Source organism: Octopus sinensis, linkage group LG4, assembly GCF_006345805.1.
Source record: "Octopus sinensis linkage group LG4, ASM634580v1, whole genome shotgun sequence".
NCBI classification, from domain to species: domain Eukaryota; kingdom Metazoa; phylum Mollusca; class Cephalopoda; order Octopoda; family Octopodidae; genus Octopus; species Octopus sinensis.
This window is the reverse complement of record NC_043000.1, coordinates 35,584,911-35,656,999: the sequence shown is the minus strand read 5'-3', so window position 1 is coordinate 35,656,999 and position 72,089 is coordinate 35,584,911. Positions and strand designations below refer to the sequence as shown.

At 38.1% G+C, this 72,089-nt stretch overlaps 3 protein-coding genes across 3 annotated transcripts in view; 1 reads left to right on the top strand and 2 right to left on the bottom strand.

Annotated features, from left to right (window-relative positions):
• The window catches only part of LOC115210701 (GRIP1-associated protein 1), a 138,742-nt gene extending 135,533 nt beyond the window's left edge, over window positions 1-3,209 (bottom strand). The window contains exon 1 of the mRNA XM_029779386.2: window positions 3,024-3,209. Within this exon, the coding sequence (XP_029635246.1) occupies window positions 3,024-3,065 (42 nt within the window). The 5' untranslated portion in view covers window positions 3,066-3,209. The remainder of the gene's footprint in view (window positions 1-3,023) is intronic.
• A 16,693-nt stretch (window positions 3,210-19,902) lies between these two features.
• On the bottom strand, window positions 19,903-42,949 carry LOC115210676 (probable protein BRICK1-B). Its single transcript, XM_029779347.2, has 3 exons — window positions 42,779-42,949; window positions 31,474-31,556; window positions 19,903-20,246 (listed from the first exon to the last, which is right to left on the bottom strand). Exons 1-3 carry the CDS (start codon window positions 42,897-42,899, stop codon window positions 20,220-20,222), a joined length of 231 nt encoding a protein of 76 aa, XP_029635207.1. The 5' UTR covers window positions 42,900-42,949; the 3' UTR covers window positions 19,903-20,219.
• Window positions 42,950-66,490: 23,541 nt separating this feature from the next.
• Window positions 66,491-72,089, top strand: part of LOC115210977 (protein RD3-like) — a 9,975-nt gene continuing 4,376 nt past the window's right edge. Inside the window, exons 1-2 of the mRNA XM_029779809.2 lie at window positions 66,491-66,636; window positions 68,559-68,691. Coding sequence (XP_029635669.1) covers window positions 68,560-68,691 — 132 coding nt within the window. The 5' untranslated portion in view covers window positions 66,491-66,636; window position 68,559. The remainder of the gene's footprint in view (window positions 66,637-68,558; window positions 68,692-72,089) is intronic.

The following is a 72,089-nucleotide window of genomic DNA, read 5'->3' as shown; positions in this document are numbered from 1 at the left end:
ATGATCGAGACAACGAGGAAAGGCCGCCATGTGGTCACCAAAACTGTTAGAAATAACAGTCCAAACGTTCATTATATCATATATGCTCCCGTAATTTGCGATTTCATATCGTTATAACAAAAACTAACAGAAGAAAATGACGAGTATCGAACGGTTAGATTCGATTGGAATTATATTCGTGGTGATTGGCCTTATTAGTACCGTCAATGGTTTCGGTTTTCTGGTACAAAGCTAGAAATGTTAGTGGTGTGATTCAATCGATTACATCAGCCCCCAGCGTTTAACTGGTTGTTATTTTATCGACCCTGAAAGGGTGAAAGGCAAACTCATCGACCTCGGACGAATTTGAACTCACAACGTAAAGGACCACTATGCATTTCGTCCGACATTTGAGCTTTCATTAATCGTAACGTAATATTACTCTTGTCACGACCAGAATGAGCGGTTCGTGACATGATGACACCAACACATCCGCATGAAAGGCCAACTGGAACAGGCTTGACCTGGGGTTACACGACACGAACATTAACAACAAGAATGATGTATATATATATATATATATAAATGTGTGCAAAAAGGTGGATGTCTGAAGAACCAATGTTAACATTAAAAGACCAGCGTTGTTTTGTTTTGGTTTTGTGCTGGGGTTTTTTTTCTTATCTTTCTTTCATTTTCTTTTCTTTTTAGATATAAAACGAACCAGGGTTTTTCCCCCCGCTGAGTTTGTAGAATAAATTGATAGGGTGTCCTTTCTCTTTTTTTTATTTTGTTTTTTTGGGTTTTTTTTTTTGGTAAGTTCGTTTTAGGGAGCAGTTAGACAGATAGATAGATAGATAGATAGATAGATAGATAGATAGATAGATAGATAGATAGATAGATAGATAGATAGACAGATAGATAGATAGACAGATAGATAGATAGACAGACTGACAGACAGACAGACCAGACAGATAGATAGATAGACAGACAGACAGATCTATACATACATACATACATACATACATAAGACACATAGATAAATACTAGAGATATATACATCGTGATGGAGGTGTGGTGTAAATGCGCGTTAATGGAAAGATGAAGAAGGTGTGTGTATAAGAGAGGATAAAAAGAGAAGAAAAACAATAACAAAGTAAACTACATCAGTGGAACTGAAGAGAGAAATGAGGAAGAAGAAGAAGATTTGTCTTGGAAAGCCAGTAGTCACAGTTGTAGGATATTAGATGGTAAAGCTAGTCGGCTCACGTTGGCAGGAGGAACACTAGGTCGGTTAGTGGTGGTACATGACATTTTAATTACAACCCATCTATTAAACAGACATATATTAGTAGTATTAATAAAGTCAACTGGATTATCTACCTAGCATATATAAATATATATTTGTGGCGTGTTCGTAGTATTTGCCTTCTGATAGATACAGACACACTAAGAAGTGAATGTATCGATCAGAAATAGATACATTTGGGGTATTATTTTAGAGTAACAAGTGATGAAGCTAAAATGGAGACAGTAAACATTCCATCATAAATAATTGCTCTCAAATACACGATGATTTATTACATAGAGAGAGATATATAGCAGAAATAATTTTATCCTCATTTCTTTCCTCTAACATGTTTGTTTATTATTATAATAATTATTATTAATTTGTTCGACACAAATTACACATGACCCAGGGTCTGTGTGTGTGGTGTGTTTATTTTATGATAAACAGGGGTGGTTCTTCGGCCCCAGGTCAGCCCCGATTCAAGGACTTCTCACTAAAAGAATTCCTGCTATTAGTATTCTTTATTTTCGTTTTTAGACACAATTCATCAAGGACTACATCATATACAATGCGTCATGCCTTTTTCTAGGCGATAAGATTGAGGGAGAATTCATTAGTGTTTCTAACAGGCCAAAAGAACACGAAGACTACCCACTCCCATGGTCAATATCACCCTGGGATGCTGGCACTTAACACATGTTCCAACAGTAACTGGTAAAGGTAACCACTACCACACCAATACGAGCTAATGACACAGGCTACACCTGGTCGTTTGTCCTGCTAAACATAGCAACTAAATCTCCCTTAAATCATGGATTACTGTCTTAGAAAAGAACACGTTGTATAAAACGGTTCTAGGTTGTCTGCATAAAGAGAAAATAAGAGATGGTTATAGCTGCAATGCTTTTAAACGGAGGTTTGCTCGACTACGATAGACCGAGGGTTAAACAATAAAAAAAACTAAAACACTAAAGCAAGAAATAGCGGCTAAAATCTTTCCCAAACCACACCCTGTCGTCTTTAAAAAGGGGAAGACACCCGGAATTGTGTAGTCATAGAAACCACATTGAATTAAAATGGGATTGTCATGGGTGGAAATTCTTACAGGCCTGTCTGCTCTACCAGAATTAACCACTGAGAGCTTAAATACTAAGACACATACATTTGTCTCTCGTATATAATAAACACCCGTCAGGAATTTGTTATGACAAAATCGTAAAAGTTGAATGAAGTCAGGGAGAGGAAAATAAAACAATCTCATCAGGAAAATGTCAACAAGAGATGAATATAAATAAATTTTCTCTCTTGACTTCAACGAACGAAAAAGAAACTAGGTTTTTATTGTCAGTCAGTGGCAACACAATTATCAAAGAGAGGAAATGGAGAGAGGGGGAGAAAAAGAGAGAGAGAGAAAACAGAGAATAATTGTATTAAGAGAGGGAGTGATCGTATAAGAGAGAAAAAAAAGAGTAATTGTATTAAGAGAGGGAGTGATTGTATAAGAGAGAAGAAAGGGTAAAAGATTGTATAAGAGAAGAAAGGGTAAAAGATTGTATAAGAGAAAAAGAGAAGGTGAAAGGAATAGAGAGAGTGTGTTAAAAAGAGAGTGGGTGACATAGATAGAGTAATAGTATGAGAGGTAGATAGAGAGTAAGCGTGGCTGGGAATGAGAAACTCTTTACCCGAGTTGGATGTTGTTAATGGATTTAGAATAGATGTAGAAATTAAGTTAAAAATACTCTGTATTTTCTCTCACCTGCATCCGATGGAACTCCTCTTCTGACAAGGCAGTTGCCATTCCTCTAACCGTCGACGCAAGCAGTGTCAGCGAGAATTATTCCAGTGTCTGGCGACATCCACACTTTAAGAACCTCCTAGCGTAGCGAGGCATGTACCCGTTCACTTGTAGCAGTCGTCGTACTACTGCTACCGCAACTGCTGCTGCTGCTGTTACTGATGCTAGTTCGACGCGGGCAGGGAACCGCCCTTGCTGCCGTAACTACACCGCCATTTTCCCACCAGTTGTCTTATAGTAAAGTTGGCAATTATTTTTGGTATCGTAGTAAAATACAACATAGCTTCCTACCCCGTTTTTTTTTTCCTTATCTTTAACAATATTTCCTCGATTTATGATCGAATTCAAATTCAAAATTTTATTTTTAGATTAACATATCATTTCGGTGTTGCTTCATGGAAATATCAAATTCTTTATTTTTAACGTTTTTTTGTGAGTAAGAAATATTCTGACGATAGAATCCTTGTTGGATACGAATATCTACTTGTAGTGATGTTGGTGATGCTACAAGAGTTCTATGTAGTTAGCACTTTGCCACAACAAAAATACCAGTAATTAATGAGGACCAAACGTGGTCTTGTAAAGAGAAAATTGTTTTCATACCCAAACAAGATATCCATCAACGAATTAGTCTCCGTAATTTATAAATAATAAACTACAAAGGGAATCTGTTACTTGTTTCCTTTCCTGGTTAATAGCCACTTTACTTTTTTCCTGGTTTTCAGGAAAGTCTCCTTTGTCACATTTAAAATCATTTATAAATCTGAAATTTTGTGTTTTCATTAAAAAAATCGAGGGTGAATTAGTCGGAACTACAAAAAAAAAAAAAAGCATACGACGAGCCTTGCAGTTTTGTATTCTGTGAAATCCTGTTGGGGTCGAAATGGTCCTTTCTTCCATGTGAGAAGAATAACGTAAAATACCTATATTATGCTAATTTTTAAATTCAAATTCGCCGAGGTCAACTTCGCCTTTCAACCTTTCGGGGTCGATTAATTAAGTACCAGCTGCACACTGGGTCGATGTAATTGACTTAATCCTTTTGTCTGTCGTTTGTCCCTTCTATGTTTAGCCCCTTGTAGGCAATAAAGAAATAAATATGCTAGATTAATTCAAAGCATCAGAAAAAATATCTGGTACTTATAGTTCTAAGTTCAAATACAGTCAAAACCAACATTTTTTTTATTTCTGTCCCTCCAGGGTTGATAAAGTACCAGCCAAGTCCTGACTTGATAGTGGTATTTTGTCAGTCTTTATGTTCTGAGTTCAAATTCCGCCAAGGTTGACTTTGCCTTTCATCCTTTCGGGGTCGATAAATTAAGTACCATTGAATCACTGGGGGCAATCCCCTCCCCCAAAACTGCTTCCCTGGTAGCAAAATTTGAAACTATTATTATTATTGTCTAGTGGCGAAAGAGATAGTATGGTGGTCCCATTTGAAAGGGCTAAAGACAGCCACTTTCCTCTTTGGCCAAGCCCTCATCAACTTTTTCAAGTTTCCCTTGAAAAGGAAATTGGGGGGAAAGAGGGAAGTGTTGCCTTGTAGCAAGTTTGTTGAAAGGTGGGTGAATGTTGGAAGAATGGCCAGTGTGAAAGGACCAATTCTGAGCATGCACCTGAAGAAAAAAGGGGAAGGGCTCTTGCCTTGTTGTTCAGATACCCATGGCTTTTATGGATTTTTTCATGAGGTCCTTAAAGTGCCTCCCCTATTGGGAGTTTTAATTTGTCTTATTTTTAATTGTTATTTATATTGTTTACGCGTTGTAAAACCCTTTGTATCATCCTGTTTTTTTTTATGTTATTTATGTCTTTTAATGTAATTTTATGTAAGCCCTTGTGGCCAATAAAAGAATTTATTATTATTATTATTATTATTATTATTATTATAGTAGTGAGCTAGTAGAATCATTAGCCCACCAGGCAAAAAGCTTAGTGGCATTTTGTCAGTCTTAAAGTTCTGAGTTCAAATTCCACCATGGTCAAATTTGCCTTTCATACTTCCAGGGTCGATAACATAAGAACCAGTTGTATACTGGGGCTTGATGTAATCAACTTACCCACTTCCCTGGAACTGCTGGCCTTGTGCCAAAATTTGAAATCATCATTGTTATTATTCTGGTTATCAGTCAAGTCCATTGTGAAGACACCCCACCGCCTTCTTTTGGCTGAGAAGAGAAGGCAGTTTACCTCTGGTGGCTATGGCAAAGTTTCGTGGATGAGGCTGAAAGGACTGATGACAGATTCTTTCCTCTTCAAACAAGCCCGAATCAACATTTTCAAATTCCACTTGAAAAGAAAAGTGAGGGTGGAGTGGGAAGCATTGCCCACCCCCACCCCACCAGTAAATTTAGTTGAAAGGTGGGTAAACGTTGTGAAGATGACCCACGTGAACAGGCCTACTCTGAACATATGCTTGTAAACTGAAAGAGGAGTTGAGAAGGAGAAAGGCACTTGCTGAGGTGCCCCTGGCAATTGGAGTAGTCAGGATATGTGGGGTTCCTTGGTTATCCCTGTGTCAAACTCCCCACCTCATCATTTGGGGCATTTGATTGTTGATTGTTGTTGTTAATTGTCCCTGTTTCAATTTTATACACAAACTTTTGTACTAAGCCCCACTTGTTCTTTGTGATGTATTGTCCCTTTTTGTTTAGTATTAGGCCCTCAGAAAGTTTTGTCAAAAGTTGGTCTTCCTGATAAAATGATAAAGGTGATAGTATCCCTGCATAAAGGAATGATACCACCAGTGACATCTTGTAGTTAATGTTCAGAGACATTTTCTGTTGCCAGTGGAACCAAACAGGGCTGTGTTTTAGCTCCTGAATTTTTCCATATTCTTTACAACGATGTTCCAACATGCTTTCAGGGATTACCATGGAAGTGTAAAATTCCAATTACACACAGAAGGAGGTCTACTTAACCTGAAGGGGCAAAGTTTCAAATCAAAGAAAAAAAAAAACAAAGAAATGATTCCATGTGAGTTTCTTTTTGCTGATTGTGCTCTGATTTTTCCTTTATTTGAGGGAATTCAGAAAATACTCAACAGGTTTGTTATGGTAGCTCCTTGCATTTGGACTGACTCTCAGCATCAACAAGATTGAAATTTTATCCCAACATCAAAACAATTTGAGACGAAGAAAAAGAACAATAAAAGAATTCTGCAATCAACAGACATGTTTTCCCCAATCCTAGGCAAAACCAAAATCTTCAATGTCCTCATTTTGACTTCCTAACAAAATCCATTCCTGGACTCAAATCACATTCATCCATCCATCACAAATAGATGCAGCTTCTTTTCTTCTTAAAAAGGGTTTTCCTTTTCCCACTTTTTTATCTTTAAATCCTCTCCTTCAAACACTCACACATTGAAATCGATGGAAATGACCATTATTGTTGTTGTTGTTGTTATAGACATTGCACAGTATACAATATCATGAGGTTGTTGATTGAAGATATTGTATCTACCGGGGGATTTGTACTGTTTGTCAAATCGCAACAAGGACCTCAAACAGATTGTACTTTAATGCAATATGTGTACAGTTCCAAGTAATGCTGACTTTTGCAATACATCTAGATTGTAGGATATCTTTAAAGTTTTCAGATATTTTTTCAGATTGGGTGGTATTGAAGCCAATGCTCCAATGACAACAGAGATAACTTTTATGTTTGACTCCCGTAGCTGCCACATCTTAGCAATCTCAATTCTCAGGTCTCCATATTTATTAACTTTTCCTCTTTCTTTCATGATAATATGTTGATCTCCTGGCACTGCCACGGTGATTATTAGGCACTCTTGTTTGTCCCTTTTAAAGGTTAATATATCCAGCCTTCGGTGCTCTGTCTGTATGGAAGTCAAAGTTCTAAAGGATTTTTGCCTTCCCCTTTTCATTCATGCGAACTGCCATGCTTCACAGCAGTGAAACATGAGCCGTGACTGCTGTAGACATGTGTAGGCCCAAAAGAAATCATGATCCGTTGGATGTGTAATGTCAGTATGCACACACAACAGAATGTAAGCACCCTGAGAGAAATGTTGGACATAAGAAGCACTGGATGTGGCATGCAAGAGAAACGTTTGCGTTGGTAATGTCATGTACTAGGGATGGACGAGGAGAGCTGTGTGAAGAAGTGGCACTCCCAAACAATGGAAGGAATCCAGAGTAGAGGGAGACCCAAGAAGACATGGTATGAGGTGGTTAAACATGACCTATGAACATTGGGCCTCACAGAGGCAATGACAAAAGACTGAGACCTCTGGAGGTATGCTGTGACTGAGAAGACCTGGAAAATAAAGTGAGTTCACAGCTGTAACCTACACCAGTGTCACATAACCAACCCACTCAAAAGTACCTTGGATCGTAGGGCAACATGCCATGCTTGAGGAGACCTTATTGAGTCAAGTACATCAACATCAACATCAAAATCAAATCAAATTACAATCAAATGGAAATTGTAGTGGTGACCCCCGTGCCAGTGGCATGTAAAAAGCACCATCCGAATGTGGCTGATGCCAGTGCCGCCTTGACTGGCTTGCGTGCCAGTGGCACATAAAAAGCACCATCCGATTGTAGTCATTGCCAGCCCCTCTGGCCCCTGTGCTGGTGGCATGTAAAAAGCACCCACTACACTCACGGAGTGGTTGGCGTTAGGAAGGGCATCCAGCTGTAGAAACACTGCCAGATCAGATTGGGGCTTGGTGCAGCCTCCTGGCTTCCCAGACCCCAGTCGAACTGTCCAACCCATACCAGCATGGAAAATGGACGTTAAAGGATGATGATGATGATGTTTCTAAAGGCAGTGAGCAAGCAGAATCCTTAGGATGCTGGATAAACTGCTTAGTGGCATTTCATCTGTCTATACATTCTGAGTTCAAATTCCACTGAAGTCAGCTTTACTTTTCCTCCTTTCAGGGTGGATAAAATGACCCACCCATTTAACACTGGGGTCAATGTAATCAACTTTCCCACCCTTCAAAATTGCTGGCCTTGTACCAAAATAAGAAAATATTATTATTGTTATTTTTGTGGTTGTTCACTCCTGACTCTGTTCTAATTAAGCAGACCTATGATCCATTGCATTCCAGTTGTGACCATCCCATCTTATTCCTGTGTGGAAAGGACCCTGAACTACATTGGACAAAGTCTGTTCTTAGGATGATGGAGTATAATTTGAAGGAAATTTGTCTACTATTATTAGCAGGCTCAGTGACCACATTGAGGGGGCCAGTGAGGATGATGATGATGCTGATGATGAAGATGGCGGCAGTAGTAGTAAGGGGTTGGTGGTGGTGGTGGTGGTGGTGACAATGATAATAAGAATGACAATGACAACTACGATGGTGGTGGTGGTGGTGGTGAGGAGGAGGAGGAAGTGGACCTTAGGAAATTTAGTTCTTTCTCACATTTTATTTAAATATTACCATATCAGAAAAATTCATTTTAGTTTATATTGTTTCAATTAACAAACACTTTAATTAATTAGTATAACTGTCATTTTACTACTAATCACCCAGTTTTCTTGTACAGTGATTACAACTGAAGGGAAAGTCGGGTCTGACATATCCTCTGTCATTAGATCCAGGTCATTTGAGATTTAAAGCTGGTAATGATGGACAAGATAGTGGAGCACCACCCTAGATTCATTACAGCTTTCAGCTTTATTCCAAGTTCAACTCCAACAATGATCAACTTTGCCTTTCAGTTGGGGCTGTTGTTGTTGTTATTGTTACTGCGGTTTAGCCATTGGTTAGTCCTGATTAGGCAGAGATATGATCAAAAGCATTTCAATCATGATGGTTCTTATTTTGTTTATCTAGAACTACACGTTCTAAAGTTTCATTCGTTTGTAAGGCAGCATAGTGTGGTTTGAAGGAGATTCAGCTGTTATTTCTAACAGGCTCAGTGAATGCATAGAGGTTCAATGTAAAGTACTAGTTGTAGCAAGGATTTTGCTGAGGTTTGAAACATCACTCTTAAATTTTCCCTGCTCAGGACCATTACCTACAGTATCATAATGCCATAAAAGGCAATGCATCACCATAAAAGGTGACACCTATGCAAATGTGGCTCAACCAATTAATACTAACTAACTTATTATGGTTGGTGTGGAAAACTTGAAATGAAGTACGTGAGTTTTCTCACCAAATAGCTAGATTGAAGTTTCTGGATAGTTTGGCTTACAGTTATAAAAAGCTGGTGAATTCAACCTCAGATTAGAGACACTTAGTTGTTTATGTAGAGCAATGCCACTTTGTTTAGTGAGTTGATTTCTTGCTCTTATTCAGTTATTCTTATTTAACAGGTTTTTATTGCATTCAACAAAACACATTAGTCTTGAATTGTGATGTTCAATCATGCAAATTGATTATTAGCAGTTTAAGTTCCATGTACTTATATCATCTTCATAGTAATATATTGGCAGTGAGGGAGACCAATATACTTCTCCAATACAACTATGGACAAATGCAAACAAACATGTGCGACAAATAGCACAATATTTTTTCCAGCCACAGTCCAGAAATGAAGTATTAACCAAGAAAATCCTGTCTCAATCAATACATTCACTTAGGTAGCTTCAAATGATTATGGATTCACAAAAAACCTTCCCAGAATCCCTGCTTCTCTGATATTAAATTATGACAACTTGGTGACATCATTGCATGACAACCATTTACTTACCTGTCATATTAAAGACGTACTAATTACTTATTGGCTTCATTCAGTTCTGATCAACTTTGTGGAACCATTTTTTACTTGTTTGTTTCTGTGTTTTCTGTTTTGTCTTTATGCTTTGCTCTGATAATGATTATCATCTGACACTATGGGTTCAGTCAATCGCATACAATAACGACATCACTCAACAAATAAATACCCAGGAAATTAGTAAATACAACATATAAATTGATAATTAGTCATATAACCCTTTCGTTACTGCATTTATTTTGAGATGCTCTGTATTTCTTTCAATTAATTTTAAATATAACGAAGAATTTAGTAAAATAACTTAGTTATCATTCAGCTAGTGTTAGGAACATAAATTGTGACTAAGGTGGAAGATTTTAATTAAAAACTTATGAAAACAAGACATTTGTACTCAGAGCCAGAGCTGGATAGGTAACGAAAGTGTAAACAGTAAATTAATTGAGTATATTTTAAAAATCAATGTCTCATTTCTTTGGAGTTTTATTTTAAAGTAATCTGCAATGGTTTTGAAATTTCTATTTTTGTTTTTCCAAATTTATCATCAGTCCAATTGTACTTTTTATTGATTATCGTTATCCAAATTACCTTGATATATAGGTATGGCTGTGTAGCAAGAAGTTTCCTTGCAAACCACATGGTTCCAGGTGGCACCTTGCGCAAGTGGATTCTCCTACAACCTCACTCAATGACCAAACACAAGTAAGTGGATTTGGTAGACAGAAACTGAAAGAAGCCTGTCATATATATATTGTGCCGATGTATGTGTTTGTCTTTGTCCCCTCTACTGCTTGACAACTCGTGTTGGTATCTTTATGTCCCCATAATTTAGTGGTTTGGCAAAAGTGACCGATAGAATAAGAACTGGGGTCAATTCGTTTGCCTCACCTTGACCGTAATCTAATGATCAAAATAACTTAAAAGATAAAAAAAAAGATTAATTGTACTTTTTACTTTTTATTCAAATAAATATTTCATATCAATATTATTTTAATTATCAAAATGCCAATTATATTTATACAAGACTTGGCAGAACAATTGGTCAAGTTTTACTTGACCATTGATATGACACTAACGAAGTTAAACAGGTACTTTTATTTACTTTTACTTTTATCGGTTTCAGCTCAAAGCTGTGGCCATGCTGGGGCACCCCTATTAAAAGGCAATGGTGTTTTCATATCTTTTATATTTTACTTGTTTCAGTTATTAGACTGTGGTCATGCTGGGGCACTGCCTTAAAGCATTTTAGTTGAATGAATTGATCCCAATTCTTTGTTAACCTCTTACTTATTCGATCGGTTTCACACCTGCACCTATACTGCTAATATTTTATCATTTCTCTTTTTTTAGTTGCCATAATGGCTTGCCTTGGTACACCCTCTGCATTTGTTACGGAAAAGTTTGTCAACCTGTAAAACGTGGGGAGGTTTTTGTTTTTGCCACACCCTGTATTCGAACAACAGTTTGTTGTATTTTCCCCTGAGTTATTGTCAGCCTAAGTGATTGTTCTAAATTATGCATAGAACTACTCCATTTTATCCATCTGTCCTGAATCAATGTCAATGAAACTATGTCACTACAAAGTATTCAGCTCTTTCCAGTCACCTCAATCTTTCTTCTCAACAGTATTGATCTCTCTCTCTCTCCCTCTGTCTGTGTCACTCTATGTCAATTCCCTCCCCCCTTCTCTCTCTCTCTCTTTCTCACACTATTTCTCTCTTTCTTCCTTCCAACTTACCTGACTACCTTCCTTCCTATTGATCTGCTTTTCTTTCATTGTTTCTCTCTGTACCTGTTCTGCAGGTGGGTAACTCCAGCTATAAAACCATGAATAGTTTCTCCCCAGGGCAGGGCACAAAACCCATCACCAAGGGGTCATAATCAACCTGATATAAACAGTTATCAAGGTTACTTCACCAAGGGACCATCATTAGTTATTAAGGCCATCATCAACATTATATATTTAATTATAAAAACTCTAATCAAGTCTTTTATAATTAGCCAACGATATTATTAATTATTCCATGATATCATCTGTTATTTATTTTCTGGTCTCTTTGTCTTTTATATTTTACTTGTTTAAGTCATTAGACTGCGGCCATGCTAGGGCACTGCTTTGAAGAATTTTTATTTAAATGAATCAACCCCAGCACTTATTCTTTTATTGTTAAGCCTAGTACTTATTCTGTCACTCTCTTTTGTCAAACTGTTAAGTTACAGGGATATAAACACACCAACACCAGTTGTCAGGGAGTAGTAGGGGACAAACACAGACACAAAGGCATCCCTGCTACACACACACACACACACATATGCAGCACGTAAAAAGCACCCACTACACTCTCGGAGTGGTTGACGTTAGGAAGGGCATCCAGCTGTAGAAACATTGCCAGATCAGATTGGAGCCTGGTGTAGCCACTGGCTCCCCAGACCTCAGTCAAATCGTCCAACCCATGCTAGCATGGAAGACAGATGTTAAATGATGATATATATATATGTATATATATACATATGACAGGCTTCTTTTAGTTTCTATCTACCAAACCCACTCACAAGGCTTTTGTAAAAGACACTTACACAAGGTGCCACATAGTGGGACTGAACCCGGAACCATGTTGCTGAGAAGCAAACTTCTTACTACACAGCCACACCATTATACATATTCAGTTATAGAAACTCTCATCAAGCGTTTTATTATTAGTTAACGAGGCTATTTAGATATCAATAATTAATGTGTGATATCATCTCTTTTATTTACTTTCTGGTGTTTTGATTATTTTTTTTAAAATTCTGAATAAAAGAAAAGAACAAAATTTTTCTTGACATCATTTATTTCAATATTCAGTTATTACGACATTCTGTGGTGATAATCTTCATCATGATGAACCATTGAGGGAGACATGGTCACTTGAAATGTTAGTAATAGCAGCTAAATCTCCCTCAAAACATACCTGCCATCTTAAACAATAAAGGTAGAGTGTAAAAGGAAGTCATGATTATTTTATATCAGAATGATAAATGGGATGGCCATGACTAGAATGCGTTGACTATGGACTAATCTGGAACTAAACAACAACAACAACAACATGTATCTTATCACTCATTAATCTTCAACTTTGTTAAACATAAAGCTTATTTATTTAACTTGATTTGAATTAATCATGCCTTATTTCATAGCTTCAAGATTTCCGTGATGTGATTATTTATTTTTAGAATGACATTGCATGGTCAGCGTGAAAGGCCAATACACATCAGCCTCTGGACTGCAATGGCCAATGCTCTCTGGAGGTAGATGGTTGCATACCAGCTCTGTCCATCATACTTATCTTTTCTCAGGCTCTGCACTCACCATTCCACCAGTCCTTCTTCTCTGAAATGTCAGTGCCTCACCCCTGTTTCCTTTGCAATTATTAAAAACTACCATCAACCTCTCCGATCTCTCCAGTCTAAGGAACCCATGAAGATGCCAAAACCAACCCCCTCTTGATTCAAATGTTTAAGTAGTAATAATAACATCACCATCATTAAATTCATGGTTCAATGCCTGCCTTTTCATACTCGTATGCGCTGGAGAGATTTTGTTGAGGCAGATTTTCTTTGGCCAAATTCCATTTCTGATACCAACCTTCACCTGTTTCGAAATAAATTAATATTTACCCCAAGACCAAACATGTTTTCATGGAAGACTGGAAACTAAGGACGACAGTTGCATGATGAGGGTTAGGGTTATATGAGGTTGATTATAACCCATTGGTGATGGGTTCTTATTAGTGTTGTGCCCTGCCCTGGGGAGAAACTACTGAAGATTTTATTGCTCGAGTTACCCACCTGCACAACAGGTACATAAAGAAACAATGAAAGTAAAGCAGATCACCTCTAACCATCAGGTAATGTCAAGGGAAGGAAATAACAACACACACACACACATGACAGGCTTCTGTCAGTTTTCATCCACCTAATCCATTCACAAGGCCAGGGTTTATAGTAGAAGACACTTGCCTGGGGACTGAACCCAAAACCATGTGGTCGGGAAGCAAGCTTCTTACCACACAGCCATGCCCAAACCTATGTGTTTGTATAAACTTTTGGTTAGAATTGAATTGAGGAGGAGAAATATGTTTCACAAAATTCTCAATATTTTCAAAGATATTCTTGCCAAATGTTTAATATTGTCTTTGGGTTTATCATGCCAAAACTCACTGAAGCTTGGAAAATATTAAAGACATATTTGGTCACTTGATTCTTCTATTCTTTGGCCAATTCTATATACATAAAGCCAATTACAAATTCTGGCCAATTCTACACAAATATAATTAGAAGTCTGGGTGCTGACCAGTATTATATCTTTCAACTTTTACTTGTTTCAGTTATTAGACTGTGGCCATGATGGAGCACTGTCTTGAAGAACTTTTTGTCAAATGAACTGACCCCAGTACTAACTTTTTGTTTAAGCCCATTATTTATTCTATCGATGTATTTTGTTCAACCACTAAGTCATGGGGATGTAGACACACCAACATCAGTTGTTTGTCAGTAGTAGGGGACAAGCACAAACACACACACATAGATATATACAACAGGCTTCTTTCAGTTTCAGTCAACAAAATGCTCTCACAAGCTTTCAGTCAGCCCAGGGTTATAGAAGAAGACACAAATTTCAGTAAATAATGCTGCAATTGTGTTTAATTTTTGGAGTAATTAAAGTATAAAGAGCCATCAGTCATGAGCAAGTATGGCTTGCTAATATATTCCATATTTTCACTAATTGTTTTAGGTTCCTATGTTATGAAGAACTCTCATCAACCGTCTTATCTTTGACCCAGCAACACATCCAGTGGGGGTGGGGGGAGAGGAAGCTGCACCAGCACCTAGTTAGTACTCTTTTACAGCTGAGTGAATCCAAAAGGAAATGGTCATGGTTGGAATGTCACATTGTTCAATGTATCCTTCCATTTTTTAGGATAATTGTAGGTCATTTGAAAGAGATTTGGTAGCTATTTCTAGCACGTCATACAAGCATGCTGTGTATTCCTTGTTGACTAATAAATCTACCCATCTGTCATCTCCACCAACAGTAATATCATCATCATCATCATCATTTAATGTCCATTTGCCATACTGGAACCGGTTGAATAGTCTGATGAATCAGAGAATTGCATTGAGCTCCAATGTCTACTTTGGCAGACAGTTTCTAGGGTTTGATGCCCTTTCAAATTCAAACCACATTATAGAGTGTACTGGGTGCTTTTTGAGGAACCAGCACGAAAGCACAACAAACAAGTCTTTGATACCTCTGCCAGCTATTTCAAAATAGTAATTCTTCAATTTGTACAAATAACAGATCAAATTAAAGAGACAGTTCTTTGGAGTTTGAATGGAACCAATTTCTTTCTATCACACAATTTCTTTAACTCATCCAAAGTTACAATAACAGCAAGCAGTTTCCACCACCTTTAGCAATTTGAAATCTATAAAACATATTCCTTACAACCAAATTAAATACTGTAACAGCTTATAGCTCAAAGGCCCACAGCTTCTCAATACACAGCTAAAGGCCCCGGGGATCTACAAGGAATAAGTTATGGATGTGTTCAAAGAATATGAAGACAACTTCTTATCTGATATAGCAGAGGAACCCACATCACTACAAGAAATGCAAAGAAGGGCAGCTAAGTCCAATTCATTATTTTCCATAAATTGTTTCCAAAGTCCAAAGACAGGACAGGGCAAACGAGTTTAAAATAAACAAGCATTAGTGCTGATGGTGGTGCTACAGCATGGCCACAATCCCTGGCTGAGGCCAGTAATAGAATAGAATCAATTGGAAGAAGCACTGTGGTAGACTTAGTTCACCGGTTCCATATAAAGAAATGGTCTTTGGTAAAGCAAAATTCCACCAGCAGACTAAATACATCATAAAGAGCGACATATTTTCTGTTGTTAAGTGGTTACGATGTAGTTCTTTGTTTCATTCAAGGTAGCAGCCAAATATCCCTTCGTTAAACACCTTACTATCTTTAAAACTTTAAAATGGGGACTGCATATTTTAAGTTCTTCAGGGTGTGTGGGGGTGGGGGTGGATAAAAAAAAACCCTCCCAAATTTTACAGATTTCCAACAGCAAAAGCATTGGTGTGCACTGGTTCCAACCATCATCATCATTTAATGTCCATTTCTCATGCTGGCATGGGTAGGATGGTTCAACAGGAGGGGGAGTGGAACTGAGGGGAGGAGTGGCTGTGAGCCAGTGTATAATAGACAAAAATAAAGGGGGTAATTGGCTACCCCTGTGGAACAAGGACGAAGAGGAAGGGGAGAGAGTTAGAGAGACAGCCAGAGAGAGAGAGAGAGAGAGAGAGAGAAAGAGTGAAATAGATAATACTGGAAATGTATTGGTGTTTATCTACAGGAAACATCATCATCATCATCATTTAACGTCCGTTTTCCATGCTAGCATGGGTTGGACGGTTCGACCGGGGTCTGGTAAGCCATGGAGACTGCACCAGGCTCTAGTCTGATTTGGCAGTGTTTCTATAGCTGGATGCCCTTCCTAACACCAACCACTTCGTGAGTGTAGTGGGTGTTTTTTACGTGCCACCGGCACAGGAGCCAGAGCAGGCTGGCAAAGGGCCACGATCGGTTGGTGCTTTTACGTGTCACCGACAGGGATACACAGTGGGAGAAATATAAGTAGTATAAAGGGGGTGGGGTGGAGGATGTTCCACAAGATTGTGGGGGTGGGGGGAAGACCATGACAATAAAAAAAAAAGATTAGTTACATGGAGACACTGTTATCACCTGCCTGAATGTAATAGTTGCTATAGCAATGGCTGTGTGGTCAGTGTAGATGTTATATTAATCAACTTCTTCAATCAATTGGGAACCTCAGTGTCATAAGTCATGAGTCTATTCAATCACAGATGATTAAAGCTTAAACTTAACAAACACACTTTTAAGTCTCAACAAGATTGTCCTTCTACGGTTCTAGTTCTTTGTGTTCTGAGTTCAAATCCTGGTATGACTTACCTGAGTGGCACACTGGGTTTAACACCACAACCTGCTACCTTAGGCAGGTGGCTTTAGTGTGGGCCGTTCTGTTGCAAGTATCTGGGTCAGGTCTCCAGCTTGATGATCCCAATCTGTCTCTGAAGTTCTGGGTTATAGGCACAGCCTTTCCTCTTCAGTAAAACAGTGAAAAAGTAAAAAGAAAAAAAAAAACTACACACACACATGCACACAATTATGTAAACAGTCACTGAGTATCTCTTTATTTACTTTTGATAAAGCATTACTTACCAAAGACCTACCACTGCACACACACCAATTCTTATTTCTTTATTACCCACAAGGGGCTAAACACAGAGGGGACAAACAAATGGATTAAGTCAATTATATTGACTCCAGTGCGTAACTGGTACTTATTTAATTGACCCTGTAAGGATGAAAGGCAAAGTCGACCTCGGCGGAATTTGAACTCAAAACTTAGCGACAAACGAAATACTGCTCGGCATTCCACCCAGCATGCTAACGTTTCTGCCAGCTCGCCACCTTTTATAATGACCAATTCTATAATCCTTGTCACATTTACATTTAACCCTTTTGATATCAACACACCTCTGGTTCTGCATTACAAATGTCTTGTTTTCAAAAGATCTGAATTAAAATCTTCCCTCAAACCTTAGCCATAATTTATGTTCCTAACCCTAGCTTAATGATAACTAAGTTATTTTACTAAATTCTTTGTTATATTTAAAGTAATCGAAAGAAACACAGAGCATCTCAACAGAACTATGGTAGCAAAATGGTTAAGGTATTAACCCTTTCGATACCAACCCAGCTGAAACTGCCTCTGGTTCTGTAGTACAAATGTTTTGTTTTCATAAGTTTTCAATTAAAATCTTCCATTAAACTTTAGCTGCAATTTACGTTCCTAACACTAGCTTAATGATAACTAAGCTATTTTACTAAATTCTTTGTTATATTTAAAATTAATTGAAAGAAACATAGAGCATCTCAACAGAAATATGGTAATGAAAGGGTTAATGGTATTAATAGGAAGGAGGCGAGCTGGCAGAAATGTTAGCACGCCGGGCGAAATGCTTAGCGGTATTTTGTCTGCCACTACGTTCTGAGTTCAAATTCCGCCAAGGTCAACTTTGCCTTTCATCCTTTCGGGGTCGATTAAATAAGTACCAGTTACGCACTGGGGTCGATATAATCGACTTAATCCGTTTGTCTGTCCTTGTTTGTCCCCTCTGTGTTTAGCCCCTTGTGGGTAGTAAAGAAATAGGTATTAATTCCATTGAGATCATTCCCACTGATTTTGCAGCCTTAAAATCACACAAGTCCATAATGTTCCAGTGGTCCATATAACCTTTTGAGTTGGGGAAGAATCCACCTAAAATTTTGCTGTTGAAATTTATGCAATAAATTAGTCCTACGTCTACAATACACCACATATTTTAACTGTTTTTTAATACAATTCCTAATAATGTCTAATTATAAAAATATTAAAGGATTTTTTTTAAACATCGAATGTCTATGATGGTCCATCCAAGTAAAATAGCAATGAAAAGAGGTCCATAGGTAAAAATTGGTTAAGAACCACTGCATTAGATCAACATTGACAGAAGTTTAATCAATCTGTCCAGTACTTGATACGACATCTAACTTTTTGTCTGAGCAGAGAACTAAACTATTTAACCCTTTTGTTACCAACCTGGCTGAAACTACCTTTGACTCTGTATTAGAAATGTCCTGTTTTCAAAAGTTTTGAATTAAAATATTCCATGAAACCTTAGTTATAATTTATGTTCCTAACACTAGCTTAATGATAATTAAGTTATTTTACTAAATTCTTTGTTATATTTAAAGTTAATTGAAAGAATCACAGAGCATCTCAAAAGAAATATGATAATGAAAGGGTTAATTAGCAACAAGGATAAACATTCCATGCTTCTCCAAGAGAATATTCAGCCCAGAGTTAGACAGCTCTTCTTCTTTATGACATAAAAGCCATTCTAGTTTTTGAGCTTTTAGGATTACATTTTAGAATTACTATTTCATTGAATTCTCCAGTTTTCCTGTGAAACAAGTCAAGTGTTTTGTCACAGCACTTGGCTGTCAGCAGGAAACTTGCAATTCATAAACAATATATAAATTCTTTCAGCCACTTAATTATTTCCCTTAGTCCTTACTGTTACTTAGCCTGTAGGTAATGCTTTCATGTGATTGGAGAAAAAGAGGGAGAAAGAAAAGAGAGAGAAAGAAGCAACCATAATGTGAGGTGGAGGGAATGTAATTGTAAAGCTTTCATGTGATTAGCTGTGGCCATGCTGGAGCACCACCTTGAATGGTTTTAAGTTGAACAAATTGACCCCAGGACTTATGGGCTTATTTCAGTTTCCATCTACCAAATCCACTCACAAGGCTTTAGTCTGTCCAAGTCTGTAGTAGAAGACACTTGCTCAAGATGCTACACAGTGGGACTGAACCTGGAACCATGTGGTTGGAAAGCAAGCTACGTACCACACAGTCATGCCTGCACCTACACGTTTTTTCCTTTCTTTTTTTTTTTGCTGAAATGTAAAAATGTTGATTTCAAATTTTGGCACAAGGCCTGCAAGTTTGGTGGATGGGGTAAGTTGAATACATCGACCCCAGTGCTCAACTGGTAATCATTTTATCGAGGCCAAAAGGATGAAAGGAAAAATCAACCTCGATTGAAAAATATTAACAGTTACAATATGAAATTTAAGCTTCCTTTTAAATTTATTTTGGTAAGGAGAAAAAGATGTATCTAGGGAAGAGGATGTGTTTAACACATTGAGTGCCATGTATACAATATATGTATACATAGCACTTTACAAATGTGCCACGCATATATTTAGTGTATATATGTTTTCTCATTGAAAAATTAACTGTATACAGCGATTGTCTACAACTGAAATACTATACGAATTTGAAAAAAACCATGTGTGGCACATGGGACCGATTTACGCAGATCCCCTTGTCACTCAATGTGTTAAGAAAATTAACTATAAAATGTTGAGTCCAATAAGAATGTACAAAATAAATCTGAACATTTTTCAATAATGTAGTAAATTTATTCATAAAAGATATGAAGAAACCAATAACAAAATGACATAACTTTTTTTAAAACAGTTTATTTCTCCTGAATATTAATAATTATCCTATGAAAACGAAGAGTACCTATACAATGGTAACAGGTCACCATAGTACTCAAAACAGAGTGAAGTCTCAACACTAAGCCGATTCAAAAGCATGAAAACAACGGGTGGGGTGGGGGAGAGTTTTGCATGTTGGGACTGTTCCTTCCATCAACGACTCTTGCCAAAACAACCATTTCCAGCAGAGGTTTTCTTCAGGTTTCTTCACAGTAGAGCAACTGTTGAGAATCATCCAGAACAATGTACACACACAAATAACAAAATAAGTTAATGCTAGGATAACGTTTCAACTTTCGTTATCTGAAACAGAAAGAAAATACATGTATAATATGTCATCATCATCATCATCTAATGTCCATTTTCCATGCTAGCAGGAGTTGAACTGCTGGCATGGGTTGGACATACATACATACATACATGGTTGAACTCTGATAGCATTTTAATGAGACTATATTTTCAATTGATTGATTGAGGAAATTATTGAACCATGAATGCACCCAGAAAACATATCAGAAACAGTTGTATGTCTATAATGCACAAATAAATGCATTAAGACCATTATTTATGCCTTTCTTTTATATATATGTATATATACTAGCAGCTTAGCTCAGTTTCACCCAGTCGGTTTGGATGATGTGGCCCTGTATAAGCATTTGACTTGTTTGGGCACGCTTACATTAAAAAACAATTTTAGAATTACTTTTTCTGTGAAAACGCTAAAAATAACTGACCAACAAAAAAAAACCCAAGATTCAACCAAATCAAAAAATAAACCCAAATACTAAGTGAACAAAGATGAACCATCCCACTTCCATTGCATGCACGCACACACACACATTCACATACACCCCTTTTACATACACACACATATATTAACACAGAGTTGAAATGATGTTTGATTTATTTTTCAGCATACAATTTTCATCATCCCACTACCAAGTATGACATCACCCCTTCATCTATCATCCCTTCCTTTCTCATTCATAAACACAAGAGTATTATTATAGTAGATTATCTTGGTAACCATGGGAGCTATGAAAAAATACAAAGCCCAGCATCACCACTGGATCATTCTATACATATGTGTCATTTTTTTCGCAATTCCACCCTGCTGTTTGACTGTGAATCCCAAGACAAGAAAGAATTGCCCATGTCAAATTTATATGTGTGTGTGTATATATATATATATATTAGACAGACAGGAATAGACATAGCTTGATAAGTACCAATGCACAAAGCTCGTGGTCCTTGCGTAACTCTGATGATCTCTGTCTGTCTTTCTATATGTTTCTCTCTCTCTCTCTCTCTCTCTCTCTCTCTCTCTATATATATATATATATATATGCATACACAATTGTTATTTTATTGGGGGAGGGGGCATGCAAATGTGGTTTCATATTTTAACAAAACTAAATGAGAAAAATTATAAAAAAGAAAAAAAAGGGTCAAAATTGATTAATAATATGGAAACACAATGAATCTACAAAATTACATCATTTTTATAAGAATATCTAAAATCAAATAAGTAGGCAAGGTTGACTGGTAAAAAAAAAATGGTAAAAAGTTCATTTGGTAAACCTGAGGTCAATCTTATTGCATGGCATCCTGGGCATGTGTCTTGTATCACACACACATAATGAAGGCACGTGGCCAAGTGGTTAGGGTGTTGCACTCACAACTGCTAGAATGTGGTTTCAACTCCTGTACCGGATGGTGCCTTGTGTTCTTGAGCAAAACACTTCACTTCACATTGCCCTGCAGGTGGAAGAGCAGCAAAATCGTTGGCACATCAGTAGAAATGCTTGACAGTGTATTTTCTGATTGTTCAAATCCCACCTGCTTGGAGAAAGCAAAAGGATATCACTCCAGCATTCATCCCAAGTCTAGTAATGGTAGCCAAAGTTTCAGTAATCCACTTAACGGTAGCACGGGAGAGTATGGGCCCTCCCAGGTCATACAGAGAGTTCTGGAGAAGGTTCACATACACAGGACCTGACCAAGGACAGACCACCACTAGACTGTATCTATGTACGTATGTATATATATATGTGTGTGTGTGTGTGTGTGTATATATATATATACACACACATATATATATATATATATACAAATATATAAATGTAGTAACATAGTCTTAGTCAGGACTGACTGCCATGTTATGTTGGCTAATAAACTTTACCATCCAGTACTGTTACTACATAGATCTCAATCAGAGATTTAAAACTAGTTGTATTCCTCCTTATGAGATTAGCAGCTGAGAGTCATTTTGAAAAGTAAGGTCAGCTGGCTGCCGTCTCTAGCCAGGCAGTTGTCCAGCATTGAGGAAGAGGGAAATTTTCCATTTTGAAAATTAGCATTCATTTCATCATTTTATACAAGTATAAAGAAATTTGATAAAATGCTAAATTATAATTATTGTATGTATGCTGTATTTCCTGATATTAGTCATGATGTACAAGAATACTTCTGAAGTTACCAGTTATATGAAGAGTATCACTCTAGTGCAAGGGTTCCCAACGTTATTTTGCTTGTGGACCCCTGAGAGCTATCTTCTCATCTGTGGACCCCATATATGCACATGTAAATTTTGAAATACAATATTTGTTTGTAGGTTAGTAAAAACTAACAATGAAACAATTTCGTTATATTTATAACATAAATTCCAAATACAAATCTTGAAAATTTCAATGAATACAGATTACTCTCCTAATAAACAAAATTTATATATGGACCCACAAATTATAATTTTTTTTACTCCTGGAGCCCCTTAAAGCTTCAGTGGACTCTGTTTGGGTACCCCTGCTCAAGTGTATATCATCATCAACAGCAACATGATTTTAACATCCACTTTCCGATATTTGCATGGATCGGATGGAGTTTATTGAGTCAGGTGCCAAGTATCCACAAGATAAACCCGATCAACTGAGTGAAGTATAGGCTGGAGGAGAAAGAAATTATGATGGAGACAGAGAAGCAGGTGTCTTCCTGAAGACACAAGCATATTGCAAGCATGGCCATTTGATACAATGTTTGCTTTATGGTCCTAGGGTTCTTGGAAACCTGTCAATCCCGAAGTGTGGAAGCCTGTCAAATAGGTTGCGCTTGTAATTCAAAGGCCTGGTCTTGTCGGAATGTATCACACGAATTCTAAATGAGAATCAATATGATACAGGGTATGCATGTCTGTGGAGTACTCAGCCACACATAAATTGAGACATTCATTATAAAAAATAACATCATCATCACCATCATTTCCAGTCCCCGGCATGGGTTGGATAGTTTGACCAGGGCTGATAAGCTGGAAGGCTGCACCAGACTCCAGTCTGATTTGGCATGGTTTCTACGGTTGGATGCTCTTCCTGACACCAACGACTCCTAGAGTGTAATGGGTGCTTTCTTGTGCCACTGGCATTGGTGCCATTTGCGTGACACCGATACCTGCCATGACTGCAATTCTAATTGGCTTGATGGGTCTTCTTAAGCACAACAAAATCAAAAATGATAAACAAGAAATTAAAAAAAGGGTAGCCATGTATCTCCTCAGCAGTAAAACCCCTGTTCCTGTCCCTCTGTCACACTTCAACCTCTCGTCACCTGGCATAAAGACACCTTCCTTAAGCCTACACCCACCACTCAATGGAGGAAGGGCCTTACTTAGTCACCTCACTTGTGCCACGAGAAATGCAGCCAGTATGCTCTGTAAAGTGGCATAGGAAGGACATCCAGCCATGGAAACCATGCTAAGACAAGGCATTGCAGCTTGTGCGGTCCTCTACTTTCCCAGTTCCTTGTCGAACCATGCAATCCATGGAAAACAGCATAGCGTTGATGTTACTAATTATTGATAAACTGCTTGAGAACACAACTCTATATTAAGAGAAGTTTTAACTTGGACAGGTAAATAGTTTCTGAATTTGCACATCTAGTTTTAAACATGGAAAAATTGATATTACACCTAACCAAAGTGACATATCGGGTTTAAAATTGATTTAAAATGACTGAGAAATCTAAGAGAACTGCCATTTCTCCTATCATAGAGTGTTAAAAAAAATCAATAGTTATAACCAGCAGGCAGAAGTAAATAATAACTTAGAAGAAAATCAAAGATCTGTCAGAGTTATTGATATGGGAGAAGAAATTGAATGGCACCCAAAATGTTATACATTCTCTTCTTGAGAATAGTAGAAAAAGTAAAAACTGAGGTGGTGGTGGGGTGTGTGGGGAGGGGGGAAATAAATGTGGAGGTTTTGTTGTTAAAAGTAGCTAAGAGCGACACATTACATGGTTCTGGCATGAACAGGTTTTAAAGATTAGAATATATCAAACTATTATCAATATTACCAAACTTATGCTTGCTTTTCCACACAGACTAATATCATCATCATCATCATCATCATCTAATGCCTGTGTTTGATGCTGGCATAGGCTGAACATTTTCACAAGACTCAACATGTCCAGGGACTGCATTGTGCTCCAGGGTCTGCTTTGGCATGGTTTCCATGGCCGGATGGCCTTCTTAACACCAACCACTTTACAGAGTGTGGACTGGGTGTGATTTTCAAGCCACTGACACCAGTGAGATCACCATGCAGCTTATAAGACTCTAAACCCCAACAGAGACGGGTTTTATGCTGCTAGGAGATGAGGGCTTACAATATGAGAGAAGGGGGCCAATGCAGAACATAGCTATATGGGTTATCCCATTTTAGAAGAGAGTGTTGGGGTGGAGCTGAAGAGGGATAAAAATAGAAGTGATGAGGTGTTTGGGTGGGTGTTCAAGGTACGAGGTGATCAGAAGTGAGAGGGGACAGAAGAATTGGGGATGTGGGTGGGTAGAATGAGAGATGGGGAATGACAGGCGGGGTGAATATAAAGACTGAAGAACAAGTGTTAAGGGATAAGAGGAGGATGTAGGGAAGGATAGGTGACAACTGTAGAGACTGGGTTTAAAGGGTGGATGTTGTGAAGGGTAGGTAGGGGTGGGGGTAACCAATGATGCATGGAAGGTGAGGAGCAGTAGAATAGGAATGATGATGCAACAGACAGGAGGGAGGAGAGAGAGAGAGAGAGAAGGATTAAGTGTGATTAAGCAAGTTACAAGAGTGTGTGTGTAATAGTATATCTTCATATAATATGTAATGATATAATTATATTTCATACATTTAAGGTTTAAATTTCAGTAGAATTAGTAACCAGTTAGATAACATTTTAGAAAGATTCCTTCATCCACATAAAGTGCAGTTGCACTTAATCTACACTTCAAATGGCTGTTGGCAAAACAATCTTTGAAAAATGTTTGGAATTTATATTTCAATAAAGGCTATTTGAATTTTTCTCCACCCACGGAAAGTGAAGCTGGTAGTTGTAACAAGAACCTCTTCATGTTGGACACATGAGCAGGGTAGATAACTCTACCGGCTCCAGTTTGTCAGACAAAAACTGATTCCAATCCTACTTCAGAATGATCACAGTTGTTATTTAGCCTTCAACAAGTGTCTTCTACTATAACCTCAGTCTGACCGAAGCTGCCAAGTGAGTGGATTTGGTAGGTGGAAACTGTGTGGAAGCCCATCATGTATCTACCTTTGTGTGTGTGTTTGTACCTCCTCACACAGCTTAACAACCAGTGTTTGTTTACATCCCCGTAACTTAACATTTTGGCAAAAGTGATAGTGTAGAATAAATACCAGACTTTAAAAAAAAATTAGTGGGAGTGGGTGGGGGAGATTTGTTTAACTAAAACCCTTTAAGGTGGTGCCCCAGGATGGCCACAGTCCAATGACTGAAACAAGAAAGCCAAGAGATAAATAGCCACAGGAGCCGTATTAATACCAAAAGACAATCTTGATCTGCAACTTGACAGAGAGGTCCAGGGGAAAGATCCCCTCAAAACTAAATGACACAGTGCCCTGTGTTCTGATGCAGCATCCATGTTAAGTCTGAGATCAAGGCTGACAAAAGGGATAGATTTTAAATTGGCTCAACTCAAATTATCTCCAGGATTTTGATGAAGATTAAAATGATTTATTGAAATTTAAGGAAACTGACCAGCAGTTGAATGAGTTGAGTTGTGACTAATGACCATTAATCAGTTTTAGACATTTCTATTTGATGGACGATAAAAGAAGTAATTTATTTTGAAGCAATTATAATCCTGTCTGGCATTGATAAGAAAGAGCTGGAGTGAGTTGCAGTCTCTAGAAATATGCATAAATGTATGAGAGAGGGGGTGGGGTGGGAGAAAGAATGAGACAGACAGAGATAGAGAAAAAGAGAGCAAAGAGAGAGAATTAAGTCTTAGACTGCTTTTTAAAATATTCATTATTGTTGCAGGCAGATTTCCATGGTAATGCACCCATAAAAACAGAATCTTCCTCATTTAACATCCATTTTCCATGCTGGCATGGATTGGACAGTTTGAAAGGAGCTGGTAAGGCCAGGAGCCACACCAGGTTCCATTGTCTGTTTCTACAGCTGGATGCCCTTCCTAATGCCAACCATTTCAGAGAGTGTTCTGGGTGCTTTTTTTACATTATAAACATGAAAGATTTGTGACAGTTTTTCTTGTTTTTCGTTGCAGTAAACAAGAAGATTACCCAACTATGGAAATTTATGCTTTGATATCAGACTTGGCAGGAATAAAGGAAGTGAGACAAGAATTTGGCACAATCTACTAAAAGAGTTTTAAGAGAAGCACTTTGAATTGTCTGACAAGTTTCTGCCTGTATTATTTTGTATCACTTTTGTTTTTAACTTGCTTTCGTCATTAGACTCCTGCCGTGCTGGGGAACAGCCTTTTTCTTTTATTCTTTTACTTGTTTCAGTCATTTGACTGTGGCCATGCTGGAGCACAACCTTAAGTCAAACAGATCGACCCCAGGACTTATTCTTGGTAAGCCTACTACTTATTCTATCAGTTTCTTTTGGCGAAATGCTAAGTTATGGGGGTGTAAACACACCAACATCGGTTGTCAAGCAATGTTGGGGGGACAAACACAGACACACAAACATATATACAAACATACATACATACATATATATATATATACACACACACACATGACGGGCTTCTTTCAGTTTCCGTCTACCAAATCCACTCACAAAGCTTTGGTCAGCCCGAGGCTATAGTAGAAGACACTTGCCCAAGGTGCCATGCAGTGGGACTGAACATGGAACCATGTGGTTGGTAAGCGAGCTTCTTACTACACAGCAACTCCTGCACCTATGATTATTTTTTTTTTAGTCAAATGGATCAACCCCAATACTTATTCCTTTTAAAGCCTGATGTTTATTCTGTTGGTCTTGTTTGGTCAACCACTAAGTTATGGGGACGTAAACATACTAACACCGGTTGCCAAGTGGTGGTGGGGGATAAATACACACATGCACATGATGGGCTTCTTTCAGTTTCCATCTCCCAAATCCACTCGCAAAGCTTTGATCAGTCTGAGTTTATAGTAGAAGTCACTTGCCCAAGGTGCCATGCAACAGGACTGAACCTGGAACCATGAGGTTGGGAGCAAACTTTTTACCATACAGCCATGCTTTCTTTAAAACAATGTGTATAAAAATGTTTTTCTACAGCATGTATTTCGTTTTAGACATTAAAAAAAAAAAATCAACATTATAGATAAAAGCTTCATCAAAACCAAAATGTAATTAGAGATGATTTGTCCAAATATTAATTTGAAGTTGATTGGAAGTGTACTAAGTGGGTTTATAGCAAACCTCCAAGACCAAAGCTCAAAAGATCATCATCATGATCACCACTGTTTTAATGTCTACTTCTTCATGCTTGCATAGCTCAGATGGAATTTGTTGAGACAAATTCTTTTACAGCTGAATGCCTTTCCTCTCACTAACCCTCAGTTGTTTCCAAGCAACGTAATATTTCCCCATGACCGAACATATTTTTCATGGCGAAACCATTATATGATGTCAAGACAGAAGCATGTGTAAACAAGCATACATGTATGAATGTACACATACACACACCACACACACATACATGTATGTATGTACACACACACACATATATATAGTTATCGTATATTCTGTTCAAGTGAAGGTGCATGGCTCAGTGATTAGAGTGTCAAACTTACAACTGTGAGATTGTGAGATCCCAGATTGGGCTGCATGTTGTGTCCTTGAGCAAGACACTTTATTTCACATTGCTCCAGTTCACTCAGCTGTAGAAATGAGTTGCTATGTCATCTGTGCCAAGCTGTATCAACCTTTACCTTTCCTTTGGACAACACTGGTGGCATGGAGAGAGGAGGCCGGTATGCATGGGCGACTGCTGGTCTTCCATAAACAACCTTGCCCGGACTTGTGCCTTGGAGGGTAACTTTCTAGATGCAATCCCATGGTCATTCATGAGTGAAGGGGGTCTCTTATTCTGTTAAGAACGTAGTAAAGTACAATATAAAGTTCGTCCACATTCAGGTTTACCCTATGCTATCCAGTAGTAGTATTATACAGAATTCCAGGTTTGCGTTTGGGTATCTGACGTGTATGAATTGATAACTGAAAAGACTGGAGTCAACAACATGGAGGACGGTTGGACATCCATTATCTAATTATGCAACTGTTTCCTGCAGGAAAACAGTTGCATAATCAAGTACCTGCACACCTGGAGAACTAAGTTGTGTGGAAACAATTGTAGTGATTAAAAAATAAATGTCCAACCGTAATCCTCGTTGGCTCCAATCTTTTCAATTATACATACATATATAACTATATAGATATATGTATGTATGTATATATATGTGTATATATATATTTCTATATATACATATGTAAATTCCGTTTGAGTTTTACATATCTATGTATACGACTGGCTTCTTTCAGTTTCCATCAACCAAATCCCCTCACAAGCCTTTGGCCAGCCTGGGGTCATCATGCTATACAGCGACACTCAAACCAAACCCACATCATTGGAAAGCAAGCTTCTTAACCACACCCTTCCCCCACCTGTGCCCAAACAACATACATCAAATATAGATAATGAAAGTGAAAATCACAAATTTTCACAAAATATCATTGCAATAAATACATTTTCTAAGATTATAATTTTTGAGTCTAATAATTTCTTCTTTGGAGATGAAAATATTGTCAATATTTCAATCTGAAATTCAATTAATTTGATTTCCCCCACCCACACCTCTGCCTCGTCAACACTCTTCTTCATCTGTCCCCACCTCACCAATGCTTTCCTTCACTGATTCACTCAGGATTCCTCTCCACCCTAAGCTACTGCTCCCTTTCTTGTTTCCTAGAAGATAGCTCTAGACTCCTTCCTACACAACCCAACCCATCCACTTTTCTCAATAATCCCTTCCCTTTCTCCTGTTCCTTGCTATACCCCTCCCCCCAATTAAAGGGTGCTCCGTTAGTTTCAACGACGAGTGTTCCAGTTGATCCGATCAATAGAACAACCTGCTCGTGAAATTAACATGCAAGGGGCTGAGTGCTCCACAAACATGCATTCCCTTAATGTGTTTCAGTGTGAGACAGAATGTGACAAGGTTAGCCCTTTCCATATACAAGTACTACTCATTTTTGCCAGGTGAGTAAATTAGAGTAACAAGAAATAAAGTGTCATGCTCAAGGCCATAACATGCTGCCAGGAATTGAACCTATGAACTTATGACTATGATCCAAATACACTAACCACTAAGCCACGTGTCTTCACACTTCTCTACTACTACTACTCTATTAATCTCCTCTCCTACCACCATTCTATCACAACTATAAATCTGTTTGTTTCATTTAATTTGTTTCCATCACCCTATGGAGATCACTTTAGAGATTTTAGTCTTGCAAGTTATGCGGCAATCTTCACTAGCGCCAGTGGCACAAAAGTGACACCCACTTCACTTTGAAAAAGGGTTGGTGTTAGGAAAGGCATCCAGCTGTAGAAACCATCATGCCGAAGTAAGTACTGGAATGACATGGTCCTCCAACTCATTGGATTGTGAGGTAGTTGATGGTGGGGCATTTGATGAGAGGGAAAGAGGAGCATTGAGGAGAGAGAAACTGTGAAGATAAGGTTACTCAATGAACTGTAGGAACAGAGGTGGGGACTGGGAATGCAGACATGGTTTCCGTGAAAGCATCACAGCTACCATCATCTTTTCTGTGAAGTTCAGCATCATGAGATCAGTCTTCACCCCCTCATCACTTGTCTTCCCAGAGATTTTTCAATCACTTAGAGCACCCCACACTCATTTTTACTTCACCCACATCCAGTGAAACATGTTCTCTTCATTGCTTTCATATTTTCTTAAATCCTCTGTATCCAAGAGTCATCATTAGCATTTTAGTGAGTACTTTTGCAAGCTTGCATGGGTCAGACAGAATATGAGGCAGAGCTTTATAGCCTAATGTCTTTCCTGTCATCACCATTCATCTGTTTCCAAGCAAGGTACTATTATCCCCCAAGTCCTTCAAACCTGAACAGCACAAGGAGTTGGACAGGTTTCTACAAAATGATCTACACCACTCGTATGATGGTGACTCTCATTTACAGCTGTTGCTCAATGTTAAGACAAAGAAACTCAAAACGCATATCCATGCACATATACAGGCACAATTCATACACACAGACATCAGACGAGGTCAGGTGTTGAGGGATGCACCAAAGCAGCACATTATTGCATTCACCATTTGTCAGTATATTTCCAGGTCCTCCCAGGTGACCCATCAAGCAGAGTCTCAGTCAGTCTCCATCTCTGCAAGATACCTCAAGATACCTCTTCATCTGCCATGACCAATGCAAGCTGCCAACCCAGTTGGATCCTCAGTGAAGAGAACATGGTAAGCAGGGTTTAACTTGGAAAATTAAGCAACATAACCAAACAGTCAGAGCTAGCACACCCCAGTCGTGCAAGAAGCAGGACGCATCTCAGTTTCTGAGAAGAGTTGTTGGTTGGAAATGGAATCTGACTAATGGTAACCCATAATCCTGCAAAGCATCCTTGTACCAAAGGAATTCAGGTGGCTCCTAAGGGACCTCGGACAGTGTCCAAGTCTCATAAATTATAGAACAGGACAGGGAGGACCAGAGACCTACAGATACTGGCAGCACCAAACATCCCTTGAAGCCAATGCTGCTATGAATTTCACTGTCAGGATAACTGAAGTGGTCAACAACTTCAACATTGGATTAAAGATTGTTTGCCAATAACATGGCAGTCCTGGTTTAGGATGAATGTTGCAGTAATATAGCCCCAGGAGACATCATCTCCAGTTGGCTATACAACACGATCTGTGTCCTAATATTTTATGTATAGCCAGCTGGAGCTAAATTACAGCAACATTCGTCCTAAACCAGGACTGCCATGTTATGTTGGCAAACAATCTTTACTCCGAAATACTGGTGCTGAATATCTCTTGTTGTGGGATTTACAAATAGTAATTTTCTAACTTCAACATTCTCACTTGCAACAGACATCCACACACACATCTATATATATAACGAATTGGTAATACCATTTCATCAGCTTGCATATAGATTTAAACTTACCCTAGCTTCAATGTACTCAACTTTTCTTTCTAGTTGAGTCAACTTCTCATTGAGAGTGGCCAGTCGTGATCGACAAGACAAATCTGGATGGAGAAGAGAGAGAAAAAAAAGCAAATCTTAAAGACATTGATCTTTTACAGAGATATTGATTACAATGTTTTCTAAACAATTATCATGTAAAAAAGCAAGCGTCTTGTCAAATTTAAAACCTCTACAAACAGAAGCAATTGATAGCAAAATCAAGTTAAAAGTCAACCACTCTACGACTACCCCTATATAGCAAGGGATACAATACATACACACACACACACACACACATATATATATATAATGTCCTCTATTGTGTTTTTGTTCCATTTTTATATATATATATATATATAAAAATGGAACAAAAACACAATAGAGGACATTAAAACATTCGGAAAGATAGACAATACAAAGGTGGATAAGAGAAACAACAATTAGAAGGACAGGCAAAAAAAAAAAAAGACGGGTCATTCTTGGCTTTCTTTCCTCAGTTTCAGAAGTCACGACCATTTTGGGCAGTTACACTTGAGATGGTTCGATCTAGTTGTCCCCCCCCCGCCAAGAAAGTCTCAGCTAAGAGCATTAGGCCCGTTTGTAACAAAGCTAGTAAATGTGTATGGCAACAAAGACAAAACAAACTAACAAAAAAATGGAGAATATGGTACACAGTTACGAATACAAACAACAAGAAATAGCAACAGGTGTCTTTCGACTGAGAACGAATCAAATTGAATTGGCGTGTATGAAGTGAAAGCTTAAAGGCAAGAACATAGGAGATGGACATATAAAACTTACTTGGAAATGGATGCGTGGCATTCGATCACATAATAATATATATATATATAAGCATATATACACACATACATGTACATGCCTATATATATGTGTGTGTGTATATATATATATATATATATGCATATAAGGATACAGCACGTAAAAAAAATGTGAACAAAATGAGAAACAAGAACATAAAAAACAAAAGTATGGAAAACGAACTTTTTTCGAACAACGAAAGAAACAAATAGAGAAATGAGACAGGCAACATAAAGACCATTCCCTTCATCAGTCGTCCCCTGTTCCATCACAGGGAAAACTAACCACAAAAACAATTCTATTATAAAGCATGAAATCCAAAGTAGTAGTTGTTATCTGGTCCAAGTCAAAAAGGCCTATGATCATATACATTCCATCTGTGACCATCCTGTCCTTCATATATAAACTGTTAGGGTTGTTAGAATGCTGGAAAGAATATCTCATAGTATTAGTTCCAGTCTTTACACTCTGAGTTCAAATCCTGCCAAGGTCAAATTTGTCCATCCTTTCATCATCGTTTAGCATCTGTTTTCCATATTGGCATGGATTGGATAATTTGACAGAATCTGGCAAGCTCCAGTGTCAGCTCTGGCACGGTTCCTAAGGCTGGATACCTTCCTAATTTCAACCAATTCACTGGCACTAGTGAGGTTGCTAAGTAACTAAAAAAAGAAAAAACCCTATTGACTGAGTGAAGGGAATTATTTCAGAGGGAGATGGTGGCTTTGAGCCAGGGGTTGAAAGACTAAATTATGACAAAAGGATAAGCACATGTGTCTTACTATAATAAAAGAGATACATGGCTACCTGCATTATATGCAGGTGGGAGTAGCTGGAAAACAGGTAAAAATGACAAAATGCCAACAAAAAGTACCAGTCTGGTTTGGTGGATTGGCAGAATTAAAAGAGTGTCAGGCAGGATGTCTTGCAGTGTCTGTTTTGGTTCCATTACAGAAAAACAGTGGCACATCTGTCCAAGAGATAGCTTCAGCAATTTGAGAAATCAATGGAAACAGATTCTTTGGTTTGATCAGAAAATTCGTTGCCATCACTGCTACATTAAACAGAGTGTCTTTCTTGTTTTAAGATGTTGGGGGAGTGGTTTTTAGCACAATCAGTGGCCATGTTGAAGATCCTTTGTTGTTTTGTTTTAAATTTTGTGAAGACGAAGAAAATAAGAACATTGCAGATTAGAGAGCATCTGGGGCCAAAAAGAAAAAGTCCCTAAATTTCATTCTACTTCCTCGGAACACAAATAACATTTTCACAGATTTCATTTTTGGATTTGGCTTGTAAGATTCTTGATGTGAACTTGTGCACTGAAACAGATTTCGTTGCATCTCGAGAGGGTCATTGTAACAATAAACACACACATTGGTTCAATTTCACTTCTTTTATTATTACTAATTAGTTAATCATTTAACTAAATAACTTATCGGGTTGTTTGAATAGTCATTCAATCAAACAAGTTTGCCAAAGTCCTTTCACTACCATACCTTCTCTACTCCAGGTTTGTTTAACAAAAATATTTATAATAAAATGTACAGACCATAATTTAATTGTGAAGACAATCTTAAATTTAGAAGAGTTAAGAAGTAATATCTTGTGCATTTTTATTTACTGAACAAGAAAAATAAAAAAATAATAAAATAAACAAAGGGAAGTAATTGAGACAAGCCAATAAGTTACAGTAGGGATGTACTGAATGTAACACAGTCAAGTTAAATTCTTAATGGAAATTTCAGCCTCAGCTGGAGTAGAAAAACAGAAAAACCTAGTGGTAACTTTGAATAACTCTGACAAATGGAAAAAAAAAAAAAGTGAGATAATTATCAGAAACTAAAAATTAATCTTCCAAAGGTAATTAAGGGATGGGTGATTTGTTGTTAATAAACAGATAAAGGGGACAACTATGGATATGTTTCAGTGTGTTAGACTCCATTAGAGAAGTATATCACTCTTATTTATCAACAGTCATTTAGCTATTCTCTCTTAGGTCATTATATATATTTTTTCTTTTTGTGTTAATTGATCAAACTGATTTGTGATAAGGTTTACTCAACTGAAACATGCCCATAATTGCTCGTCATGTCCTAAGCATGTAAATTAATTTTAAAGAATCAATTCTTACTTTCTTAAAATTATCTCCTTTCTTACTTTTAGCATCTCAAACAATTTTGACTAGATTTTCTTTTCTTTCTCCAAAAGGAAATTTTAATTAATCAAGACTTAATCCTACTGCAGCAGAATAATATTGTGTCTTCAATTTTGTTCTACAATTAAGAATGTAATAATAATAATAATATATTCCCTCAAAACCAATAACTTTGATAGTCACAATGGAAGGGTGAAGAGAAGTGAAATGGTACTGTTTTAATGGGAAACTGTATGAAGCTCTTCTCACTTCTTGCTGTGAAGATGTGACAGTAGACATCAAATAATAATGATAAATGCATATATATATATATATATATATCCAAGGAAAGGAGGCTACAAAGCTTGTCCTGGAAACAAGTCTCCCCTTCTGCTCATTTGCTACATTAAGGTGCAAATATTTGCAGCAGAGACAGTAAAAATATCCAAGGCTAAGTGATGAGAGGGCTCTGGAGTCAAGCTGGATTGACTTTAGATTGACCAATAAAGTAATTTGGTAGACCATCCACTGACCTCATAACAAGAAACTCTCTTCTACACCTGCCATTAAGAACTCTGGTAGGGTTCATCACTCTACAGAGGAGAGCACCCTTGAAAGGTGGAGAGAATACTTAGCTTATCTCCTAAATCCAGTCACAATAAAATCTCCTGGCAGACATGAGGTGAAACGAGGGGAGATTAACCTTACAGAGGGGCTAAAGTCATAAAAGTGATTAAAGTGCTCAAATGTGGCAATGCTATTGAAGAGAATGAAGTGAAGGATGATAATCCCAAGTTTTAAAAAGGGAAGACACGAGAGAGAGGGCTCTAATTATAGCGGAATCTCCTTGTTAAGCTTCCTTGGTAAATTCTATGCAAGATGTCTGGAGAAGAGATGTAGGGAAATTGAGAGACGAAGCTTGCTGAAGAACAGTGTGGCCTCCATCCTGGACACAGCACAACTGACCAGATGTGCTTCACTGTATGGTAGGTTTCCCAGTTTGGGATTAATGGATATTTGAAACTTTGGCATGGGTACATACTGTCACCTCTCCTTTTTCATAATTTTTATGAACTGGATTGACATGTGCAGCCATTGTGGAAGTGGCATCATAATCAGTGAGTGTAGGATCCCTTGGCTGATATTTGCAGACAAGAGGTGATCACCCAGAAGCAGTGAGGAGGGATTGATGAAAAAGATAAATTTGCTATCTTCAATTGAACTTCCATGCTTATCCTCAACCATGGTTATGAATGCTATGTAAGGCCCAAAAGAGTACAATTGTAAATATAAGTGACCTAAATGAGATTCCTCCAAAGGATCTCAGGAGCAATATTACTTAACAGGGTGTGTAGCTCAAAGACCAGGCAGTCACTTGAGATGAAGCCCCTACTTCTCAGCATTGAGAGGTCACAGCTCTGATACACTGGACAATTGATTAGAATGCCACAGGGGAAAAAATCCCAAGAGAGATTCTTCAGGCCAAGCCAACTGGCAAGAAGCTAGGGGCAGAGCAAGAATGAAACAGCTGGATAATATCCATAGCCTCAGTTGACTACACTTAACAATCCAGACGGAAAGAGTAACAATGGTTGCTTCTGATAGGACCCTTTTGAGGAAGTGCCCGAGGACACAATCCCCACAACCCACACAGGAAGATGGATGGATATATCATCATCATCATTTAACATTTTCCATGTTGACATGTGTTGGACAGAATGACAAGAACTGGCAAAGCTAGGGACCACACACAGCACACCATGCTTGCCTGGTCAGACGAAATTTTGCTGAGGTAGATTTTCTACAGCTTGATGCCCTGCTTTCTGTTGCCAACTCTTACTTGTCTCCAGCTAAGTCAATATTTCTCCATGGCCAGATATGGTTTGCACAGAAGACAATTTTGGTCTCAAATTTTGGCACAAGGCCAGCAATTTCAGGAGAAGGGGTTAGTCAATTACATCAACCCCAGTGTGTAACTGGTACTTATTTTACCAACCCTTCAAAGATGAAAGGTAAAACTGACCTTGGTGGAATTTGAACTCTGAATGTAAAAACACAAAATGCTGTTAAGCATTTTGTCAAGTGTTCTAATGATTCTGCCAGCTTGCCACCTTCTGGAAATGAGTTGCAATCATCAAGAGCTGTCAAGGCATATACACACAAAAGGCTCCTTCCAGTTTCCAAACACTTAATCCACTCACAAGGGCTTTGGTCAGTTCAGCACACTTGTAGAAGACACTTGTCGAAGGCAGCACACAGTGGGACTGAACCTGCAACCACATAGTTGAGAACCCAGCTTTTTCAACTACACAACCACCCTTTCTCCTTTATATACACATGCATATATATATATATATATATATATATATATATGCATATATATTTGTGTGTTTGTCTCCCGGCCATCGCTTGACACACACATACAAATAGAATAAGTACTAGGCTTACAAACAATAGTCCTGGGGGGGGGGGGCGATTTGTTTGACTAAAGGCAGTGCTCCAGCATGGCTGCAGTCAAATGACTGAAACAAATAAAAGAATATATATATATATATATGTGTGTGTGTGTGTTTATTATTGTCCTGATAGTGTGTAATAGTTGTAAGTTGGTTGCTCATTTCCTTCTTCCATGAGAAACATGTCTGACCCCTCGTGTTTGATACCTCCTTATCTCCACCACTCACTCATCCCTCTTCCATTTATCTCCCCATCATTTAGCCTCTTCTCTATTTTTGGTTCTGCTAGTCACCACTCCTTCTCTACCAAGCCACTTGTTAATGACAGCCATCACTCACTCTTACCATTGTCCACTTGTACCTCTGTTACAAGTTACCACCTGACTCCTATCACACAAATATGTTTCTTGTGTACAATGAATATACCCACGAAACAGAAATCAAAAGAGAAGAAGAAGCAGACTCTAAAACTGTTTTTGTCAACCGTTTTCCTTCCATGCAAACACTTATTTTTAAAAACAATTTGTGGCCCACCAAAAACAGAAAGTTTACAAGATTTACACACCCATGCACATATATATTTCATTTTTACCTTTTCAGTCATCAGACGATGGCCAAGAAGGAGCATCACCTTGAAGGGTTTTGCTCAAACAAATCAAACCCAGTACTTATTGTCAAATCTAGTACCTATTCCATCAGTGTCTTGTGCTGAAGTGCTAGCTTGCAGGGACATAAACAGACTAACACAGGTTGTCAAGCAGTAGTGCAGGACAAACACACATACACATGTGACAGGTTTCCACACAGTTTCCATGTACCAAATTTACTCACAGTACGATGGTGTAATACAGTACAGATGTGCAATAGGACTGAAGCTTGAACCAGGTGATTGTAACTGAACAGCCATCATTAAAAGTTTTATTTCCTAGTTACTTAGACTTCATTCTGAAATAAGCCATGTCTCACCAAAATATTGCTAATACTGCTACGCTCCAGCTTGGGAAATACTGTTTAAAAACAAGGCAGCGAGTGATCAAGAGAGAGAAGCTGATATCATAAGAGAGAACAGAGTTAATAAGCAACAGAATGGAATTCTTCATTGTCTGTATCTGTGACTGTATCATTTCTACTTCCAAAAATGACCATGGGATTGCACCTAGAAAGTTTCCCTCCGAGGCACAAGTCCAGGCAAGATTGTTTTATGGAAGACCAGCAGTTGCCCATGCATGCCAGCCTCCCTTCTCCATGCCACTGATGTTATCCAAGGGAAAGGCAAAGGGGCCGATACAGCAGGGCATCAAGCTGTAGAAACTTTGCCAAATCAGATTGGAGCCTGGTGCAGCCTTCTGGCTCGCCAGTCCCCAGTTAAACCGTCCAACCCATGCCAGCATGGAAAGCAGATGTTAAATGACAATGATGATGATGCTGTGTCACTGACTGCAGAACTTTATATTAAGAATCATTTCTATTCATATCCTCCATAGCACACTGCATTTTTTAAATGATTTGATTTTATGTGGGCACCAGGAACTGCCTGTAATAGACATATTTGAAATAATAATGAGATTTTGTTGGACTTGAAGGAAATATGATGAGTTAGATATGTAACAATAAACATTCCAAATTTATTGTTGTATAATAATAACGAAAATTCTAACGTTGTTTTTAAACGGTTGTTATATTGTTTTATAGTAGAATTTTTAAAACATATTAAAAGAATAATTACTTCTGGTGGTCTATGCAGACTGAAATTGGGACTGCCATTGTTCAAAATATTGAATTTCTTTTTATTTCATCAGCTTGAGGTAGGAGAGATGATGCTCAGAGCACTTTTAAACACTCATGGCTTAGGCACAGCTGTTTGGTCGAAAACTTTACTTCCCAACCACATGCTTTTAGGTTCAATCTCACTGTGTGACTCCTTAGACTAAAGTCTTTTACAGCCCTTCAACTAAAGCCTTGTGAGTGGATTTCATAGATGGAAACTGAAAGAAGCTCATCCTATTTGCATATAAGCACGCACATATTTGTGTATGAGCACATATATTTGGGTTTCTTTGTTTTCACTACAGATGATAGTTGTGAATGAGTGTCACCATCATACAAGCAGTGTCATTCATTTCCAATATTCTGCATAAACATGTCTGGCCATGAGGAAGAGCATCCAGCCATAGAATATCTGCCTTAATGAACTGTCTGACCCATGCAAGCATAGAAAACTGTACATTAAAACAACGATTATAATGATGCAAACTCAAAAAAGGAAAAGCAAGGTGTGGCAAGTTAGTTTTGGAATTGTTAGACATTGTTTAACTGGAGAAGGAAGAACCTCACAAGAACTGAGCAAACTGGTCAGCTTTGTTAGAAGTCACTTTGGCACATGTAAGGTTCCGACTGTCTTGGATTAGTTATGTAACCAGAGTGTTTTGAATGACAGTTCCACTTCTACCAAAGATAGTTCCGGAGAGATGTAGAAATTATTTACGCCTGACTGGCGTCCATGTCGGTGACACGTAAAAGCACCGACCGATCGTGGCTGTTTGCCAGCCTGCTCTGGCCCCTGAGCCGGTGGCACGTAAAAAACACCCACTACACTTATGGAGTGGTTGGCGTTAGGAAGGACATCCAGCTGTAGAAACACTGCCAAATCAGACTAGAACCTGGTGCAGCCTCCATGGCTTACCAGACCCCGGTCGAACCGTCCAACCCATGCTAGCATTGAAAACGGACGTTAAATAATGGTGATGATGATGAAACAGGTGTCCTCACCTTGGTTGTTGTTATCACAAAGTTTCGGCTGATGTACTCTCCAGCCTTCATCAGGTGTCCTGGTGGAATTTCACACCCAACCTTTTATATGACTAATGGGGTATGCTCTTCTCATTCCTAAGATATGCCACTGATGTTATTTTTCTGTTGATAGTCCCTGCCGCTCTTATCCACTACGCTATATGCCCGTCCAATGTAAACAATGTACATAATTCCTCATCCCAAAAATATAGAATAGAAGATGTAGAGATGATGAAACTAAAGCAGTGACCAATTTAAGTGGTGCAGAATAATCACTGAAGCTTGTATCTGTGACGTGGGGGGGGGGTTCTTTGAAGTTAAAGACATGACAATGAATGGGATGGCAACATTTATATTAAATGCCAAAAATCCTTGCTCAAGAGGCAAGATAAAGACATTTATATAAACATAAACATCTATTTAGGCATTATCTAACTAATGACAAAGAGGCTGACTAATTTTTTTTTGTTAAAAATTCCCAATATATATATAAAAAAAAAAATTGAAGGAAGTAAACTAGACAATGATCTAGTTCCCAAAGTCTGCTACTCTCACTGGTATCTAAACTTATCACTCTTGAAGCTTTCAATTCCATCACACACACACACTTTCCCCATCCCGCCTCATTGTGTATAGATACTTTTAAACTCAGTATCGTCTGATGAAGAACACAAAATTTAAAATGTTAACGCAGGTAATAGTAGTAGCAGTAGTAGTAGTAGCAGTAGTAGTAGTACAACAACCACTGTAAGGGTTTTAAAAATGACAGTGAAACAATACAAAGATAGTCACGAATCAAACTTTAGTTTGTCACTTCAGAATCCTAGAACTCGCAGCGTAGCGATGGTTTTTAGTATATATATATATATATATACTCTGTTGGATTGGCGGAGCTATGAGCTATTTAATACGTAATGTTTAGATGTCTACAGGGCTGAAATTAGTTTACAGTAAGTGGTTTTAAACACGAGCAGTCTAGCTGATGATGATGATGATTATGTATATATATATATATGTCACAGTATGCTTCTTATATATTTATATATAGCATACGTATTTCTAAACTCTCATCTACTGAGGACTACCTGTAAAACTAACAGATATAATTATACACACGAGATGCTGAGAGTACATTCCAAATATATTTTGTTTTGACACGACAGACGCGAACGTATCCTAAACACAGATCTCTCTCTCTCTCTCTCTCTTTCTTCTTTTTCATCATATGACTTGGTGTTCTAAGATCGTAGACACGATTTTCTCACAGAAAAACCACATAATAATAAGTTTAGTTGAAGAAGAACTAGCATAATTGGTAGTTAATGAATCGAAATTTGACAACGAGGAATACAGAATTCCTGAGTTGACATCTTTTTGACGGTCGACTTGTACTTAGATAACACATCGATCTGCATCGATAACTATTCATAACATGCAATCACGGACAGACATCAGGAACCTGGATGCTGTGAGATATTACCAAACTATCACAGGTTTATTATTGATAAGAATTTCGATGTCTTGATTATATATTTCATACCAGGTTGATATATCTACATAAAGATGAGGGGAAACAATTCATAAGCGAGAGAGAGAGAGAGAGGTGATAAACAACCACGCCCTTATTTTGGGAGAAAAGTGAGAGTCATCAAAACAAAATTGAATGCGAAAATTAATTTCCAATGGTAAATTAAACATGGACAAATACTTAAGTACGACTACGTTGTAAATTTTGAGGGGAAACAACAGGAATAGAACCAAACATTCCTTCAAAATGCTGCAGAGCCTACAAAATAAGGTTAAGTGAATATTTCCAAGCAGACCATTCCATTAAAATTCAATCTATAAATAGTTTAGTCATTTGGCACTTTTAATTTCTCTCCAAAATACGAAGTGATTTGTAAAAAGTTGTTTTATTAAAATAAAATAATAAAAAAATACAACTAAATACTATAAATCTGGATTATGATTAAAGAATTTAATTATTTTTCTTCCTAAATTAACTGAGAATTTCTCCTCTGCTCCGAGTTAAATATTTAAATAAAAACTTAATTAAAAGCAACACAATTAAAAGAGAAGTAATTAAATACCAGTGAAGAAAGTTACATACCAAATATATTTGATAAAAATGCAACAAGTTTATAAAAGGGAGAAGTATTTATTAATTAACTGAACTAGATTTTGGTTATTTCATAGAATTTGCAAATCTCAGTATTTCCAATAAAAATTTTTAACCCGAAACGAAAATGAATTATAGAATATGTTGCTAGACTATAATTCTATTTTGAAATAAAATATTGAAACTACATGACATAAATATTCCGCTTTACAAATATATAAATATATTTAAATAGAAACAGAGAATTAATGGCATGAATTAAGCATTTACATTTTATAAATAATTAACTCATGTTTATTTATTTCATTGTTTCCCCGTCTTCCTTGCTTTATATTAAGCTCCAAATCAACTTTCTGATCCCCCAATTACACAATCTCCATCTAAATATATAACATTCCACACACACACAGTTTGATGTTTTTCTTCTCTAAGAGGAAGCTGTGGCCTTCATGGCTTTCCCCCCGACACGCATTAAACACCACCAAGGCAAAAATGTTTCGATTTTTTTCTCTCCTTATCCTCCATCATCCTCGACTAATTCTTTACAACCACATTTTATCAACTTCGATTATGTTTTAGTTGAAACCATTCCACTTCTATCAATTTGTTCGTGCTTATTTCGGGAAAGGCATGAACATCACGACGTCTCGATTTCGAGTAATCGAAACGTTGATTGTTTCGTGTCTTGTCAATTGAGATCCTGCTTTGTGACACAAAAACGAAAACGATTCGAAAACAAATTATGAATTACGAACGATAAGAAATAGCAAGTTCAATGTGCAAGCTATTTAATGGAAAAACCCCTCAAAAGAATGTAAATATATGAAAGAGAGAAATAACAAAAGAATTGGTGAAGAATTTGGAGAAGAGGCGAAAGGGAGGATGGAGGAGGCAGCAACCACCATTTAATGAGGGGATATAACGGATATAAAGGATAAAGAAAACGTGTAGCAGGGAGTGACGTACCAAATGTATTGAGAAAGTCGGTGATCTTCTTAATGCTGCAGGTAATAACTTCGATATATTCCCGGTTATTCCAATCCTGTTGGATCGATCTCGGCGGAGCCATTTGCTGAGTAGACGCCATGTTAGTTGATGACTACAAAACTCAGAACGAGGCTGCGTCGCTCTGGCCAAGGAACGCAACTCTGATCAATGGAAACTGGATTTTCACGCCGCTGCCACCTCCTCCTCCTTCTCCCCCCGACACCATCCTCACAATTATCGTCGTCATCGTCGTCGTGGTTATCATCACATATCGAAAACTTTTTGAGATTTTTCCCTTTTTTAAAAAAATTGCTTTCATTTTAAAACTTCCATGCTTCCTGACATTCGCCAACACTACACCTGATTTTCTCCCCTCCATACACACGCAAGCATGTATCTGACTCCTACACTGTTCTCTTTCCATTACAGCATATTCTTTATACGCACTTTTGACAAGTTGTGGTGCACCTGAGCACTATACAATAATTTCATTATTATTATTTATTACTAGCAGTATTGCCCGGCGTTGCTCGGGTTTGTAAGGGAAATAACTATATAAGCATTTTTAGAGATGTAAAGTATAATAGCCATCTCAATATGGCTAACCACAAGGGGGGGTATTGTAGCTTTTTACGTTCTGAGATTTAATAATACATTTTTTAGAGAGTTACTTCCCTTATATAATAGCAAAAAAAATGCATTAGAAATGGGAAAAAATGATGGTAAATTTTTTTTTAAATCGTAGACTCATCGTAGACGCGCGCTAATACCCAGAAGGGCTCGATATGAATCACGACTATAAGATACCCGCTTTTGGTTTACACTGCACCGCAAAATGTGGGAGTAGTTAGGAATCTAAATCGTAGGAGACAGACACGCAACTTCACTTTTATATATAAAGCTTTCCTGTTACACACACACGTGTGCACTCGACCAGCCTGAATCAAACTGTTTTAGATAATAATAATAATATATGTAACTTCTACTAAAATGTGTTGAGTGCCTCTTTCTTTCGTCTGTCCACACTCAGAGAAGAACAGAATGGAATAAGCTGAGCAAGAGCACAGACGGAGAGGGAAAGTGTTGCTGAGAAGGTCACAGATGGGTGACGAAAGATTTCCGGACAATGGACATGAGTTAGAATGAGAACAGTAATAAATGAATGAAGAACGAACATATAATGCGTGTGTTTATTTGGGGGAAAAAATGACCGTCTCGAAATACAATATATTTATATATATATAAGAGAGAGAGAGAGAGAGAGAGATCATCATCATCATCATATTTAACGACCGTTTTCTATGCTGGCATGGGTTGGATGGTTTGACGAGAACTAGCAATAAATTTATTACCAAGCTCTGCAGTCTGCTCTGACGTTGTTTCTACAGCTGGATGCCTTCCCTGACACCAACCATTTCATAGGTGTGTGTGGAGGGGGGTTAGTGAAGCCTCCGCTGCTGTGAGGTTACCGTGTAACTTACATGATACGACCCCTCAACCGAGGAGGAAAGGAGTACTGAGAGACAGAAATGGTGTCTAGCATTAGAAGAGAAACATGGCTACTTCTAGTGGAGGAGAGAGAGAAGACGGTGAAGGTGTGATGGGAAGAGGAAGAGCGCCATACACCCAACTTACAGGAAGGTGTATATAAGGAAGTGGACCAAGGAATGGAGAGGGTGAGAGGGAGCTGGTGGAGGGCTGAGCTAATGGGCACAGGTAGAGGGAAGGGGTATTAGGTGTATATCTCTTTTAATCTTTACTCTTTTACTTGTTTCAGTCATTTGACTGCGGCCATGCTGGAGCACCGCCTTTATTCGAGCAAATCGATCCTAGGACTTATTCATTGTAAGCCTAGTACTTATTCTATTGGTCTCTTTTGCCAAACCGCTAAGTTACGGGGACGTAAACACACTAGCATCGGTTGTCAAGCGATGTTGGGGCGGACAAACACAGACAAGCAAACATATACACACACATACACATATATATATACATATATATGACAGGCTTCTTTCAGTTTCCGTCTACCAAATCCACTCACAAGGCTTTGGTCAGCCTGAGGCTATAGTAGGAGGCACTTGCCCAAGGTGCCACGCAGTGGTTCTGAACCTGGAACCATGTGGCTCGTAAGCAAGCAACTTACCAGACAGCCACTCCTACACCTATATATATTGTAAGGGATTCAACAAGAACATGGCTGTGTGCAGGTAAGTATGTGAGGGAGAATGGAGGGGGGAGGGAATAAAGCGGTGGTGAGCATGGGTGGGGAAGGGGTGAAGGTATTGAGGAGAGAGATGAGTTTTGGTGGTGGTGCAGGCCTGGATATAAAAGACATGCTTTTATGTCCTGGATTTTAACTCGATGGGTCTTCTCAAGCCCAGCAAATCGCTAAAAGCTGCAGACCTTTGTCATCTCCTCTCTGAGGCTCAACGTCTGAAGATCATTTCTCAGCACTTTGTCCCACATCTCCCTGGGTCTTCCTCTTCCACAGGTTTCCTCCACATTCAGATATCTTTAGGCAGATATCTTCAACCATACATATCACATAACCATACAAGTACAATTTATCATCATCATCATTATCATCATCATTTAACGTCCACTTTCCATGCTGACATGGGTTAGACAGTTTGACCAGGGTCTGGGAAGCCAGGAGGCTGCACCAGGCTCCAGTCTGATCTGACAAAGTTTCTACAGCTGGATGCCCTTCCTAACACCAACAATTCCGAGAGTGTAATGGGTGCTTTTCACGTGCCACCAGCACAGGGGCTAGAGGGGGTTGGCATTGACCATGACTGGATGGTGCTTTTTACGTGTCACTGGCATGGCACATGGCACAGTGATTAGTGCATCGGGCTCACTATCATGAAGTAGTGCATTCGATACACAGACCAGGCTGTCTGTTGTGTTCTTGAGCAAGACACTTTATTTCATGTGGCTCCATTTCATTCAGCTGTAGAAATGAGTTGTGATGCCACTGGTGCCAAGCTGTATTGGCCATTGCCTTTCCCTTGGATAACATTGGTGGCATGGAGAGAGGAAGCTGGTATGCATGGGCAACTACTGGTCTTCCACAAACAGCCTTGCCTGGACTTGAGTCTCAGAGGGTAACTTTCTAGGTGCAATCCTATGGTCATTCATGACCAAAGGGGGTCTTTACCCTAAATATAAATATGTATCAGATGTGGAAGTAAGGCCTACAATCAAAGGGCCTAAGAGTTAATTTAGCAAAAACCAAAGTCTTTGTAAGTAGAAAAACAGACGAATCACAAATCCCTTAAAGGAGATGGCCCTGCTCAATAAATATGTAGGTAGAAACTCCCTAAGGTGTACCCAGTGCAAGCTATGGACACATAAGAGGTGCAGCAATATCAGAGGAAGGTTAGCAAAGAAAGCAGTCTTAGTGTGTGACAGATGTATAGGTACAATAAACACTAGAAATGTACAGAAAATAAACTTCACCAAATGCCATCAGTGATACTTAGAGGTAGTAGATAGGTTCCGTAACCTAGGTGACCAAGTCAACAGTGGAGGTGGATGTTCTGAGAGCATAGCTGCTAGAATAAGAATGGACTGGGCAGAGTTCAGAGAGCTTTTACCTTTGTTGGTAACAAAGAAGAGCTTCTGTCAGAGTGAAAGGCAGATTGTATGATGTCTGTGAGCAAATAGCTATGCTATATAACTGTGAAACATGGGTTGTGACTGCAGAGGACATGTAAAGACTTGAAAGAAATGAAGCTAGAATGCTTTGCTACATGTGCAATGTCAGTGTGCATTTTCGACAGAGTGTAAGCATCTTGGGAGAAAAACTGGGCATAAGAAGCATATATACATTTATACATACATATATACACACACACATATAAATACATACATACACACACACATACATACATACACACACACACACACATATATACATACATGATGGCTGCCACTCAATTTCATGCAATGCCATCACAGGATTGTTCTTTTAAACATGAGTTGCAGAGATGTGGCTTTTCAGTCCTACTCGAGACCCACACTCTTTTACAGGGGATGTGACCATGATGAGTACTTCTTGTAGGAGGTATAAAGAGAGCTTACCACCCGCATTGACAAGTACCTTTATTTTATCATGTAATTTTTCGTCGTGTGTTTTGCCTTTCTTGGTTATGACTGTAGCAATATCGTTCTCTCATCGCTATCTTCACTGTTTGAGAAGAGTATTAAGAATAATCTCATTCGAGATTACAAACATCTTCGGCTAGTTCAACATTGTTGTAAACACTAATTCGATTGGCTGTCACGTTGGTCTCTACTACGTTCGCACCGCTGGTTATCACGTGACGCGATTTGCCTCCGCTTATTTTCGTGCCATAGTTCCAAGCAGCCAATCACAGCTTTCCATTTCTGAAGTTCATTTGGAGCCGTATAAACCTTATATAAAGAAGGTTTTTCAGACAAATATTCGTCTTAGGCTTTTAGTTCTTTTCAGAGCTAAGTCTCTGACCACAGAGCTGGTCTTAGGTTTCCAGTCCTTCTCAGGGCAAACCTCTGACCACACAGAGCATACTTGACCAAGTTCCAGTTCGAAAGGCAGGCGACCACAATTAATACAAGATGTTACAGATACCTCTCATACTGTTAGTGTGAAAATATCACCACGAAAAGAACTGTTACGAGATATCTATAACTAGAGAAAAATAACCAAGCAAAATATATAATGAAGACGCAGCAAGAACCAATCGACAAACATCGAAGATTTAATTTGTACACAAGACAACTACAGATTCAGCTATAGCGGTTAGGTGAAATTCTCGCCACGGAAAAAACGGCTACAGTTAATATATCTGGAAGTATACTCATATCAAGAGAAAGATAAACACAATGAGTGATTCAATTAATCTCAACTGCGAGATGCAACATCTTGATATGGAACTCTTACGCTGTACCTCATAAACGGTAAATCAATTATCTGTTCTTGGGTTCTAGTTTCTTCTAAGAACTACCTTAAGCCATCTGTTATTACCTGTTGCCAGGCTGATACTAACATGAACTGTGAACCAAATTCCACACTTATGTGTTTTGCCGCTGCATGTAAAACTGGTCAGTAAAGGCTTATTAAGAATGGGATCGCGTGCGACTGTGTCTCTTATACGATACAACCGTTCATGAACCTATTTTTATATGACCATTCGTAGAGAATCTGAGAAGCTTAATGGCCAGGGCATTCAGCTTGTGATTGTAAGATTGTAAGTCTGATTCCAGGCTGCACATTGTATTCTTGAGCAAGTTACTTTACTTCTTCACATTGCTCCAGTCCACTCAACTAACAAAAATGAGTGGTACCTGTATTTCAAAGGGGCCAGCCTTGTCACATTCTGTGTCTGCTGAATCTCCCTGAGAGCTACGTTAAGATTACTCATGTCTGTGGAGTGCTCAGCCACTCACTTGTTAATTTTATGAGCAGGCAGTTCCATTGATCAGATCAACCGGAATCTTTGTCGTCATAATTGATAGAGAGCCATACCAGCCATAACGAGCGTCACATGGTAGAGATCTTAAAACTCAAACGATGTCAGTGCCAAAAGTTTTTTAAAATAAAGAAAAACCTTGCACAGGGATAATTCCACTCTCTATCAACATATGAATTCTAATCAATTGGCCCCTTCCCCCAAACTTTTGGGCCTTGTGCCCAGAGTAGAAAAGAACATATGTATAATGGAATTGAAGATTTATAATACCTGTGGAGTATCTCCTTCTCCCATTATAATTATTTCGGTAGTCTTAAGGATCTGGAACAAAAAGAAGAAGTTTACAAGCAGAGTGCAATTCAATAGTCATTTATTTTGAGTTCTCGTTCGTGTGGCTCACTCCCAGTAACTATCTTTATGGAAGCATGTGGTTCGTTATAGCTCCATTCATGTGAGGTTCAATACATCTGGAGATAACAGGTGAAGTAGAGCAGGATAAGAGTCTGCTGTGAGTTGCCCGCTTCACAGTGTTTCTCAGCGTAAGCAAGAAGGAAGAAAGAGAAAGAATGTCTAAATTCTCCTGCTTAAATAGTCGTTGCCGACGAGAGTCTTGTTGTCGTCTTGTGCATGGCAAATGGTTGCAGGCAAGATCTCGCTCCAGTCTTGGACATGGTAATGGCTACCGATGAGTTCTCATACAAAATGGCACTGGCTTCTTGTGCCTCGCTACATATGCATTCTTCCAAAAAGAAGAACAAGTCCACAGCATTGGATGCAAACAGAGTCACAGATGTTACATCAGAATTTTCCTTCTAGAAACACATGTCTAAACAAACGCTAGGAGTCTCTGAAACCCCTCCCGACCATCCAGGCGCCATAATATTGCCAGTTTAGTCATGAACAAACTGTACTGGGTTTCATGTTACCAATACCACCAAGTATGACCTGACATACATACACACACACATACACATACATACATACATGCATACATACACACACATACATACATACATACATGCATGCATATATACATATATACATACATACACACACACATACATACATACATACATACATACATACATACATACATACATACATACATACATACATACATACATACATACACACAAAGTACAATTACATATTTAGCACACATCCTATTACTAACAACACACACACACATACACACACACACATACATACCTACATACATACCTACATACATAGATAGATAGATAGATACATACATACATACACACACACACACACAAGGTACAATTACATATCTAGCACACATCCTATTACTAACAACATCCTATTATTATTCATCTAAGGATGTTGTTTTCTCTTACTTGGACCTCTCTATCTTTTCCTCCTCATTAACTCTCTCTCTCTCTCTCTTTGTATTTCTCTCTTGTCAATTATTCTTTCTTTTCTTCCTCTCTTTCTCTCTCTATCTATCCTTGAACCCTTCCACAACTACTCAACCAATCCCAAAATTCCTTTCTTTCATTCTTTTTTTTACTTTTATTTATCTTTCAGGTTTGTAAAGTGAGAAAAGTCCTGCTTCTCTTCTGTTTAGAGGTGAGTTTGTTGCTTGTTGAATTCAGTTAAAAGACAATAATATATATATATATATACATTCTTTTATTTGTTTCAGTCATTTGACTGTGGCCATGCTGGAACACTGCCTTTAGTCGAACAAATCAACCCCACGAATTATTCTTTGTAAGCCTAGTACTTATTCTAGCAGTGTCTTTTGCCGAACCACTAAGTTAGAGGGACATAAACACACCAACATCAGTTGTCAAGCGATGATGGGGGACAAACAGAGACACATACATACATACATACATACATGTATATATATAGGTATGTGTATGTGTATATGTATATATATATATATATATATATATATATATATAATATATATATATAATATATATATATATATATATATATATATATATATATATATATAATATATATATATATCTATATATATATATATATTATATATATATATATACACACATGTATGTGTATATGTATATATATATATATATATATATATATATATATATATATATATATATATATATATATATATATATACAAGATAAGAAAATGGAGAAATACATCTAAATCAAATATCAATTACTAGATAATACTCAATCATATACTTTATTAAACCACCACATAAGAGACTGTAGGGTTAAATATAAAAAGCAGAACAAATCAGTGTACATAAAGGAGTGTACATAAAAAAGTGTACATAAAAGAGTAATGTTGTATAATAATTAGAATATATATAAAAAGAATATAAATACAAGTAAATATAAATATAAGTATAAATTTGATCTTACAGCTGTTTCGGCCATGTCGATAATTATGTCTCATTTTACCAATATTAGCCCTTTATGGTTGGTCAATATATAGATATAAATGAGACATTAACAAAAATATCACAAGGCCTCTTCGGAGATTATGTAATATAACACAGTCTACACATATACCCACATGGGTGTGGGTGCGTACCCACAATACAATATATATATATACATATGAGTGCATATACTCACACTCCTATACATATAAAAAATATACATTTACATAATGATATAAATAAATAATATAAATTAGTAAACATATATATGTGTTCCACACCCAATGTCTCAGTTTTTCGACTTAATATTGTGATAATAAGCATACACAAAATAATACCTAGATGTAAATATACATAGTCAATAGTACATTATATTACTTCATAATAGTTTCCAAAGTGTCATTAAAGTTAGTATCATTATCGTTGTCAATACAATTAATGTTATCATTGTTATCATTCATAATATTATTAATAACTCTTACATTATGATCCAGAGCAGAATATATGTATGTCCGTGTTCCAGTTAATAATTTTCCTTATGGCATAAATATACTATTGGATTTGAATTTAAAATTATCAATATCTTCCTCACGATTGGTCAATTGAGAACCGCCTGACCTCCACCACACCGTACAAGCAAAACATACACATCCACATCTAACCCTAAACCCAAACATCCACACAGAGATTCACACACACATGAATATACCCCGACACATCTCTACAATAAATTAGAGAGTGCATGTCTGTCATTGTGTTGCTTATAGACATATCAGTACAGGCAGCAGTGTCTAACACTGACACACACACTCACACACACATCCGCATATATGCATAAATATTAATACACTTTCCTATACTGTGTCAGGGAACTTTCACACACACACATATATATATTTTTTTAAATATATATCTGTGCACTCATACGTAAAAATAAAACATATATTTATATCTACCCATGAATGAATATTCGCATATACATATATACACAACCAAGCACGCACCTGCGTGCTTATATGTGTAATAAAAACATACATCCGTACATCCACCCACGATCATACCCATATGTACAAAAACATATATACTTCCACATACACATTTTCACACACCTACAGAGGTTACTATTAATTTAGAATAAGTTTATTAATTATAAGTTAAATTAATTATAGATTAGTAAGTGCCAAATAAACAAAAATAAATAATTAAATAAATAAATATGAATATGTATATATACATACACACACACACACACACACACACACACACATATATATATATATATACATACATACACATATCCATGTATAGATAAATAGATAAATAAAATGGAACACAAATTAAGGAGGGCACAAAGATAAACCTAATATAGTAAGTATAAGTGGATACGCCGGGGTGCACCCACATGCACATACATGTGCGTGCACTCCCTCGCACAACCCCCAATAAACCAACCGTAAAAAAAAAAAAGAGGGAATCCCACATTATATGCTCATCGAGATAAACAACTTATAGTAATTATAGACTCTTACATATTACATATTGGTATATTAAAAACTCAAACTAGTGCCCTAAGATATGATGCACCTATACATCTTACACCTATAAAAGACTCTGTGGGGTTCCGAATATCATGCATATATCAGAATAACATGGAGACACAAAAGTTATAAATTATAAATTGTAAGGACCAATAGTACAGTCCTATATAGATGAATGCTAAAAGGCTACTGGTAGAAGAATTAGATGTTATTTATATCTAGAGAAAGTGTACGCCAATTTGTGAAGGCAAAAAAAATTTTGCTCATTAATGCTGTTAATAATGGGTTGGCTGGCTTTGATGATGAAGAAAATTTCATTGATACATAAAGAGCATTTTTTTATTTCTACTATTGTATACAGGTGCAGATGTTAGTATTTCCCAATCTAGTTTAAAATCTATGTTCTTACTCTTGAGTTCCCAGATATACGTACTTAGCCCTGCAGAGTTCATCCTATTTTTATTTTTAAAAGTATATCTATATAAATATATAGAGGTATATGTGTGTATATATATACATACATATATATATATATATATTTGTTCTCACTGTCCTGTTCTTGTTACCACTTTCACCCGTCGCAAAAAATCGCAAATTTTATTTAATTTGGTTTGCGGGAAGGACTGTTTCAACAAAGTCGCGTCTTGTCCTTACCTTCGAAATGTGGAGTAGATGAAACAAGGACAACTGAAGAAGGGGAATATTCTTTATGTTGTATGTCTCATTTCTCTGTTTTTTCGTTTTTCGAAAATAGCTTGTTTCTATGTTTTTGTTTTTATGTTTTCATTTCTCATTGTGTTCAATGGTTTTTTTCATGTCCTGTACCCATATATGCATGTATATATACATATATATGTCGGTATGTACATATATGTATGTATATATGCATATATTTATATATTATTTATATTATATATATATATATATATATATATATATAACAGGCTTCTTTCAGTTTCTGCCTACTAAATCCACTCACAAGGCTTTGGTTGGCACAAGGCTATAGTAGAAGACATTTGCCCAAGGTGCCATTCAGTGGTACTGAAACTGGAGCTATGTGGTTGGTAAGCAAGCTACTTACCACACAGCCACTCCTGTGCCTATATATGATATTTTTATAAACACACACACACACACATACACAATATAATATATATATATATATCCCTCTCTCTCTCTTTCGGAGAGGCACAAGCACCTACACGCACATATACACACACGGCAGTAACTTCCGCCTGCCGAATTCAATCACAAAGCTTCGGTCGGCTTGGGGCTATAGCAGAAGACACCTACCCAAAGTGCCATGCAGTGGGACTGAACCCGAAACCATGTAGCTAGGAAGCAAGCTCCCTAACCACACAGCCATGTATATATATATATATATATATATATATATATGCATGTATAAAATACAATCAAGATTCAGTTGAATTAGGTACTTAAATTGAATCACCTTGTGAAGTCGGAACAATATGCACAGCCAAACAACGTTAAGTGTAGATGAAACGCAGTACAGAAGTGCCAACACCTGATATTCTTGCTGTGTATGCAGATAATATGAGCCAGCTTAGTGAAGAGATCCACTCTTGGCTATTCAGGCATCATCATCATCGTTTAACGTCCACTTTCCATGCTAGCATGGGTTGGACGATTCGACTGAGGACTGGTGAACCAGATGGCTGCACCAGGCTCCAATCTGATCTGGTAGAGCTTCTACAGCTGGATGCCCTTCCTAACGCCAACCACTCCGAGAGTGTAGTGGGTGCTTTTATGTGCCACCAGTACAAGGGCCAGTCAGGCAGTACTGGCAACATCCACACTCTAATAGTGTTTATTACGTGCCACCTAAACAGGAGCCAGTCCAGTGGCACTGGCAACGACCTCGCTCGAATGTTCTGTTCACGTGCCACTGGCACAAATGCCAGTAAAGCAACACTGATAACGATCATGCTCAAATGGTGCTTTTTATGTGCCACTGGCATGGAAGCCAGTTAGCTGCTCTGGCAATGATCACGCTCAGATGGTACTCTTAGCGCTCCACTAGCACAGATGCCAGTCATCGAATTTGATTTCAATTTCAATTTCACTTGCCTCAACAAGTCTTCGCAAGCAGAGTTTAGTGTTCACTGAAGGAAAGGTGCTCACAAGTGGGCTGGTTACACCCCTAGCATAGGCCACAAGGTTATGGTCTCACTTGTGCTTGCCAAGTCTTCTCGAGCACAGTATGTTTCCAGAGGTCCCGGTCACTAGTCATTGCCTCGGTGAGGCCCAATGTTCAAAGGTCATGCTTCACCACCTCATTCCAGGTCTTCCTGGGTCTACTTCTTCTACAGGTTCCCTCAACTACTAGGGTGTCACACTTTTCCACACAGCTATCCTCATCCATTCTCGCCACAGGCCCATGCCAGCGTAGTCGTCTCTCTTGCACACCACATCTGATGATTCTTAGATCCAACTATTCTCTCAAGGCACTAACACTCTGTCGAGTATCTACACTGACATTACACATCCATCGGAGCATACTGGCTTCATTCCTTGCGAGCTTGCGCATGTCCTCAGCAGTCACGGCCCATGTTTCACTGCCATGTAGCATGGCTGTTCATACACATGCGTCATACAATCTGCCTTTTACTCTGAGCGAGAGGCCCTTTGTCACCAGTAAAGAGGTAAGAGCTCTCTGAACTTTGCTCAGGCTATTCTTATTCTAGCAGCTACACTTTCAGCGGGACCCTCCCCCACAACTGTCAAGGGCGTCTTATGGTCAAGTATATGTGTAGTTAGAAGCAGTGGTGGACTGACCAGATTGCCAGCTTGCCGGATGGCAAATGGGCCCCTGCACCATTAGAATCCATACATGTGGTCTCATGTTAGTATCTAAGGGGTCCATCTCCTCAAGTTTGAGTATTTTTTTATTCACTTCTGGAAGAATGCAATAATTATTTCAGCCTGGCTGTGTTTGTAGACAGTTGAAAAGAATATTTTTAACAAAAAAATAAATAATACCATTGTAGTTGCGGGTGGGCCCCCTTGTCATTGCGGGTGGGCCCCGTTGTAGTGGCCGATGGGCCCCCTTAGTCTTCTGGCAACCAATATTTTTAGACCCAGTCTGCCACTGGTTTCAAGACATTTGTCTCATCCATGAATCAATAAGTGAATGCATATATTTGTATGTATATGTGTATATTTGTATGAATGTGTATATTTGTATGTTTACAGAGCAAGTCCATTTGTGTGTATACTTGTATCTTCACAGTATCATCCAGACTATCAGCTCTTGTTATACATCACTGGTCACAATACACTTTGCATTGGTCTTAGCTTTCAAATGACTCCACCCCACTGGCGAGATGAGCAGGTCAGCATTCCTCTGATCAGAAGGCTATTCCATCACAGGGTGGACCCATTTACAGTTGAGTGGCCTGGAACACCATGGGATGAAGATGTTTTGCTCAAGAACACAACACACTACTTGGTCTGGGAATCGAACCCACGATCTTGCAATCAGGAGTACAATGCCCTAAACACCAGGCCATGCACCTTCACTTGTATTTTAGACACACGAACTGTTTTTGTTGTGTCTTGGGAGGACCATCATGCCAATAAGAAACACATACAGGCATTGGTTCTGTTTCACTTCTTTTATTATTGTTAGTCAATTAGTTAACCATTTACTTAATTAACTAATTGGCTATTTTATTAATCGCTCAGTCAATGAAATTCATCATAGTCCTTTCAGCACCATCCACAACCTCATAAATGCTATTTTCTCACTACTCCAGGTCAATCAGAAGTGAAATACAACTAGTGTATGTTTCTTACTGGCATAGTGACCCTACCAAGATACAACAAAATCTGCTTCATGATTTCACATCAAAGATCCTGGAGATACAAAAACGATTTTTTATTCATGTCATTTATAGTTACAAGAAATATCTTTCTCTTTAGTTTTTGTATCAATAGTGAATGGTAATTTCAAGTATTCTATGACTGACTCTAAGTTGAAAAGACAAAAGAAGCGACCATTTTCTAAACAATCAGCATTGTTGGTTGATCAAGTTAGAGCTTGTTGATTCCCAAGGAGCGTTTCCTCTGTGTATCCCTCCCACATCATTCCTACAGGATTTCCATTGTAAAAACCACGGTAAGCACTGGGACAATGATTAGGAACAAAGGGAAAAGACTTACTAAACTGCTATTGTATATACATATGACATATACATGTTATATATATATATATATCATCATCATCATCATCATTGTTTAACGTCCGTTTTTCATGCTAGCATGGGTTGGATGGTTTGACTGGGGACTGGCCAGCTAGATGGCTGCACTGGGCCCCAGTCTGATCTGGCAATGTTTCTACGGCTGGATGCCCTCCCTAACACAAACCAATCCATGAGTGTAGTGGGTGCTTTTTACGTGCCACTGGCACAGGGGCCAGAGGAGCTTGGCAACGGCCATGATCAGCTGGAGCTTTTTGCATTCCACCGGCATGGACGCTAGTCAAGTTGGCGCTGGCATCGGCCACGTTCGGATGGTGTTTTTTACGTGCCACTGGTATGGGTATCACAACTATAATTTCCATTTGATTTTTAATTTGATGTTGATGTACATGACTCAATAGGTTTCCTCAAGCACAGCAGGCCGTCCTGCGAGCCATGAACTCACTTCATTTGTCGGGTCTTTGCAGTCACAGCATATCTCCAGAGGTCTCAGTCTTTCGTCATTGCCTCTGTGAAGTCCAACTTTCGACCCAAAAGTGTCAGGTAATACTAAATAAGTGCTATAGAGAAACCGTAGTTAAATTCCAGATTCGGTAATTTTGCGAATAAGGGGTTCAATGTTGGTTCTATGTCAGCATGTGTATATAGGAATTTATTGCATTATAAGATAAAAAAGCCAAGGCTGTATAGATATTAGAGCATTTATAGATAGAAGGTATTACAGCTGTTTCTAGGATATTTATTAATTATATCCCTTCATCGGAGATGGTGTGAGAGGATGGTTAAGTCATAGTTAGTTTTAGATGTATGGATATTTTATATGTATGGATATTGAAGTTTGGATTTACAACTTCAATATCCATACATATCTAGCATCAATTTTCTTTCCTCCACCTCACTCTCTATTTTGTATCACATCTAAAACTAACTATGACTTAACCATCCTCTCATACCATCTCTGATGAAGGGAGATAATTAATAAATATCCTAGAAACAGCTGTAAGACCTCTATCTATAAATGCTCTAGTATCTACACAGCCTTGGTTTTTTTTATCTTATAACGCAAAAAATTCATATATATATATATATACCATCATCATTTAACGTCTGCTTTGCATGCTAGCATGGGTTGGGCGATTTGACTGAGGTCTGGAGAACCAGATGGCTGCAGCAGACTCCAATCTGATCAGGCAAAGTTTCTACAGCTGGATGCCTTTCCTAACATCAACGACTCCGAGGGCCAGTCAGGCAGTACTGGCAATGGCCACGCTCAAATGGTGCTTTTTAGGCGCCACCTGCACAGCAGCCAGTCCAGCGGCACCGGCAATGACCTCACTCAAATGTTTTTTCAAGTGCCAGTAAGCTGACGCAGGTAACGATCATGCTCGGATAGTGTTTTTCACATGCCACTAGCATGGAGGCCAGCTTGTTGCTCTGGCAAAGATCACGCTCATATGGTACTCTAAGCACTCCACTAGTACGGATGCCAGTCACCGAATTTGATTTCAATTTCAATTTCGATTTCGATTTCACTTGCCTCAGCAGGTCTTCGCAAAGAGAGTTTAGTGTTCAATGAAGGAAAGGTATGCATAAGTGGGCTGGTTACACCCCTAGCATATGCCATGAGGTTATGATTTCATTTGGTTTGCTGAGTCTTCTCAAGCACAGCATATCTCCAAAGGTCCCAGTCACTAGTCATTGCCTCGGTGAGGCCCAATGTTTGAAGGTCATGCCTCACCACCTCATCCCAGGTCTTCCTGGGTCTACCTCTTCTACAGGTTCCCTCAACCGCTTGGTTCTGGTACTTTTTCACACAGCTATCCACATCCATTATTACCACCTGGCCATACCAGCACAGTCGTCTCTCTTGCACACCACATCTGATGCTTCTCAGGTCCAACTATTCTCTCAAGGTACTAACACTCTGTCGAGTATGCACACTGACATTACACATTCATCGGAGCATACTGGCTTCATTCCTTGTGAGCTTACAGATGTCCTCAGCAGTCACGGCCCATGTTTCACTGCCATGTAGCATAGCTATTCATACACATGCGTCATACAATCTGCCTTTTACTCTGAGCGAGAGACACTTTGTCACCAGTAGAGGTAAGAGCTCTCTGAACTTTGCCCAGGCTATTCTTATTCTAGCAGCTAAAATCAAGTTGTTGGATCAGGTAATGAAGGTCACGGAGAGGGTCATAGCTCAACAAATTAGGGAGAGAGTCAGTTTTGATGAGATGCAGTTTGTTTTCATGTCAGAGAAAAGCACCACTGATGCTCTATTTCTGGTAAGACAGCTGCAGGAGAAATACCTAGCCAAAGATAAACCTCTGTACCTGGCTTTTGTTGACATGGAGAAAGCCTTTGACAGGGTCCCCCAATACCTTATCTGGTGGTCAACTAAACTTCTTTGGTCACTAAACTCTGCTTGCGAAGACCTGTTGGGCAAGTGAAATCAAAATCAAATTTGATGACTGGCATTCATGCTAGTGGGGTGCAAAGAGCACCATCCGAGCGTGATCGTTGCCAGAGCAGCTAACTGGCTTCCGCGCCGGTGGCTCGTAAAAGAGCACCATTCGAGCATGATCATTAGTAACGTCGCTTTACTGGCACCTGTGCTGGTGGCATGTGTAAAAAGATTTGAGTGAGGTCATTGCCAGTATTGTCTGACTGGCCCCGTGCCGGTGGCACATAAAATGCACCCACTACACTCTCGGAGTGGTTAGCGTTGGGAAGGGCATCAAGCTGTAGAAACTCTGCCAGATCAAGATTGGAGTCTGGTTCGCCAGCCCTCAGTCAAAATCATCCAACCCATGCTAGCATGGAAAGCGGACATTAAACGATGATGATGATGATGATGTATATATATGTATGTATATTCTTTTACATATTTCAGTCATTTGACTGCAGCCATGCAGAGCACTGCTTTAAAGTGTTTTTTAGTTGAAGAAATCGACCCTAGGAGTTATTCTTTGTAAGCATAGTACTTATTATATCAGTCTCTTTTGCCAACTGTTAAGTTACGGGGACATAAACATGCCACCATCAGCTGTCAAGTGATGGTGGTGGGGACAAACACAGACACAAAGATATAGACACACACACATAAATACATATAAATATATGTGTGTGTGTATGTATATATACATATATATAAAATTTAGAGGAATGACCACTAATAGAACACATTCTTCATGGTAAATGGCAAGTTTGACATCTATATCTAGCATACAGGCTGTCCACTATTAGTGGTCATTCCTCTAAATTTTGTATGTATAAAATTTTTAATCTTCGGATTTAAAAAAAAATTTGCTAAGCCACTGGTTTTAATTGATTAATATCAATTTATACCCTTATTTAATTTTATATATATATATATATATACGATAGGTTCTTTTCAGTTTCTGTCTATCAAATCCACTCACAAGGCTTTGGCCAGCTCAAGGCTATAGTAAAAGACACTTGTACAAGGTGCCACATAGTGAGACTGAACCCAGAGTCATGTGGTTGGGAAGCAAACTTCTTACCACACAGCCACTGTGTCCATTTTCCATGCTGGCATGGGTTGGACATAATTTATGTAGCTTAATAGTTTGATATATAAAATTCTATAGACTTTATTTGATCCTTTTCCAGCCTTACTTCAGTTCAGCTTGAACCCTCTGCTTACATTCTACTTTTGTTGTCTCCTTTTTGAGATTGGTATTTTGTTTGCCTAACACTTTCCTCAAAATTCACTAAATCCATCTATATTTTATGAAAAATCTCCCAATACATAAATTTTAATAAGGCCATTAAATGAAACAAAAATTGATTTAGAGGAAGTATTTATCTACCAAAAGACATAATTCATAACAGACATCTGATATCATGCACAATCACTGACAGGCAAGGTTCTGTGGTTTTTGGCTGAGAGAAAATCTCTTACAGATGTGTTGTGTTAAAAACATAGTATGTATGTGTTATACACACTGAAGGCAGATGAAGAATGATCCTGGTAGCAATAAACAAAGAACATCAGAAGTATTTTGGCTTTCTTGGGCCTTGCCAATGGTGTGTACCCACGGTCAGATGTCTGAACAAAAGCTTTTGCCTCCAATATATAGGAAATAGTGAATAATGAATGCATTCACTCATCATCATCATCATCATCATCATTTAGCGTCCGTTCTCCATGCTAGCATGGGTTGGACGGTTCAACTGGGGTCTGTGAAGCTGGAAGGCTTCATCAGGCCCAGTCAGATCTGGCAGTGTTTCTACGGCTGGATGCCCTTCCTAACGCCAACCACTCCGTGAGTGTAGTGGGTGCTTTTTACGTGCCACCCGCACAGGTGCCAGACAGAGCTGGCAAACGGCCATGAAATGGATGGTGCTTTTACGTGTCACCGGCACGGGGCAGGGCGAGGCTGGCAACGGACACGAACGGATGGTGTTTTTACGTGCCACCAACACGGGGGCCAGACAGAGCTGGCAAACGGCCACGAACGGATGGTGCTTTTACGTGTCACCGGCACGGGGGCTAGGCGAGGCTGGCAACGGGCACGAACGGATGGTGCTTTTACATGCCACCGACACGGGGGCCAGACAGGGCTGGCAAACGGCCACGAACGGATGGTGCTTTTACGTGTCACCGGCACGGGGGCCAGGCGAGGCTGGCAACGGACACGAACGGATGGTGCTTTTACATGTCACCGACATGGGGGCCAGACAGGGCTGGCAAACGGACACGAACGGATGGTGCTTTTACGTGTCACCGGCATGGGGGCCAGACAGAGCTGGCAAACGGCCACGAACGGATGGTGCTTTTACGTGTCACCGGCATGGGGGCCAGACAGAGCTGACAGACGGCCACAAACGGATGGTGCTTTTACGTGTCACCGGCACAGGGGCCAGGCCAGGCTGGCAACGAACACGAACGGATGGTGCTTTTACGTGCCACCGACACGGGGGCCAGACAGGGCTGGCAAACGGCTACAAACGGATGGTACTTTTACGTGTCACCTGCACGGGGGCCCTGATGTTGATCGACCTCAATTTGGTTTGATCTTGATTTTGACTGTTCTCACTGGTCTTGCCAAATAGCCACTGGGCTGAAAAAATAGTAATTATATGCAATTGAAGCAGCATTTAATTAAAATAACCATTTATGTATTATACTTAATATGTTACCGTCTCTTAAAATAGGAACTTGTTATTTTCGGTCACAATGTGCCCTCCATGCTCACTCAAGAAAGAATTACAAAACGAAATGCTAAATTGTTAAATGAATTGCCAAAATGTTTTAGATACAGTGGAGAAATTTTGAAAGCTGAATGAATGAATCTAAGTCAAAAGACCTAGAAATGGCAATTTGCAAAACTAAGATGCAATTTATATCCTGTTATTCTAAAAGCATCAGGAAAAATGGCTCTGCTTAAGCCATTGCAGAAAGAAGCAGGGAATAAAATCAATAGTTGACATGCAGTGTAATGATGGGAAGAGGTGGTGGTGGTAGAATCTTTGTGTGGAATGAAAGACCATTTTAAGTCTATCATTTGATGAGACAGTGTGTTACAATAGACCAAATATAATGGCTTATTGCTAAGATGGCTCGTTTGATGTAGTAAATACAATCTACTTCCATGGTAACTTAATTAATTATGAAAGATGATACAATAACATTACAGAATCTAGAGCATGGAGTCAGACAAAGAAATTAGAGGAATTATTGTTTTGCTTTTTTGTTTGTTTTTATTTTTGTAACAAAGAGATTAGCTTCCTATACAAAGAACAACAGTGCTGTGTAAACACATGAAAATGGTACTGCCATGGTTTCTATTTCTAGAGTACTATTCCCTCAATATCTATAGAATTAATGAAACAGTGACCGAGCAGAATTGCTCACACACCAGATGAGATGCTGCTTTACATTCTGAGTTCAAATCCTGCAAAGGTCCACTTTGTCTTTCATCCTCTTGGGGTCAATAAAATAAGTACCAGCTGAACACTGAGATCAATGTAACCAACTTACCACCTCTGCAAAAAATTGCTGGCCTTGTGCTAAAATTCCAAACCAATTTCTAAGGAAATAATTCCATTCTACTTTGATGTTTGCAATATTATACACAGAACCATTTTCCAAGGAAATTCTATGTAATCGCTAATTAAAACACTTTATATAAAAAATGGTTTGTATCTTGCATTTGGCATCATGGTATGTCTATGAACAGAACATTTCATTCTTAACCCTTTTCATAAATTTGTCCTAAACATTCATGTTAGGACAAAAGTGTAATGAAGGGTGTCTACTCCATTTTGAGAAGTCTCTGTATAAGTGTGTGTGTGTGAGTGTGTGTATGTGTGTGTTTGTCTCCTCTCCAACACTGTTTGACAACCGGTGATGGTGTGTTTATGTCCCTGTAACTTAACAGTTCAGCAGAAGTGACTGATAGAATAAGTACCAGACTTAAAAAATGTTTCTCCAAGGAGGTGCTCCAGCATGGCTGCAGTCTAATGACTGAAACAAGTAAAATATAAAAGATAGCATAAATACCAATTCCATGGCACGTTAAGCACACCATTCGAGCGTGATCGTTACCGTGTCGCCTTACTAGCACTTGTGCTGGTGACATGTGAAATATTCGAGCGAGGTCGTCTCCAGTGCCGCTAGACTGGCTCCTGTGCAGGTGGCACGTAAAAAACACCATTTGGGCATGGCCATTGCCAGTACCACCAAACTGGCCCTCATGCCGGTGGCATGTAAAAGCACCCACTACACTTTCAGAGTGGTTGGCATTAGGAAGGGCATCCAGCTGTAGAAACTCTGCCAGATCAGATTGGAGTCTGGTTCGCCAGACCTCAGTCAAATCGTCCAACCCATGCTAGCATGGAAAGTGGATGTTAAATGATGATGATGATGATGATGATCTCTACTGTAGCTGCTTCACTCAAAGGCAATGTAGTTTTACGAGGTACCTGGCAACTTCTCTGGTGCTGGTGCCATGAAGAATACATCCAGCCCATGCTGTAAAGTGGTTGGCATTAGGAAGGGCATCCAGTCATTAGAAAGTATGCCAAAGTAGGCAGTGGAGTACAATACAGTCCCTGGACTCATTAGATCTTGTCAAACCATCCAACTCATGCTTGCCTAGAAATATAGATGTTAAATGATGATGATGATGATGTCCCTGTACATTCTGATTTTAAACTCTGTTTTTCAGTTCCCTGCTTTTCCAAAAAGGAATACCAGTTGTTTATTCTTTTCTACTCTTGGCACAAGGCCTGAAATTTTGGGGGAGGGGGCCAGTTGATTTGATTGACCCCAGTATGCAACCGGTACTTAATTTATCGACCCCGAAAAAGATGAAAGGCAAAGTCGACTTTGGCGGAATTTGAACTCAGAATGTAAGCACAGATGAAATATTGCTTAGCATTTCGCCCAGTGTGCTAATGATTCTTTTCTACTCTAGGCACAAGGCCCGAAATTTTGGGGGAGGGGGCCAGTTGATTTGATCGACCCCAGTACACAACCAGTACTTAATTTATCGACCCCAAAAAGATGAAAGGCAAAGTTGACCTTGGTGGAATTTGAACTCAGGATGTAAAGACAGACGAAATACTACTAAACATTTTGCCCATCGTGCTAATGTTTCTGCCAGCTCACTGCCTTACCAGTCATTTATTGGAAAAAAAACCCCAAAAAACTGAAATGACATCATGCTTTCCCTAAACATTTGTGATATTGTGCAACTGTAAAAAATGAATTTAGAATTTAAACCTTTTTCAATCATGTATTAATTTAAGTTCCACATTTGTCTTCTCCAGTCTTTCTTGACATGAATTCATTGAAATAATGACATTTTTAAATGAAAAGAACTGGAGTGCGATTTATGCATGGGGCAAAGCTAAAACTGTGACAGGAAAAAGACTTTCTTCCAAGATTGAACACCAAATTGGAGGTGTGACTTATACACAAGTGCACCTGATAAATGAGTAAATATGGTAATTAAACAATTAGGTTCACAGTATCAAGGTTTTTTTGATTTAAAGAAAATATAGTGTCATAAAGAAATATAGTTACAAAACGGCATAATTTAAAGAAAATATAGTTACATTCAGGCATACCTACATAACTGTGACCAACTTTGTTTCCTCATAACTTTCTGAAAAATCGAATTTTTTAAATAATTTTTTTTACAATTATGTTTTAGATGGTATAGATTCAATTTATATCAGAATTTATGGGAAAAAAGTTTTCCAGGAGTGGGAAAAGGAATTTTGGAAAATTTTCTCATAACTTTCAGAAAATTGGGTATTTTTTAAATGAAATTTTCTACGAATGTCTTTCAGTTTGTGTAGGTTACATTTATATCAGAATTTGATGCGGAAAAAAAAAAGAAGAGAAAACGATGGGCAGGCACTCATAAATACTGACACATAGCAATTTTTTTTCGAAATTTCAAGTTTCATTCATATGTGATGTGTGTCAGTATGAATGTGTGCACGCCTAGCAATTATTATTATTATTATTATTATTATTATTATTATTATTATTGTTATTATTATCATCATCATCATAATCATCATTATTATTATTATTATTATTATTATTATTATTATTTTAATATTAACCTCTGATATAATCGTAATCTACACACTCTGAAAGGTTATTGTAGAAAATTTCATTAAGGATACCCAGTTTTCTGTAAGTTATGAGGAAACAAAGGCAACACGTGTAAATTTTTGCGAAACTTCTCTCCCATGCCTCAGAAAACAATTTCCACAACAAATTCCGATATAATCGGAATCTATGCCATCTGAAGGGATTTATAGAAAATTTTATATTAAAAATATCCATTTTTCTGAAAGTTATGAGGAAACAAAGTCTGCGGGGTGCACACTACACTTGATCATTTTACGTCTTTGCTTTTATCAGCAAATCTGCTTGTTGATTGAATAAGTCAGATAACTACTTTTATCCGAGTGACAACGAAATATCATCTTGTGCCTACCACCTCCCACTCATTATCGTCAACAATTGGCAGCTTGTTGTCTGCTACTTTCCAATGATGGTACCAGGCAGATATCTTTAAAGAATTACTTCTCTCTCATCAGCAATCTGCATCTTGTAGGTCGATCGTTCCGTGAGATATTATTCTCCCAGGTAATGTCTATACAAAACATTAATTATTTATAAACCTTTAATAGTATCATTAAATTTATCTCAATTTGAATATCTGATTTCTCACAGCTTCTCAACTAATCTTAAGTTATATTATAGATTCTGTTCATTAGCCATCTAATTTACACACACGCACACACTCGCATGCATTCAATGCATGCATGCATGCATACATACATACATACATACATACATACATACATACATACACACACACACACACTCACACACATACACGCGCGGGCGCAAGCACACACACACAGATAATCCTTTCTACTATAGGCACAAGGCCTGAAATCTTGCGAAGGGGAATAGTCGATTACATTGACCCTCATTACTCAACTGGTACTTAATTTATCGACCCCGAAACGATGGAAGGTAAAGTCGACCTCGGGCGGAACACACACAAAGATAATGTTGAAAAATAGAGTAGGGTTTTTTATATTTTCAAATATTTGCTATTTGACACAATTTTCCGTAAATATAAATAAACTATAACAAAAATAAAAATATATTTATAAATAGTCTTGAGTGCCACTTTCTTCATTGGTAACATTTTTCTAGAATATTCAGAAGCTTTTCAGGTCTCTCTCACACCTGAATTTAATATCTCTGTTACCAACATCCATTATAGGAGTCAACGAGTCTCTCTACAGAGTCATCTTGCTAGAAACAACAGCTAAACCTTCCATAAAGGACACACTACCGTCTTAAAATAACGAAGGACACATTAGGTAATGTAATCTGAGATACACATGAAAGGACGGTATCTTTGATCATGGTATTCTCGATCACGACGAACCTAGGGCTAAACAATAATTGCAATTACTCGTTATATTTGAAAGATAGAGAAACGATGTATCATGGGTAGGATAACCCGGGTTTTACTTTGTAATTAAAAAGAAATTTATTAAAGCAGTCGTCACTGAGGAAAGGGTTGTTATATTCCTGTTTAGAAGTCTGCATCTGCTACTAATTGGATTTAGTTTCGTATTTACTAATTGTCAACAGATGCGTTGTTTAACAACATTGTTGAGAGATAACAGGGTCGCTGGTATATGACCGGTAAGCAACCTCGAAATCATCTTTTCTTTTATGTTTTTCAACGATGACCATTATTCTAATACCATTGACATCATATATATATATATATATATATATATATATATATATATATATATATATATATATATATATATATACATCACACACACTGTCACACTTGATTTATTGTTTTGTTGCATTTACTATTATTATTATTACAACAATATTTAAATCTATGAAGTGAATTTATTTCATGTATCATTTACATAACAGCATATTTCGATGTAGTTAATATTTTGTTTCTTGCCTTTATACGATGAATACAACAATGTTTTTAAAACAATAATTGTCATTTCTTGTTTCAAATTTCGACTACAGATCTTAATATCTTAAAAAATTGACTCATGTTTTTGATTTCTTACCTTAAATAATCAACCCATTTCCCCCTCTGTCCTGAAATTAAAATAATTTACTATCTTCCTTTTCCTAAAATTATCAGCATTTTTTCAGTTCTAGGCCCCAAAATTTATTTTGGAAAACAAAAAGTCTTGACATTTAAAATTATTTATCCTTATCGAAAATGACTTCCTCCTTATTACGATTAAGGAAAATTCGTTTTAAATAGATAAAAAAATAACAGTTTTAAATATTGTTGTGTATGTTCATTTTCGTCTTCTTTTCCGCAAAAATAATTCTGATATTAAGAAGCATTAATCCATTCATTGCATAAAAAAAAAATGATGTTTGTATACTGTTTACACGAATTTTACTCATTTATAAAATATCAACAGTTTTCTTAATTCTTCTCTAAGAATGTTTTTCTGTTTTTTTTTTTTAATCTTTGCTAGGAAATATCAAAGTTGTGCATTAAAGATTATATATTTAATAATATATATTCATTTATGGGTAAATTAAAACGTCCGAGGCTTTTTTTTCTCAGTGAAACTCGCGCGGGTGTTCTTCCCAAAATTTACTCATTTATGTTTGTATTATTATGTAAATATGTATTCGATCAACAGCCGCACTCTGTGTGTCCATAGGGTCTGTAATGTCTATTTCTTTACTACCCACAAGGGGCTAAACAAAGAAGGACAGACAGGCGGATTAAGTCGATTACATCGACCCCAGTGCGTAACTAGTACTTATTTAATCGACCCCGAAAGGATGAAAGGCAAAGTCGACCTCGGCAGAATTTGAACCCAGAACGTAACGGCAGACGAAATACCTATTTCTTTATTACCCACAAGGGGCTAAACATAGAGGGGACAAACAAGGACAGACATAGGTATTAAGTCGATTACACCGACTAGTAACTAGTACTTAATTTATCGACTCCGAAATGATGAAAGGCAAAGTCGACCTCGGCGGAATTTGAACTCACAACGTTGCGACAGACGAAATACAGCTAAGCATTTCGTCCGGCGTGCTAACGATTCAGCCAGCTCGCCGCCTTTCGGGTCTGTAATGTCGTTGTCCTGTTAATGTTATTCTGATGTTTCATGCTTGTACGTAGTCAATAGTACTCAAAACAGGGGTCGACAAACTTCTTGTATATCATGAAATCGTCGATAACATATCGACCACATAGACACCTTCAGGGGTCAATAGCGATCACTTTGCCTACCCCTTACTTAGAGTGATTATCACCAGTTGGATGTTAGTAAAAATTTCATGATGGCGAATAACGTTGGAAAACCCCGATGCTCCTTTATAATAGCCATTTGAAGGTTTGTATTTACTGTTATGAACACAACTGGTGACGACATCCAACATCGTTAAGAAGTGAAGAACAAATATTTTACTAATACGGTTTAACTGAAAACTGCTCATAGATAACCCTCGAAATGGTTCACCCTAAATTCGTTGTGTTATGTGGCATTAAGAGAATGATAAAACCGAAAGAGGTGTCTTAATTTTATTTATTTATTCTTTTCTTTTTTCAGAATGTCTATGTCAGGGATTCGATCATGGCTCAAGTCTTGGATACCTGGGGATTCTACAAGGGGCCCACTTGAAAAAGACTGGCAGTTAGTTGTTACAGATTCCCTAATTTTGGAGTTGGAAACCCAACTAAGGGTGAGTACGCTCACATTCTGCTCAACCACCTTTATTTTCTTTGATTAAAACTGTCCATTTTAAAATGTTCACAACTATATTAAAACCTTCCACCATGTAAGACCCTATTAAATTTTATTCCAAGAATAACGAGAAGTTAATTAGCATGCTAAATCTCTCCAATTTCTTGATTCATCATTACCATCATCAACAACAATAATTAACATCTGTTTTCCATGCTGGCATGGGTTGGACAGTTTGACAGGATATGGTAAGCTACAGGGCTGGACTAAGCCCCAAGTGTCAGCTTTAGCATGTTTTCTGTGGTTGGGTGTTCTTTGTAATGCCAACCACTTTATATTGTATGCTGAGTACTTTTTTTTTGTGCCGCTGGCAGTAAGGAGGCTGCCATGTATATTGCAAGACAGGAAAAGTACAAGAAATAGGAAAGGAGAAAAGCTTGCTTGGCTGTGTGGGTGGGTGTGAGGGGAGATGACTTTATTCTACTTGGTGATGGGTTTAACCCTTTAGCATTCAGATTATTCTGTCAAATGTAAAGCTTATGTATTCACACCATGAAAATTAATCTTGCATCATTTCATAGCTTTGAGATTTCAGTGATGTGATTGTTTATTTTTAAAATGACAATAAGGTAGCTATGAATGACCATATCTGACTAGTTTGAACATAAAATAGGTAGAATATTTCGGCCAGATATGACCGGTTTAAACACTAAAGGGTTAAAGTATGATAGAGGGACAAGCACAGGTGTCTTGCTGTAGAGAAAAATACCTGGCTACCTTGCATATTTATTAATTAATAAAGTAATTAATTGAAACACCTGTATTATTTCTTTAGAAATATTTTTGAGAAATGGTTGCAATATCTCTTTCTCTCTTTTATGACAAACTGATTCTTGAAACTGTGAATTTCCTCTCAGTTTAGATGCCTGGTGGCAGGTTCTTGGGTAAATCAGGCAAACCAGACCATTGTCTTACCTGAGCATAATTCTGTGTCGGTAAAGGTTTATGAACTCCAGCATCATGTACCAAGCAGTAACTTTCGTATTCATTTGGTTTTAGTGGTCAGGCAGAAACTGATGATTAAAGACAAAAAAAAAAAATGCCTATATATGTGAAGAATTTTGAACTTAAGGTTATATTCTTATTTTGATCCTGCAAGTGCCGCATAGAAAGCACTTGTGCTGGCATCATGTAAAGAAAAGAATACCCATGCTGGTGCCATGTTAAAAGCACCCAATGCACACCCTGTAAGGTGATTGGCTTTGGGAAGGACATCCAGAAATAGAAACTATGCCAAAACAGACAATTGAATCCTGATGCAGCTCTCTGGCTGGCCAGCTCCTTTAAAAACCATCTAACCCATGCCAGCATGGAAAACGGACGTTAAATGATGATGATGATGATGATACTACTAGATTTAAAATGTTAGCAAATTATATCTATTTAACAATACCTGATGTAAATGTTAGTTGATTGGTTGGTTTCTCTAGTCATATTTTACATCGTATAGAAAGAGTAAAAGAGAGATAGAGAGAGGGTTAACATAAGAGGTGCAGGACAAGCACACATACTAGGCTTGTTGGCAGGTAATGAATAAAGGAATGCTAAACACACAGAGTGAGAGAGAAGGAATAACTGAGACAGTGGAAAAGGAAATGGAGTAAATGACAAGAGTATTTGTGAGGGAGGTTCAATAAATGAGAAACTTTTTTTATGTAATTTTATTTTTAAGGTAGTCTATATTATTACACATATATACATATATGGAATGCAGGTGCTAAATAATGATGATATATATAAATAAAAAAAAGCATGATAAACACAAGATGCAGTTTATATAGTTTGTTCCCCTACATGTGTTTCACCATTGTGGTTAGTTGCATCCTCTGCAGTGGGTGTTTGAAGTGCAATTGGATGCTGAACCATAACAGTTCTTCAGGGAACAATTTTATTATTGTATTACGTTTACACAAATCAACTCATCATTGACTGCATTAGCAGTCATAATTCCAACTAATTATACACACAATAAATACTATGTATGTACATGGCACCTGTGCCGGTGGCATATGTAAAAAGATTCGAGCGAGGTCATGCCAGTACCGCCTGACTGGCTCCGTGCCGTTGGCACATAAAAAGCACCCACTACACTCTCAGAGTGGTTGGCGTTAGGAAGGGCATCCAGCTGTAGAAACTCTGCCATATCAAGATTGGAGCCTGGTGCAGCCATCTGGTTCGCCAGCACTCAGTCATTCGTCCAACCCATGCTAGCATGGAAGGCAGACGTTAAACGATGATGATGATGATGATGATGTGTGTGGCTGATGCTGGTGTCACATAACTGGCTCCCATGCCAGTGGCACGTAAAAAGCACCTTTTGAACATTGGGTCACATGGAGACAAAGTGGCTGATGCCAGTGGCACGTAAAAAGCACCCATTACGCTCTCAGAGTGGTTGGTGTTAGGAAGGGCATCCAGCTGTAGAAACCTTGCCAAAACAGATTGGAGTTTCGTGCAGCCTTCCAGCATGCCAGCCCTGGTCAAACAGTCCAATCCATGCCAGCATGGACAATGGGTATTAAAATGATGATGATGATGTGTATAGTGAAAAGGTTCAGTAAAAATTTTTTTCTATGAAGTGAATTGTTGTAAACAATATAAAACAAAGCAAAATCCACAAAACTTTGATGCTGGATAATATATATCATCAACATCATCATCGTTTAACGTTCGCTTTCCATGCTAGCATGGGTTGGACGATTTTGACTGAGGGCTGGTGAACCAGATGGCTGCACCAGGCTCCAATCTTGATTTGGCAGAGTTTCTACAGCTGGATGCCCTTCCTAATGCCAACCACTCCGAGAGTGTAGTGGGTGCTTTATATATATATATATTATATATATATATTATATATATATATACATCCATGCTAGCATGGAAAGTGGACGTTAAGTGATGATGATATATATATATATATATATATATATATATATATATATATATATATATATATTTATTCATACATACATATATATATACATACACACACACACACACCACACACACACACACATATATATATATAGAGAGAGAGAGATAATTATCATCATCATTGTTTAACGTCCGCCTTCCATGCTAGCATGGGTTGGATGGTTTGACAGGAGCTGACCAGGCAGAAGACAGCTCCAGACTTCTGTGTCTGGTTTTTATGGTTGGATGCCCTTCTTAACACCAACCACTCTGCTGAGTGGACTGATTGCTTTTTATGTGGCACCAGCGTGCAGGCAAGGTCAGTTTTTGGCATGATTTTTACAGCTGGATGCCCTTCCAAATGCCACCCACTTTACAGTGTGGACTGGATGCTTTGAGAGGGCTGGGGAGAATTGGAGGAGGTGA

Bases quoted from the DNA above. Each gene is read 5' to 3' on its own strand.
- LOC115210676 (XM_029779347.2), bottom strand. From the start codon at position 42,899: ATGGCGTCTACTCAGCAAATGGCTCCGCCGAGATCGATCCAACAGGAT. The intron at 31,557-42,778 runs GTACGTCACTCC...TTCTCCATCCAG, and splicing joins CGACTTTCTCAATACATTTG to ATTTGTCTTGTCGATCACGA. The intron at 20,247-31,473 runs GTAAGTTTAAAT...TTTCTGTTTCAG, and splicing joins TTGAGTACATTGAAGCTAGG to ATAACGAAAGTTGAAACGTT.